Here is a 72089-nt window from a genome sequence, read left to right on the forward strand (position 1 = left end):
AAAGGTCACATTGGGAAATACCTTCCTGGTGTATTGTTCATCATGTACGCTGCACAAAATGGCTCAGTTAAGCGTTTGAATTTGTCGATCGAGTATTTCTTTTCTTTAGAGCCGTTTGTTTTGTTATCAAAGGTGCTTCTAAATTTGTGACCATTCAAATGAAAGCTACTGAGCAGTGACTTTCATGTGGTGCTGTTTATTATGCTGTACAAGGCGATTCCGGCGAGCTTTTGAGTCTGTGGATGAAATCCTTCAGAGTCAGCAAAGCTACTGAGCAGTACCTTCCTAGGGACCTGTTAATCTGCTGTAAAAGGTGCTTCGAGATTTTGAGTTTTTGATGAAATCCTAAAGTGTGAACATTCAAATGTGGTGCTGTTTATTATGCAAAGGTGGTTCTTCTTCAGTCGAATGTTGTTGCTATTCTAAGCAATGTCTTCCTTTGTACGTATTTTGATGCTCAACACTTTTGCTCATCTAAATAATTCGGACTTAAAAAGTATCAATGACACCTTTAGAGCAGTAGATTCGGTTTGTTGTCAGTTCAATATTCTTTCAGTGAAAACTGCGGTGAATTGCCATTTTTACTTGTTTACACTCAGTGATACTAAAGAGCTTCTGAACAATTTCATAACTGAACGCGTCATGTGCGTTCTCTTTGTTTGCGTTTTAGCATTGAAAAGGCGAAATTGAGAACATTAGCTTTCTACCCTTAGCCTGAGAATAAACAGACAAAAGCAATAAAAAAATTGATTAGTTTGAGAAATTATTAGAAAAACCTATTAACACAGTTTTGTTGTGTTTTAGTCGCAATGTTCCCCTTTGAGGGCTAAAACCTCCGAGATCAATATGAGTTTTATTTATGTTTCTGAGAAGGTTCATCATCTGCGAGTCAACAGCACCAGTTCCATGGCTTTCGGTTTACATTTTTTTTTCAATAATGTCCGTCTTTTTGATTTTTCAATTTTCCTCGGTTTTCTTTGAATTAAGATAACGTTCAGTGTAATAAAGGTTTCAGTTGATTTTCCTCAGAAGTGATATTCATCGCTTTTTGCGGTAAAACACGGGTCTCACATAAAGCAAATATTTCAGGGTATTTTGTGTATTTATTCCGTACTCGGCAGAGTGTGCTGCCAGTGATTAGAATATTTTTGAACATCTGCACGCAGTCCATTTTTTTGAGAAGGGCGTTCCCTCCAAAATACTACTTTAGGTTTTCTATTTAAGTAAGAATTCCGTGTGGAAGTTGATATTTTCCAAACTGACCACAATTTCTTCCATCAATTTGCCAATTTCAGTGATAGAATCTCTCTTAAATTCGTGTCTGCTAGATTGTTTTTATTACTTAATTTTAAACTGGCGGCACTTTTTAATTTATTTCCGCCTTTGAAATTGATGTTTTTAATACCCGCAATTAGCCCGGAGACTTTCCAACAGTAGAACTAAAAAAAGAGTAAATAAATAAGTACCTTCTACTTAAATATACTGCTCTATTATCAACCACAGCTTGGCGTAGCGAGGAGCTTTCAGTGTCCTGGTCGATTTTGAAGAGAAACAATTGATGTCTTTCCATCATAAAGGACGCCAAATAACAAAAAACAAAATAAAACGAGAATTTTAACTTCAGATTTGAAATTATCGAATTAACTAAGGACAACTGTTCACTTTTGAACTTAAAAGAACTTTTGGCTACTAAATATTCAATTTGTTTCGTCTACGAAGTAGCTTTTTTGTTAACAAATTTCGTCTATTTTCAGTTATTCTCGGCATAAAAATAGGCGCAATTTCACAAGCACTTTTTTTTGCTGTCGAAGATAATTACGCAGCCCGCATGAGTTAAATATAGCATATATATTATGAATTACTAAAACTGTTCCAATGGATAATGGTAATTCCAGAGTTTTGATACCATACTCAAAAAACAGCAAGATCTAGCAATATTTCTTGCTTGTTTTTAATAAAACAATTACCCCGCTCGCGCTTGTTGGATAGACAACTCGGCGCTATGCGCCTCGTTGACTATCTATCTTCTCACACCCAACGAGCGTTTGTGGAATAATTGTTAATTAATGGTGAGTTATGTTATAGTATATATATTAAATCCAAAGCAGTTCTCTTTTACACAACCATTTAAAGATTATTCAGTTTTTATCGCTCTTTAGAATCTAGGATTTTAAAAGAAAAACTGCTTCGACCAAAATTAATTGTATCGTCATGGCTGTTTGTTTGTTATTTACTTATGGTTTTTCAAACCCCAAATTTTAATTATTGGAGTCAAAAAACCTTCTGCGCTTTTTGAAACAGGTTTGTACGAGTCTTGAGTCTAATCCAGTTTTCTTCAGAGAGCTAGCCTTGAGAAGTCGACGAAACTGTTCCAAAACACTACTTATGACATTGCTTTCAAAATGGTTGTACTCTCCGTTCTTGACTAATTGCGCCGCTCTTTAAATCACAATTTAAATTAAACATCGAGTTGTACCGTTATCGCTTGAAACTATGAAAAGCGGCCTTTTAACTAATTTTACCTCACACACAAAACACTGAGATATGTAACGGACATCTTAAACTATCAATGAAATGGAAAGAGCTATACTACGACTAATTTGAGTCTCTCTTATCAAGAAAATTTTCATTTCCTCCCATTCAACACAAAGGTCCGTCGTTGCTTTATCTCGGATTTACATGAATTTTATTTCCGTGTGATAACAATTTCAATCGTCAGATCTTTCATAGTCGGCCGGCTGGAGTAGCTCACAGGATTAAGATAAAAAAAAAATATTCCGTGCATTAAATTACCAAATGTGCTAAAAGACAAAAAAATCCATTGTAAAGTATTTCACGTCATAATTGTTTCAGTTTGAATTGATTTAAAGCAGTTACTGCGGCACTTCAATACCTCAATGTTTTCAAATCGTGATCATATCTCCCCGAACTTTGAACTGAAATAAATGAAAAATGTCATGCCGACTTGTTTAACGTACAGTCTTGGGGCAATACGTAATTCGATTATCTTCGAAAAAAGGCGTTGGGTAAGCTTTGGACCTTACATTTTTTTCCCTAATTATTACACTTTTATTTCACCGGTCTTAAAAGTGGTGAAAAATGAAGGATATCTTCATTAATGTTGCAAGATGGCTTCGACGTCACGTTTTAGAAGCACGTTTCAAAAAATAGTTTCGCACTTAAAACACGACAGTAGACGCAGTCTTGGTTATTGATGGAAAGCAATTAATTTAGACCGGTTAAATCAAACATTCCATGTTATATAACGCACCGACGCTAAAAGATTACTCTCCACTTTATTTTGCCAACTTGAAGGCAGCTGATCTATCGCAAGTGGAAATCATATCCGTTTCGTACTTGGAAAAGGGAGGCGAATCATGACCCCCAACACGACATTTTACGAGGAAGGATCGTTTGCGAACATGACAGTAAATTCGAGCAGCTTTCCTCCAAACGCTACACAAACTCCGGCTGTAACACCGCCACAAGGATGGTCTCAACTGTATATCCTTCTCACAACACTCTTCTTCTCGTTAATTATCGCCGCTGGTTTGTTTGGCAACAGCTTAGTCATGGCCACTTTGACCCGCTGGCAAGAGATGCGGACACCTTGCAATCTCCTTATTGCAAGCATCTGCGCCTCAGACCTGGGGGTTTGCATCTTCGCTGCTCCTCTGAGAATCATTGAAATTTTTCGAGGCTGGATCTTCGGCGACGTGTTGTGCTATATTCTGACGCCTCTTCAAGACGTATTCGTGGTCGTCTCTGTCGTCACGCAAACCGTAATTGCGTTGGAGAGGCATCGCGCTATCGTGGCTCCGTTCAAGCCGAAGATGACGCTCAAGAGAGTGAAAGTGTCGGTGCTCGTGATTTGGTTCGCGTGTTACCTGACAGCCGGGGTACCTATGATACTCTCTCTTAAGAACATGCTTTACAACAATGGCTTATACTACTGTTTTCCAGTTTTCAGTGAAGATGGTTATCGAATCGCTTACGAGATGTACCTAGTGGTGTTGTTCATAGCTTTTCCTCTCTTGATTCAGTGCGGAGCCTATTTTGATGTCATCCGCGTGCTCAGAGCCAAGGACGAGATTCACTCGAGATGCGCGGGATCCTTCCAGCAAAACAGCTTGCAAAAAAGAAGCTTCAACGACCGCGTCCGACAAAAGAAACGTCTTGTCAGGATGTTATTAGTTTTGATGCTGGCTTTCCAAGTGTGTTATCTTCCCCGCGGAGTGATAATGTTGATGCAAGAATTCACCCCAGAAACCACATCCCAGCCAAAGTTCCTTTATGTCGAGCTAATCACACTGGCCATGTTTTACCTCAAACACGTTATTAACCCGTTAATATTGTGGGCTATGAGCCATGATTTTCGCGCCGGCTGTTTGAGTATTTGTTCCGTTGACGACAGTCACTTGTCGTTTCTCCGAGGAAGCCGCTATTCTACTGTCAGCTATCGGGGCAAAACACACGATAGGAAACTGCGAAATTACAACTCACAAAAATAACATGTTGAATTTCAGTACTACGTACCGTATGAGCGTTTATGAACAATAATTGACTATAGAATTAGAATAATAAAAGGGGGTCGAAAGGATTGGGGTAATGTTGTTGCGCCCAAACAGGTGAAAGATGTTTAAAATTTTACTGCTATAACTGCGACACGAAATGAAAGACTTATTTCATTTGTAAATAAGAAAGGATGTATCATTTGTTTTGATAACTTTGTGAATTAAGCTTTTAATGAAAAATGCTTGGCCGTGTGGAGAACAAATTTACTGTGAATCATAAACCCCGCGATTAAGAAAGAAAATGCTCTGATTATATTTTAATGCTTTCGCTTTTGTCAGAATTGATTTAAGTTAGAAGTGGAAAAGAATTGAGGAATTTATTTACTGTTTTAGTCTGAAGTATGTGGTGAAATAATAATAACAAAAATTTACATGCCGTATTGTATATTTCAGGAACAATAAAGCAAAATAACAGAAAAAGTTAAATAAGCTGAGAGCAATGGTATTATAAGCTTTCTTAAACTGTTTTATTAATCCGCTTTTCTTGTAAAAAGATATTAGAAAAATTCAAGTAGGCTTAGGTACTTCGATGAGTATAATCAATATTTTGTATAAACATATTTTAAGAATAGAAAGTAAAACTTTCGCCTTAATTAAAGATCTTTACACCCCAACAGCGTAACATTGTAAACAAGAAAAACAATATAAACTGTAATTATCTTTTTTTTTTCCTTTGAGAAATTAAATGTGGTAAAACAAAGGGACAAAGAAGAAAATATCGAACTTCTTATGTGGTTTTTTCCTTTTTTTTTTTTTTTTTTTTTTTAAGTTATTCTATCCAGAGTTGGGTAAGATGTGTTTCGGTAATATCATAAAGACACATAACATGATACAAGCTTTCTTAAAAAGCTAAAATCAGCGCTACTTTATCCTATTGTGTCTCTATCGATCGGTGATGGAAAATATTACAAAACAAATGTTTGAGCACTAAAATCAGACAGGAAGATTGCAGTTTATCTCATTTAAGTTGTCATGGTGGGTGAGGAAAATACATAAATTGGCCAAATTTTAAGCGGAAAGAAGTCGTTTTAATTACCAAGAACATTTATCAAAATATTTTCTTTGCTAACGATAATACGGAACCGAGAAAGCGAATTGATATAAAATAATATAAAAGTTAAAATGATATTGTATTCTTTTGACAAGAATATTTGCAGCCAAAATCAATTAACGCAAAAATGCAATTTATCCTTTTCAATTTTCACACACTCATCAAACCTAATAGCACTTTTTAAAGATTATTCTTTAACATGCATTGTAAACAGTCCAAATATCGTCAATGGTACGCTCAATATTCATCCTCAATACACACTGACACGTATTCTGCAATTTTCGTAATATCATGTGCCGGGGAGAATGTATGAATGTAACAAAAAAAAAAAGACCAATCAAACTGTGCTTTGTTATAAATGTTTGAATAATAAACAATTATCCTGCTCGATCTTGAGGAAAATCGCCTGATTTTAGCCAACTCAGCCCTTATCCTCGTTGGCCTAAGTATCAGGCGATATTCTGCGCCATTTCGCTGGTTAATTGTTAAAGGGGCAATGTCATCTATTTTTAGTGTCACTTTCATAGCCAAAAGATATATTTGTATCGGTAGAAACGTTGAAATAATGGTTCTGTTTTGTTAACAACAACCCTACTAGTGCACAAAAACTATCATTAATTATCTTTGGCCACGGATGGCTGGGATGAAAATGGATTGCAACTTGAAAAGATTGGCCAATTTTTTTCAAGTTCTTCCTGTATATCTTAGCGAAATCACTATTGAAAAACTGATTACAGGTTGTCCTTCCTCCGAGAAATTGCTTAATATTTTCCTCCCCGTGCTCTAAGTGCAATTTCGTGTTAGAGGAAAGGTTCAGTTGTTAAATATTTAGCAGCTTTTGACAAAATACAGCAAAAGACCGGCATCTTAAACTGATGAAAAGGATACAACTTTTGGAGTTTGCTTTCTTCCCTGCTATCACCAACTTTGTTAAATGTGTTTTCAACTGTTCTTGGATCCTGGGGGGATGGGTTTGTTTTATGTTAATTAATTGTAAGCACTTTCTTGTTCTTTTAGCTTAAAAGTTTCGCTCTGACGGAGGACATGCATCACTGCAGGTGGTTTTAAAACACAAATTCTTCATTTTACTGAAGCAAAACAATCAAGTTCTTCAGTGTGAATCTTAGCGAAATCACTAAAAAACTGACTAAAGTTTGTTCTTCCTCCGAGGAATTGCTTGATATTTTCAATTTCGTGTTAGAGGAGAGGTTTAATTGTTAAATATTTAACAGCTTTGGCCAAAATACAGCAAAATCTGAGTGACAGTGTCTCTTTAAATACCGGCATCTTAAACTGAAAATGGATACAACTTTTGGAGTTTGCTTTCCTCCCTGCTGTCAGCAACTTTGTTAAATGTGTTTTCAACTGTTTTTGGATCCTGAACGGACGGGTGTGCTTTACTTTCATTAATTGTAAGCACTTTCTTGTTTTTTTAGCATAAAAGCATCGCTCCGAGAACATCACTGCGGGTGGTTTTAAAACACAAATTCTTCATTTTACTGAAGCAAATCAATCTAGTTAACAAAAAACTTTTTGCTTTATTTGGCTTCTTAAAAGAATTTTTCCTCTGGAAAAGGAAAGCTGGAACAATTTTGGTTATTGTGGCACGCGGCCATCTTTATTTGTACTAGGGAAAATAAAAACAGATTTACAATGTTTTACAACGAGGAAAATGTTTGTGTCTACAAAAAAAAAGACGACATACCAAATAAAACATCGTGCATTAACATTTTCCAGTGTTGGACAAAATAATGCCGAATCTCATCGGTGAATATTTTGTAGCATTCTGGCCATTCGCCATTCTAAACTAGGGATGGTTAACACGCGCACGCACCAGCCTGGGCAAACATTTTTGGTAGTGCATCTAGTTATGCGTCTTGTAGTTCGTGTGGTATATAGACGGGCACAAGACGAATACGGAGTGCAAACATACTTTCTTCGTTTATGGGTCATTCAAGAAACACAATAAATTAAGAATACATTATGAAGACGCGTTCTCCTTCTTGTTCCCGTCTTTCTTCTGAAAAAAATTACGAAACATATAATCAGACGTACAAATGTTCGCTCAAGTTCGTCGCAGACGCATTATGCGTCTCGGAACTAGGCTTGAGATTCTGTGATCACTGGCTCATATCATAAATTACTCTGGGAGAAGGGTTGCAACGTGCTAGCAAGTTCTTTGCATGCAATTTCTTGTCACTTTTTCAAGGAAACTAAATTTAATTCAACGCCATCAGCTCTGGAATCGTTTGACGTCTTAACATGCGCAAACCCCGTAATGATTGGTATTTGTCTCTGTATCGCAACCAAGTGTCAGAGAACACCTGCCACCCCTCCCCTAGATTACAAACATTTGTAGCAGTGCGGATTTCCTCCCATAAACATAGGCATGCAATGCGTGCAGAACCGACGACCCGTCTGACGTATTTTGACAACGATGGATAATCTAATGTTGCTTGAATGTTATCACTGCAAACGTTGGAACATCCACTAAGAAACAGATTTTATACAGTTATTGGTTTAAAAATATGCTGTTTAAAATACGCTCGTAGACATGTGGGCGACAATGTACCCGACGGTGTAGAATACAATCATAAAGAACACGAATTCCAACATAGCGCACAAAAGCGCATGCTCAAGAAACGCACTTGACCCCTCATGCTAGGTCCCATGTTTTTTCTTTCTGGCATTTGTTACCAGTGTTGCTTGTATGTCTCAGTTTGGGGGGGGGGGGGGAGGTGGGGATACTCCGGATTTCAAGTGACGGGGATGATCGAATGGGGGCAAAAATCGAAACCCCCAAAAAATCCCTTGGGCTTCCAACAAAACCCCAAAAAATCCCTGGACCAAAAATGAACCCCAAAAAGATCCCATGCCGAATTTCCGAGCCTTAAAATTTTCCAGAAAACATTAAATGATATAACACGAACAGATGTAATGTAATGCGTTAAATATTAAAACAGGCGCAAAACAAGTTTGGTTGTACTTCATTCGCAGAACTTCGCAGCCGGGATACTCGGGCACTACCACGAATCTTCAGATTGTTTAGAATACCCCCCAAAAATCCCTACTTAAATCAAGCCACCCCAAAAAAATACTTGCCAAATTTTCCTGCCCAAAAAAAATCCCGGAATCAAAAATTTCAAATCCCCAAATATTCTTCGATCATTCCCGTCACTTAAATTCCAGAGTACCCTCCCCTCCCTGGGTGGAATGTATGACGTACCATTCGACGTCCACAAGTAACGGATTTCCTAATCGTCATCTGTTAAAAATGATCAATGATCAGGCTTCCCTGTCTAGATCGTTACACTTTTTGTCTTTTTGTCATCTCTATGCAGAAATAAGTCACTCTGTAATAACTAGTTTAAAACACCTTTACGCAGCAACAGCTTTATATCTAAAAGTTAGTGAGATCTTGTTTCGTAGAAGTGCATATGGAGCGTATTCTCTGACAGAATACAGAGCATGGACAATTACCGGTAAAGTTGTCTCCTTCTATTGAAAGGTTATTTTTAGGTGCATGACTTTTCTACCTACGGAACTATTCTTCCCGCTACGTGCCTTGAAAGGAGATTAGCACATCTTTAAACAAACAGGATAGATCTTGCATCACATTTGAACATTTTCACTTTTAGCGACATTAAGATTGCATATGAGGTAAATTAAAAAATAAATAGCGAAAAGGAAAATGCTATTTTGTGACAAAATAGCATTTTCCTTTTCGCTATTTATTTTTTAGTATACCTCATATACAATCTTAATGTCGCTAAAAGTGAAAAATTTTCAAATGTGATGCAAGCTTCGGAACAAACAATGCAATTACCTTTTGCGCATGAATCAAGTGCCAATGTTATTATATCTAAGCGTTCTTTCCGTTGGTTGCAAACAACAGATTTTGTGATTACGCCATGCATTCAATTTTCTAGTTCCTTTGATTTCTTTTTGACGTCTTTCTGAAATAATTGACTAGCAAATAAGTCAAAAATAAAATTTTCTAACGTCGGTCAATTTCTAAATAACTGTGATTGGTTTTCGGGATGGCATTTGATTGACAAGCTTGTACAAACCCTCCTCAGATCATGCCTCGGTGGTTTCTTGTCGTTTAAAAATTACCCCAAAAGTCGGCAATGTAAACACATAACGTCTGGCAGTCTTTTCTTCCTTCTCCTTTCTCCCTTCTTCTTCGCCGGAGTCGCGTCAGTTGAAGCTTCTTGGGGTAAAAAAAAAAAAAAAAAAAACTCGTGGTTTGAGCAGCGTTGCACGAAAAGTGGAAACATTTTCTTCGAGCACATTTACAAAAATTGGCTAGATAGAGGGTCTGGATATACAATTTAAGAAACATATATGAATATCAATATAACTATATACAATTAAAATTAATAAATCCGAGAAATTCAACTTATGATTCATTATTTGGAACACTGGAATTGATTTAGAACAATTTTTTCCACTCGTAATATTTGATTAGACCTTAGTGTTTATCTTTCAAATATTGGGGCATGAAAAAATGTGATAATAATCGAATTTAAGTCGGTTTCAGTGCTTTGGTTTTCAATACTGAATGTGTTTAAAATCTTTCTGCGATTTAACATGGTCCACGTCTCAACGTGAATTCACTTCAATTAAGTTTCAGGTCTTGTCAACCACCGGGATTTTCAGCTGTTTGCGTGCAGTAATCAATACAGCCGGAACCACAATTTTTTTAAAAGCACAATAACAGGGCGTTTAAAGTAGCGTCCGCCCCAAGCTCACAAAAGCAAGAGCGAGTCCCCAGTGCTTTGATATTATGAACTAATTTACTGCAGACCACCCGGTCGCTTTTAACACATTTCTAAAAAAGTGAGAAACCCAACAAGAAAACTATTCATTTTAAAAATAATAAACGCGGTGAGGAGTTAGAGGCAAAATTAATTTTGCTGCCCATGGATGCAAACAAAACCAGCTGGTAAATTTGAAGCTAAGCTGATTTTCATCTTGCCTTGAAATCATTTCAATCTATTTAAAGCACAGAGCCCAGCTTATTTTGTTCCGCTGTTTACAATACACTTAGAGGTAAGACTTTGAGAGTTCAAAAATAATCAAGTTTACTTTGCAACTATGTTATAATTGAGCTATGTCGTTTTCGTTCACGAGAAAGATCAATTTGAGCAGATGTGAAGGGAACTGCTTTAATTATTATCGGGTGGGGTATTTACTTGTGATATGTCAAGTTCTTGATAATTTTTTTTCTTCTAGAGTGCCTTTGAAGAGGTGAAGACCTCAGGATCCGATATTTATACAAACTCAGTGAAGCTTTTTCTTCATCATTCATCATAAGATAAGCTAAGGCGTTTAGTTCAGTGAATCCAAAGATTGGGCGCTCGCAATGAAAACCATTTAGTCAAGCACTGCACTGTTTCAATCTATCGACCGAGCACGGAGAAATTGCGTTCATTGGCAACCACAGAAAGAAAACAGTAAGTTGTGATATTTAATGTTTCTCAAAAGCTTAAAATTTGTCATGTTTGATAGCTAAAAAATTTGTTTCATTTGTTATTTTCTCTATCGCCTGTACATACATACTGTAAAGTTGAAAACATAGTAAAACGTTCAAACTGCAGTTTACTGACAGAGGATAGAAAAAATAGCGAAGGTTTTGGTTTCGGGAATGCGTTCGTATTATTCGGCGGAAAAAGATTTAGTGGTTGAACTTCAAATGGGAGGTTCATGTTTCTAAAATACACTGCAGTCTCCTTTGGCCGAGCAGATTTAGGTGGATCGATAGATTGCTGAAACGAGAGAAAAGAAAAAAGGAGCCATAGGAAAAAAACATCGACAAAAGATCTAAAATATATAAAAATCTATCATGTTTAAAGAGCTTCGTGATTCTTTAGAAGGTTTTCTTCCGTTTGGATTTAATAAATTCCCTCCTTTGCTCAATGATTGAATAGCGGAATCTACGCACTGTATTTTTTTTCATGGAAAAACAAGGACAACAGAAACGAATTCTCTGTTTGAGGGACAGAATAAAACGTTCGTCAACAAAAATACTAGTTTGCCCTGAATTTGGTAAGTTTTCCTATCCGTGTGGCGATGTATGGCCACTTATAGGCGAAAGTTGGTCTTACCAGAAATGCTTTTTTTTTTTCGATCGTTTGAGTTATGATCAAGTCAAAATTTTTATCTAGAATTCTCCTTTCACTGAAGGTACGTTATAATGAATCTATGGCTCACAAAGAAAAAAAAAAGAGGAAAAAATGTTTGCTATGCTTTTATCGACTTTAATTTATGACGGCCATGATATTTGTTTGAAAATAATCCGCTGTACATGTTCATCTTATCGCCCGAAAATTTAAAGTTTAATGAAATACAGCTGATCACATGAGTACACGGCGGAGGACAATTGGCGTTTTAACTGCAAATTGCAAAGGGAACAAAAATTAAGCCAACATCTAAAGCATGTTGGTGGCGAGGCTTAAATCATGCGTGAACCGCAATATCACGGAAGATTGCACAATTCGGTTACTTCGCAATGTTTAGTGCGATAAATATAATAATAATTAATGATGATGATGATAATACTAATCATCATCATCATCATCATCATCATCATCATTTTACACTTTCTGAAGAAGACGAAACTGGGATGACTACCAACCGGTCGCCGAGATTTGTTCGTACTGTTTCACTCTCCCTCCCCCACTCCCCGGTTTACCCGGGGGAGGGGGGGGGGGGGTGAGTGTAGGTGGTGCTGGTGTCTTCGAATTTCTACTCTGTATCAGAGTATTTTAGTTCTCGGCTTGCTGCTAAATTAGTTAACGACGGTACTGTTGAACGGCGGGAATTTGAAGCAATATATCGACTGTTAGCCGGACGTGAAAACTGCAAAGGACCGCGAACGATAATGCTGTCAGTTGACGTAGGATCCACAAGAGACCTAATCAGCCAAAAATAAACTGTAACACAAACTGCAAGGCTGATACTACGTGAAAGAGTTGACTTTGCGAGACAACAACCCGACAGAAACCGACAAAACAGGGCTGCAACCGTGGACAGCTTGTTCGTTCTTATTGGAACTCGTCAGCACGGTGTAGCAGTTCTATATGAAACCAGCGACAGAGCCAGCTCAAATAAAATGCAACAAAACCCATGTCCTATCAAGTTTCGTACTTTGAACCTGCCCGCTCCCCGAATCACGCGTTGCCACACCACGTGCCTCAGGGAGAAAGCAGACAAAGCATCGAATTCCTGTCTCGCAAAGTCAACTGAATGTAGATGGCCAAAACCATCTTAACATTGAAACGCATGGACAAAACCATGCTTAAAAGGCACAGCATATCGGATCTGTAAAGACCTACGGCCCCAAAAAATAAAGTAGACGTGAAAACTGCAAAGGTCCGCGAACGATAATGCTGTCAGTTGACGTAGGATCCACAAGAGACCTTATCAGCCAAAAATAAACTGTAACACAAACTGCAAGGCTGATACTACGTGAAAGAGTTGACTTTGCGAGACAACAACCCGACAGAAACCGACAAAACAGGGCTGCAACCGTGGACAGCTGTTTCGTTCTTATTGGAACTCGTCAGCACGGTGTAGCAGTTCTATATGAAACCAGCGACAGAGCCAGCTCAAATAAAATGCAAAATGTTAGCCGGAGTTCTTAAATTTGATAAGCATACTATTTTTCCAGTTGTCTCAAATGTTCAGAAATTAAATGAAGAGCCGTGATGATCTCAACAGTATTATGGACCGCTCAATTTGACAAACCATTAGCCATTGTATATATTTGCGGTATCAGTTTGATGGGCGTTGGTGGGGGAAACAGGCCAAGTGCACGTATAAATCTCTTAATACACTGCAAATATCAGAATTACAAATCGAGTCAATAAGGCGATTCTCTCAGTAGGACTAAATTGTCAGTTTGGGGTGTGGTTAAAAAGCGTTATTTGCTTCTTCGATTATCAAGTCCTGCCTTGCTTGCGTTCAAGCTATTCATCTTGTGGGTATTTATTTTTTATTCCATTAAAAATTGAACAAAGAATTATTTTGGTTTGGAAACCAAAAAAGTATAAGGCAATTTTAATTTTCAATGAGGAAATGAGAACACGCCGAACAAGAGATGATTTATGTTTACAACACAAACTCGTTTCATTTTCAATTTCAACAATGTCAAAGATCAGAAGCTTACAAGACTCTTTAATTTATTTATTTATTTATTTATTTATTTATTTATCGGCTTTGCCATACAGAGGACATTACAGAAATGTAAAAAGTGCTAATAATTATTGATGTTACAAATCGTTACAATTTGTTATTATCTTTAAAATATAATGTAAAATAAAATAAATAAAGTAAAGTTACCAACCAAGTTAGTAACAGGAATATTTACCGCTTTTCATTAACTACTACATATTTCACTGCTGACAAGTGGTGCTTAATATTTCATATTTTGATGCAGTAAGGTACTTTGTGGAGCAAATGTGCTATTGGCCATAACACTATGTCTTTCTTTTCAACCTTTTTTGTAACTTGTTGTAATCTCATGATAGAGGATCGTCAGAAAATTTTCGCGAGCCGTCAAAAATTAAAATGCAATTCACCAACATAAACAGAGGTTTGCTCTTATGTTGAACAGCATGGAGCCTTAAGTCTCCCCCAGATCAATTTTACCCGTTTAATCTCACCTAAACCTCAAACTAAACAACTGAATGTTAAAGCTTACGTCTTAAAAATCTTCTTCATTCGAACAGAATTGACATGTCGGCCCTGATTTTTTTATTTGAATTATTTTCTACTTTGATCGCTCGTTTAATGAATTTTCGTCTTTAAAGTAAATTCAGTAAATTTAGTGCCAAGCTGCTCTTTTTTAATATTATACATTTCACTTTTGAATGAATAGAATTTTTCAGTTTCCCTCAGCGGGCCTTCTCTTACATGTAAAAAGAAACCATTTTGATTAATATTTCGGTAGTTTTTTTTCGTGTACGTCTGTGAATTTCGGAGTACCATTCAACAAAGTTGTTTTGAGCCAATATACTGGTCTTAAAAAATTGTCACTGTAAATGGCCGAAAATGAAGTGAAAACATAAGAAAATTCGAGAATATGAAGAGGGTAAGTCCATGAGAAAAATCTCTGTACATTCATTATAAACTATCACGTATATAATTATTTTAGACCGGTCGCATTTTAAACGGTCGCGTTATCTGATGTGCAGTTCTGTTCGACCTTAATGCCATTCACCTTTCAAAGTAGTGCCGGGGAACTGAAAAAATATCGTTATTATAACGAGGCTTCGTCATAACGACTTTTTTTTTTTTATCGCGGTTTGGCTAATCATTAATTTAACAATTTTTGAAAAGTTGACAAAACTGATTAGAGACGAAGTGGCTGATAAGCGCCGAGAGTTTCTATAAAAACATTTGTCAGCAAATAACAAGCTCTTTCTCGATGCGCTGGCTTCGGTCTCGTAACGACAGTTATTTCGTTACTGCTCAGTGTAGATTTCAAGCCAGTTGGCCGGCTCGTGAATCGTGTTCGTCAGGGGATTTCGTTGTTCCGGGGTTCGTTATAATGCAGTTTACTTTAACTTTGGCCGGGTTGAACGACATAAGTAACTGAAATAACTGCAAGCCTGATCTGACTGCGTAGAAAACTTAACACGACAGCAATATGATAGAGGCACCGAGAGACAAAATGCAACCGTGGACAGCTGTTTCCAGCTGGTTGGCTCTTGACAGCACGGTGTGCATGCACGGTCGGCTATGTATCATCACTTGTTGTTTGTGTGTTAATTGGTACTGTTTACAGTTTTTTCTGAGGCTTGAATCACTCCATTCAAACCGAAATGTGACAAAGAAAGCTAGTGGACTTCAGTTGAAAGTAAATTATACGCAGAAAATCTCAACTCGTTTTAGAGCAGAACCTAAGAGCATGCCGGCACAGGCTTGAGTTTGCAGTTAAATTAGTTTCTCGTGTTATTCCGTTCATCTGGGTATTGTTGTATTTCGACGGCATGTTTTTAAAACGGATTAAAGCAGATTATAACAAACATTGAAAACAATACGGTATCTAATCAGCCATGCCTTAATAATCGTCGTATATTATACAGAGATAGCTTAGCCTAGCCAGGGGAGCTCTTGTACTAATTAAAAGCATAAGAGAAAAGGACACCAGTGGCGTAACCGTCTTTCGGAGTATGAACGTTTGCACGCGTTTGCAGCCATTTTACCTCAATCTTTGAATCCTCCGTTCTTAGGTAAGGACTTTCTTTCTCAGTTTACTTAGCAAATTTCAAGGAACTCAACATGGATGTTCGTTTTGAACTCCCTATTGAGCACCAAAGTGCAAGAAGAACAGTTTAATAAGTCGTCTACTCTTAGTGTTGAGAGTTTTGGGTCATCACTGAGCAGGTATCAGACCTTAGGGAGGAGGGAGTAGCTGTTAAACAAGTGACATCACATGCTTAGGGGCGGGGGGGCAAACATCCCACTTTTTACCACTTGTCGTAATCTTGTTACGAATAGAGCCACTGTTTGACCTTCTTGAAGCTTCAAGAGTTCCAAACACATGATTTACCTTGGGGATGAAGTAGTCGTTAAGGCAGGTGTTAAAGGATTTCTAGTCTCTTTCGTAGTCCGCTGTTGTATGTACCGTGTCAGCCATGGTTTCGAACATTTCTTGAACTCCTTCGGCCGCTGAATGAAAGGATAAAGCTCGTTTCTGAACCTTGTTGTAGACCTTGCCAACACTCGAAAAAGCACCATTCGGATCGAAAGGTTTTTTGCCGGACAGGTCATCTAGCTTTATCGATCATGCCATATTAAAGTCCTCGCCGCCATTATGTCCTATTTAAAGGGATTAAAGGGGATTATAGCGGGCATTAAAAACACTACCGACTCATATCAGCAATGCTTTAACACTCGGGTGAAGGGTTTGACACCGACTATTTTTGTTGATGTAACAGACGTTTCGGGTAATGCTTTATCGAACTTTCATCAGCTGAAAAATTGAAAATTATCAGGGATGATTCACGTGACAGGCGCCTGCGCGCTAGGTATTTCATGTAAACCCAAATGAAACATATACACCACAAGTATAGAATAAGAACTAGATTTTTCTCTAGTAAGCTATTTTTAGAAGAGGAAGTTATTAATCACTGAGCAAGGCAAATTTTTTATCCGATGTATGACTCGTTGGTATATGAATACCATCGATAAGGTACTTTTCATGTTTTTCATGGTTCTTTCTTAGTGATCAGTTTTAAAATAAACGTCGTTTGAACATCTATGACGTGCGTGATCGTTGTCAGACGCAGACCAGCACTTAATGTTTCAACCACGTTTAAGGGGGAATTACACCTGAACGCCATTTTTCCGCCACTTGACATGGCTTTAATGGAAATATCTCGTTCGCGTTTCAAGCAATCCAAAACCCTATCATCATATCGTGAATCTGTATTGTGGGGTATTTTGTGAATTTTTGGGTGATTTTTGGGTATATTTGGGAGGAGTAGTTTTTCTAGAAAGATTGGTAAACTTAAGAGAAATAAGAAATATTGAAGATTCAGTGAAGTTTTAAAATTGGAATTTGTAGTTAATAATTAATAGACGGATACCAAGTCTAGTCCACTAGCAACCTGGGGTGCTCTTGCGTGGATATCAACTGTCTGTTAGTGTTCCAAAAATCATTTTCTTTCCTCTATCCCTTCTTGAAACCTCTTCAAATTTCATTCAAATTTAGGTGTATTCCCCCCTTAAAAAGACAGTCCTTTCTTTTGCTACTACGCATTCGTTCTGCGCATCTCAGGATCGGCCAAGAAAGGACGATGTAGGTCACACAAATATCCGGATATTTTTTGAGATATTTAGAAGTTTCCGAGATATTTAGAAAATTTTAAGATATTTAGAAAATTTTGGGATATTTAGAAAGATTTATAGCCTTTTTTTTGGCTGTTTTCCAGCTTTTCCTCGCTATTTTCTTGGCAGAATACTAAGTCATAGTCGTTATGCACATGATAGACATACCAACTGTTTGAGCCATTAGTGAGAAAACATTAAACTTTGCATCCATGTTGTTTTGAAAGTTGCTTTATTTCCATAAAAATAGTGTAGACAATGTCTGACATACTTTTCAGCTCCCGCTGGGGAAAATTTTGGCACAAGGGATTCAAAATCGGCTTATTTTAAAAACAAAATACGAGATATTTCGAGGATTTTTCTATATATTGGAAAAATGTTTTGGGAAATTTAGACATTTTGTTTGAGAATTTCCGGAAAATATTTAGGCTATTTTACGTGATATTTGTGTAAAGGACTAGGACGATGCCTGCTAAATCAAAGGTATTTTTGCGCGGTTTACGACTATGCAGGAAAAGAAGATCTTAGAATGGGCTGTTGAAATACATAAAGAAAATTTGGGGTAACTACGCTTTTTACAGAGATAATCAAGGTTCAATTTGGAAAAAAATTCCATACATTGTTTTGTTTTTTAAAGTTTTTTTTTTTTTTAATTATTGTTGCTTAGTTATCTCTGAAAAATGCATAGTTACCCCCAATTTTCTTTTTGAACGACCACAGCTCTTGCTAAGATCTTCTTCCCCCATAGTCATAAAATGCACAAAAATCATTGTGAACTCTGAATTCGTAGGCACGGCGTTCTTAAAGGAGCGCAAACGGACATAACATGACGCAAACGCGAGAGGGATATAAACAAACAACGTTTTTTTCGCATTTCTGCCACTACATCAGCCTGTGCAAATTTTAAGATCATCTATTTTAAACAAGAAATAACCTTCAGTTGACACCTCGCAGTGAACTTGGTAATAACATCCTGAGGAAGTCAAAACGTTGTTTCGTTATATCGCTTTTTTTTATTTAAGTCTAAAGGTTGGTCTATTTATAAAGTTTGTTTTATAAAGTCTTTATTTATTATTTATTATTATTTGTGAGCCAAGCCTCAGTTGGCAGTTCACAGAAGTGTTTTTAAAGTGCATCAGGTACATCCCAAACTTTCAGGATTGTCTACAGTCAAGTTATGTGAGTACAAAGCAGTCATTTTCTAGTTCTTTAGGTGGTATTTTGCACCTGTGTGAGTGTATACCGGTGTGACTTGTGATTTCATACGTAGTTTGCACGAAGGGACACTTCACGCCAATCGATATGATCATGTAAACACATACGCTACAACACTGCTATGGCTTCCCGCGTGACCGCGGCTTGTGGCTTCGTTTCGGGCCTCTCAGCCATAAGTGTGGTAAATTCTTGGACGAATCATTGATTGTGATATGCAGGCTTGTAGCACGTAAGAAAAACTTAGCTCTGTTTAGCAGTCTCTCAGTAGACCGGGAGGCACCCAACGTTAAAATGCTGTCTCCCGTACGTGTTTCCAGAAAGTTTTGTGGCCTTTTAAAGACATATTTGTGTAAGCTAATTCAGATTGATATGTTCGAATGCTTTAGTTGAAAAATTAGGTTGCAGAAAGTTTTACGGAAGGAAATCTTATTCGATCCCTGAATTTGCTAGCTGTTGTCCGCTTCACGAAAATGCTAGCTGATATTTTTTGTCGTTTTTTTAACGACATATTTGCTCCTGCGAAAACGAAAGAATTTTATTACTTTTCCAGTATTACAAAAAATTGAACGGTCATCTTTTCGAGCAATACCTGAGATTTCATTTACAACTAAATCCGAAATTCTGAGGCGATTACGGCCTTCAGTACAGATATCCACCGATACTGGAATCATTGCTGACTTTGAGTGGACCAATATCAAATCGGAATGAATGGCGATATCGCGTTTATACGATACTGGTAGGAGTTTTCGCACCGGATCGAAAATCTCGATCCGCGATACAGCTACCGGGCTGAACTCTCCCCATTACGCCACGTAAACAAATACGGAGCCACAGGAGGGAACCGGGATAAATTCGTATCGTGATGGAAGCAAGTAAACACCCCCGGGGGGAGGGGTTGGTGTAAACACCCCCGTTGACCATATTGACAAAGCTAAAAAATTATTGTGACATCATACTAGTGTTACGAAATTGGCCTTTAGGAGTGCGCAATCCACTATTTAGAAAAAATATAATGAATTAATGACATATTCCTGTTTTCACTGAGACTGACAATATTTTGAGAACTAAAAGTGGTATAACATATTTTCATTGTAATTTTAATGCAATTTCGCCCTGAAATTCGTATTAAGGTCACTATTTTTAGCGACAATACCGTTTTGATTAACGAATTTTTAGTAATGTCATGTGAAATCGTTAATGCACCTTCCTGCTTAATGAAAAATTCTGAAAATAGTACAAAAAATTATAAAAATATTAAAAATTAATGGATATCACTTAGATTAGAACTCTTTAAATCTTGTAACCTTGAAGGAGATAATAGAACTAGTGCGAAATTGTCTACAGTTTTCGTTTCAGTTTTCAGACTTTGATTTACAGGTATTTTTAAAATTAGTTCTTAGTTAAAAATATATGTATATATCTGGAGAAAGGAGTTTTCGGTGGGCAGCGATTTGTCCAATGGCTTCGACTTTCTTTTATTTTTCCTGACATTTCTCAGCTGTTTGGTAACACCGTCTCTCTATTTGCCCTGGAGTACTGTTTGAAATATCTGAGAGTTCCTTAATTCTCCCAGTCAACGTGTTACGTTGTGACTAAGTCACAAACTTGACAAGATACGAATTTGAGATTTTGAAATTTAATTTGCACCTTAGGACGTTTTTGTAGCCGAGAAAATTTCTGACTAAAAAAAATGACTGAAAGAACACAATTTCAAGCAAAGCAATTATTCATGTATTTCAAAACGTGTGAACAGTTTTCTGTTATTAATAAACATTAATAGCTATGCAAATTGATCCCAAAAGGTTAAATATTGTAGCTCTTTTCATTCTGATTTATTTTACGTAAAATTAGTGGCAGACGGCCGGTATGATGCCTGAACAGTGAAACACAAAGGATTTATTTTACACTAGCATTTCAAGGTAAATTTAGTTCTTTATTTGTTGTAAAATAGTATACATCTGGTCCCCGGTTGTTTAAAGAGCGGATAAAATATATCAATTTTATTTTATTATATTTTATCCTTTGGATAGCGACTTATCCACTGGTGATTCATTGCAATACTGTACGAACAGCTTCTGCACAGCAATAAACTATTACAGAAAGAATTGGTAATTTTTGGCAAAATTTCGTCTTATGTTATTATTATTATTATTGATTGGTCGTCTTAACGTTCCTACTTCACCCTATACACACTTATCTTTATACTTAAATTTAGGAAGCAGAAACTTAACTTTAATTCCCTTTATTTTATTTATTTGTACCCTTGCAACCTCTAGCAGCGAGTCAAAATTGAAAAAAAAAAAAAAAAAGACGCTAGTTCAGCGTACAATCTGTTGTGTATACAGTGCTGTAGGCCTCCTGGGTCCGCTTCTATTCAATGTATATATACTTAAATGTAATGATATTACCAGTACCACCAACATCATATCATATCACATCATATATTACTGACTACTATGCAAGGGACTGATTTATCAATTTTATGGCGCTTGAATTCTGCGTTAATGGTTTGTTGTTCCTGATAAAATGGATAGAATTGAAGACAACTGCTTTACTAAGACGCAGATAATGATAATTGGTAAATCCTCCTATGATTACGAGTTGGCTTTGAAGTCAAATAATGACAATAATATCAGCCAAATTAGGGAGAAGAACTCAGACTGCGGGGTGTTAATTTCGACACCAACCCGGCTCACATTTGCCCCATGTATAACATCAGTTCTCAGTAAACTTAATGCAAAGGCTGTTGCTCTGCACAGAATCAGGTTTATTGATATAGAAACACCGCACTAAAACTTTATAAGGCGTACATATCCTTCCTCACTTCGATTATTGCAGTCTTCTTTTCATAGGAATTAATAACGAAATCTTTTTACTGTACAACTTGATTTCCATTAAACAACTGAAAGGGACAACGTTCAAGCCCTCAGATTTATCTATAAAAGATATCCAAAATATATTTATTTAGTAACACGTGCAGTGTTAAACCTCGTAACAATAATCTTCGCGGAAAAAAAAGATAGACTTAGTCAGCCAGATTCTAATTCTTAGAATTATCCATACGGTATATCCTTATTTTGTGTTGATTTCATTTCATTTTGTACTTTTCTTATTATGCACGTACATTTCTGTGACGAGCCTATTGTTTGCTCATCAATGTTACCTGCAAAAATAAACCTTATAAATTGGCGATAAAAACTACCAGCAGTGAAGGCGAATGTTTTTAGTCGGAAATATGCCAGTGATAGATTTCGTTCCCTGATCTTGCACTAGGTAAAATAGGCTTCTAATTAAATTCAATTTTGATATACAATTAATGATGCAAAATGCGGAACAAGTCGTGCGCCGTTTCTGTCATGATCACCACCAGGCATCATTCTATTTATACAAGCTTGCAAGTCTTTGTCAACCTTGTGTATACATTCGACAATTATTTCCTAAGCTTGAAAATGATGACATGATGACATCGAAACGTCGCGCAAGTTTTACGTTATTTTTCATCATTAAAATTTAACGCCTCCACAGTGAAATTCTGCCCGCAATAAATTTACTCAAGATTTCTATTTAACCCGGGTAAAGTCGGTTTCCACGTTGGTCATATTTCTTCACTTCAGTTCCACGATTTTCGCGGCAATGAATTTTTGTACCGACCATGGGCGATGGAAAAGCAACGTTTGTACTTTTTTCTCCTGTAATTGTTATTTTGCGGGGAGATTTGTCGCTCTTGTACTGTACGGTGTCAAACAGTCATTTCACTACCCCCCACCCCCCCCCCCCCCAAGCTCGCTTCATCGGCTCGCTTTCCTTACTTTTATCTTACCCAGAATTTCTCAGAATAAGGGAAAGAACAAGTTTATTATGCGGCAGATTTTAACCAAAACTCAATTGTTTTGTTATTACAACATTTTTGTCCAAGAAGTCATTTTTGAGTCATCAACCCCATCAATTCCCCTAACTGCATGAAAACTATATGTCTCAACATCCAGGAATAAAGCTATCAATTCGCTGCCAAAACTTAACGTTTTATGGTTTTTCAAGGGAAATTTCTATTGTTCCCCTTGACGTAATGGAAACATTTACCCAGGTTAAGTTTCCCTGCTACACGTATAAAACGCTTCACCAAGTCAAATTTACGCCCACATAAAACCTTGCTTGTGTAATCAAGGCTAGCAACGGCAGTTTCTCGGATAAAAGAACGAATAACAGCAAGCAGCGTAGCATTATTTGTTAGTTTTAGCATATGAGTTTTGGAGTTGAAAATAATTAGTTGCAAGAAATAAACTTAGCGAGTGAATCATTTGAACAAAAGATTTTCAGTTTGGATGCGTGTGAATAAACTTGCGAGCCAAGCTCTTTTTCTCCCCTGCCCGCTTCTCCTTTTCCCCGAGAGCTTGCAAGCTCGTAGGCTTCGTGTGAATGAAATTACATGAATGGATGAACGTGCTGACAGCTGCTAGAGGGGAGTTTATCTAGAAGGTGCTCCGTTTTTTCTGACACGCACATGTCAACTGAAAAAAAGAAAAAAAAAAAAAAGAAAATCAAACTTTTAATTTTTCGAGTATACATCCAACGAGGATTTTAATTTAATCTCACTAAGCACAAAAATATTTTTCCACATTAACTTTTGATGTTAGAGATTTGCCTTTTAGCTGCTCTTTCGTCCATTAAATTAAATTTAAAATACTGACGTCAATAGTTCTGTATTCATAACTTTTTCTTTGCACCTCCTCCCTATATGTTTGCCGTCCCCACATGTTTGCCTCCCCTGCCCACATGTTTGCCAACCCCCACATAACGCCGAGCATCGCTTTGTATACACTGTGAATTCTTTTCTTATTAACGCGCAACACAAAACGAGGGAGGTAAAAAGTGGACTGATTTAAAACTGTATGGATAAAAGAACCCTACTGATTTTTTCGAGATACAACCGGCCATTTGGGCAGAAAATTGTTCTGGTTAAGCGCAGGTCTTTGTTGCATGACCAAGGAAAATGTTCCTTTTTCCGAAACACACCGATATGCAAAATTTGTCCTAACCAAGAATCCAACATGCAGAGAACCTTTTAAGAACAAGCGTTACATCCGGTTCGTTCGTCACTTGCTTTGCCAAGCGTGCAATTTTAATTGACCTAGTCTTAAGTTCTGGCTGAGCCTGCAGGAAACAGCCGGTGTTTAACGAGTACTGATATTTCTCCAATTTTATCGGAAGCAAATCTTGCTTCTCGGAAATAAGGCAATGTTTTCGCCATCATTGAATTCGAAGTTTAAAAAAATCGCTTCTTCCAAACGCCAGTTTTACTCGCGAAACATATGTCTATCAAATTGAATTTAGCGCATTAGAGGAAATAATCTTTCTTGTTTCCGTAACCTATAATGTGTGTATATACTTTCCAAGTTTAGTCAATCTGATCTGATATTGAAGCGTATGTTGTGATGATAGGAAGGATTGATAACAGTTGCTCATGTTCAATATTCATTTTGATTGAAAACCGAACAAAATACTGCAAAAAGATGTTTAAAATTCTGTACAGCAAGTGTTTGAAAGTCTGTTTAAAATGCCATCCGGAGCCTTTCAGCACGTTATTTTCTAAACAATCATTGTTTTTAAAAACAGGCTGGGAGAATGAACAGTAATCTTTCAATTTTTCGGTTCCACAATATGATGTTACCATAATTTTTATTTGCTCAGAAGAAAACAAGTTTTCAATTTGTTTTAATCTGCTCGAATCCCGGCAATATGCCTAATACTCTTAATGTAACATTTCCGCTATTGCTCTTGGTTGGTGAAAATATTGTTCGAGATTTCATCCTTTCACCTGCGCTGATTATTTAACGAAAATAGAAATACATCGCAAATGTTGAAAATAAAAATAAAAGAAACACAATTTGCTTCAAGTTCTCACTTCTGAAAGAGGAAGAATCTTGCAAATGTATTTTTGGCTGAATCATGATTCAACGTTTCCAGCGCGTATAAATCTAAGTACCAAGTCAGGTGTTCTGGCAAAAAAAAAAAACAAAAACAAAAAAAAAAAAACAAAAACAAAAAAAAACAAACAAAAAAAAAAAAAACGAATTATCGACATTTTCTCACAGCTGTCACAGAAAGAAACTTCCTAATACAATTTCAATTTTAAATATGCCGTCAGATTTAACTGCTTTATGTATGAGTGCATGAACACTTATTTCAGTTTGCTAGCTTTTAACCTGTGTTACCTCAGAGATTTACATACCGCTAGCCTCTTGCCAACATCAAACTGAGCCCGGTTGTTCAAAGTGCGGATAACGCCGGTTATCCAGTGGATAAAGTCGTTATCCAGCGGATAAAATATTCTCCAAGTAATACACCTTATCTTCTGGATAGTGACTTATCGCAGAAAATAAACGACAGACTGATCCTAACCGGGCGGAGCTGGCGAACGAAAAAAAAGCGCGTTCAGCTTCCGAGGAAGGTTTGTATTGCAAACCGAAATATCGTGCTAATTTAAAATATATTTCAGTTATTCTAGCCTTTTTGTTTTTTTCAAGTTCGCCGCCTCCGCCATTAGGATCAGTCTGCCTTCGATATTTTGTATTTGAAATAATTTAATGATCCAAGTCTACAAGAGATCCGGCACCACTCATCGGTTTGTCGCTGTGGTCTTGCAGATTTACATAAGTGACTTATCCACTGGATAAAGTTATCCCCTCTTTGAACATCCGGGACCTAGTGGCTTTACTCGTTGTTACTTAAACTGGTCGATGATTTTAAAATTTGTTCCTTTACGTTTTACATTATATCATGTCTTTTGCTAATGCTTCCCTTCCTTCTTTCTAATTAATATTTCTATTTCAAAAGCCCTGAATCATCACGCAACTAAAGAAAACCTTCACAATTACAGACAATAATTCGATAGCGAAATTATTTATGCCATTGCGAGTTCTGCCTTCATTTGCCCGCACTGACTGTAGGTGAGAATTTCTGGAAATTTTTTTAAATTGCTTGACGAAGTATTTGTGATCACAGCGAACTGGACTGAATAGCTAGTCAGCGTTGTTATTATTTCTCCAGGGGCCAATTATTCACTGAACCTCGATCGTCACCTGCACGCAGAAAACCAACATGTACATCTTTGCCGGACTCTGTGAATAAATCCTAAAGTGCAATTGCTCAACTGAACTCTATTGAGAAGCGCATTTCCTGTGGCGCCTTTTGTTTTCTTATATTAACAAATCTAAATTGTAATTTTTCTTCCGAATTTAAATTTGAGTACTTTAGACACAAATAGCCCAAAGGCGTATTTGCAAGCGTTTCACATTCAAGTTTACACCGTTCATTTGAGGGAATTGTCAATTATTTACGTATACTTTCCGAACAAACAGAAGAAAATTAACCAGCGAAGAACCGTCTACTCAAATATTTATTACTTTGTTAATTTTGATGTTGGATATTTTGTATTAGAAAAGAAAAGCCACAACATAAAACTTATTGGTCAACAAGTTAACCACCAAAATTCATACTTGAGGAAGTACGTGATTTGAAATTATATGTTTGCACGCCCCCTAATCTTGTTAATTTTGTATGTTCAATATTCGTGATTGTACATAATTGAAAATATTTTTATATACTCATGCCAGACTTATGTATGTTTTGTTTTCTTTTCTTTTCTGAAAGGAAGTCGAAACAAAGCAAAGCTGCGAATTTAAAAGGCTATTCGAGACTGGAGCAGTTAACATTGGACGCCGAGGTTTAACGTCTAAAACTTAAAGGTAAGCTACTAACACTTTAGATTCTTTAGTTATTTCAGCGCGACTTGTTTGAGCGGCTGAAGTTGCTAAATAACCCTTAAAGAACACTTTTAAGTGTTTAAAGATAACGCGAACCGGTTTTCAATATTATACAGTTTTATACTTTTAAAACATCTTTTCTGAATTTCAATTGAAGAATCACGATGTCGGTGAATCTGATTATTTTCGATTTTCTCGCACACTTTGTCTGATTGGTCTTTTTGTTTACCTCAAAGGAGATTTTTAGTAGTTCTCTTATATTTAATATTTGCCTTGTGTTTTCAAACTTACTGACGCACTTACTGATGCAGCTAGACATGTTATTTGGATGACATGAACTCCCTGTTTTTCCTTTCACTATAATTTCAATAGAAAAGCTATACTCACTTCGGATTCAGTTGTATTCGCAAAAAAAATCTACAGTTTTCTTCGGCAAAATGTTACCTCAAAATTTCGTAACACTGAAAAAGTAATTCCTTTCGTTTTAATTTCTGACGGGCAATTGTGTCGTTAAAAATACGCCAAAAAGGTCAGCTAGAAAATTTAGCGAATAAAGTTCCGTTTCCTAAAGCTTTCCCCAACTTAAATTTTCAGGTAAACCATCCGAACAGATCAATCCGGCTGTATAAATTATATAAATCTCTCTTTAAAGGCCAGAAAACGATGTGGGAACACAGGATATTCTGTCCCTGTTGAACTTATTACGTCAATCATGAAACTACATTATCATGATAGTCCATTCCTATTAATTTGCTGACAATGGACATAATGGAAAATACTGAATATTCACTCAAAACCGCGCAGGTTTCGTTGGATTCGAAAGCTTGATCAGGAACATAGTAAGTCTCTCCTGAAAATTAAATTAAGAATTATCAGGAAGGTAGTAACTTCGTTGATTTCAAAGACATCGCACGTTAACGCAATCTTAATAGGAGTATATGATTGTAATGTTGAATGACTCCCTCGTTTTATTTTCATTTTATAAAATGTAATTTATTGCACTTCGTGGTGGCCTTGGGATTATTTATTCAATGAAAACAGATTTAAAAGCCACTGAGTGACATTAAGAAAACCCTTTGTTTATGAAATGTGGTTCTCTGCTTCTAGTTCGAGTCATGTTTATGGGATGAAATCCAAAAGTTTCACGTTCAAAGAAAGCACGGAATATTGCTTTCCTGTGGTTCTGTGCACCACACAGACTCGGCGTTGATATGACAATTATAGATTTGTATGTTCACATGATACAGATTATTATGCTGTTCCAGATGGTTCTTAACTCAGTGGACACTGGATGAAATCCTATCATGTTTCCATTCAAATGAAAGTTGGTGAGCAGTACTTTCCTGTGGTGCTGTTTACTTTGCTGTACAAGGTTACTCTAACGTTTCAGACGTTTGAGTCTGTAAATGAAATCCTAGAGTGTAACTGATTCAAATGAAAGCACTGAGCAGTACTATCCTGTGGTGTTGTTCATTTTACTGTTCTAAGTTTTGAGTCTGTGGTTGAAATCCTGAAGTGTTCCATTCAGCAAACGAAAGCTATTGAGCACTTATTCCCCGTGTTGTTGTTTATACTTTGAGCTGTGTACGTGCACGATGTTTAGGTTGAAATGAAAGCCTTTCACCAATATTTTCCATGTGGTACTGTTTACTATGCTGTAAAAGATGTTTTTTTAATTTGTTTGCCTCTCTGCGGGACGAAAAAACAGCAATGTGCCAAAACATGAACTACTGAACAGAACTGGCAGAAATATTTTTTCCCACGATTTTGCAAAATTAAGTTCGAGATTTCTTTTCAATTCCTGTTAGAAAAAAATCTAATGCACTAAGGAGGAAGAATGGAGGACCTTGAATGTTTTTGTGGAAGTGTGCGACTCGTTTCTGATGTCATAATTATGCCCCGTGTGGAGTCTGACCCTAATCCAGGTCTAACTTGCCCCTTTCAAGCGAAACTATCAGTTTCAGACCATACAGGCCAAAAGCCATACTGACTATCTTGAGAGAGGGGTATCCTCCGAAACCCCGCAGTCCTATCCCATGATTACGTTGTCACCTCTGTGCTAGCTATCAATGTATGAGAAATCTGATGCTAATCTTTGAAAGGAACTTATGTGAAAAGAAAAATTCGTTTAGTGGTTTCAAGGGTTGTCAAATTAAATAATGTATGATGGCTCGGGTGCGTTAACCTCGACTTTTATAAAACGACTGCCGGCGAGGGAGCATGTGTTGTGTACGATCACGGTATAGTACAATGTTTACTTTTGATAAGTAGATCTTTCCAGGGCAATTTTGGTTCAAAATGTGATACGGATTTTCACAATATTATGGCCTTAGCTCCCACGAGTCTCCTGTAGCTCAGTCGGTAGGGCATCTGAACTAGTATTCGGAAGGTCTTGGGTTCGACTCCTGATAGGAGCACTAGGATTTTTTTTCGGAGTATGCCTGTGTCACTCGCTGAATAATACATCATTCTCATAATCTACGTTATGGCGCAATGTGTCATATATCAGTAAAAGGAGTGCAAAGATTGCTTCTAGAATTTCCCTTGGAGCATTTAGACATTTATGACTGTACAATAATCTACCGGTATTGTGTTTGCCCTACTGGGAGTCCTACTCGATTTTAAACTAATGGTTGCCACTTACACATTTTCAGACCTAAACATGAATTGTTTCCCATTCATGCATTTTTCCAGTACCAATTTGTAGACCTGACATCTCAGACGAACCCAGTTTCAAATCTAAACCCTAGCGCTGAAATCGATACACCTACATAACTCAAATATGAAGTACCACCCCTCCCCTGATTTACCTCATAACAGCTTCTTTGACTATTTTCATTTCAAACCTTGAAACACGTTTATATCAAAGTTAAAACTGTCTCAGTTATATACTTAGTTTATGAAATACGTTGATCAAGCCCTTTCAAATATTTATAGGCTTTCTTGAAATAAGCATGGAGCAAATATTTTATTTTATATTTTTCACTATGGTACGAAGGTACATTCATGTGGTTTAACTTTTGCCAAATTTAGAACTGTCTTTACTTAGTGAAATATCGGCTCATCAGAGCCCCTTAAAATGTTACTTTCTCGAAATAAGCAAGAAGCAAATATTTTCTACTGTGGTACGAAAGCACATTTGTGTCTGCACTAAAGAAAAAATCTAAAAATTAAGAATAGTACGCCTTCAAAAACTCATTAATAATTCATAAGTCCATTGACCAATCAAATGGTCGATAATACATCACTTGCAGTGACTTTATATCGATAAACCTCCTCCTTATCAGTAAGCAGTGTTTTATCAGCTGATAAAACACTCCTCATTAGTATGCGGTGTTTTATCAGGTGATAAAACACTCCTCATAAGTATGCGGTGTTTTTCTCGCATGCTAATTTCCAACGTTCACAAAAGCATAATTATTATGAACTCAATTGACACCTGCTTTTCCAGGAATGTTTTTGAAGCCGCTCGGCTGCGCCTCGTGGTTTTAAAACACTCCTGCTCGTTTTGTAAACATTACATAGCACGAAAAGGTAGTCAATTATTAAATACAGCCTATTTTTGTGACGATATCCGGCTAAATTAAGGCAAATTGATCGCGGTTGCTCGTGGGAGAGGATAACTTTTGCGGATAAATGGATATGGATGTATAAGTTACAGGATGGGCTTGATTAGCGTCGTATCGATTTACAACTGAAAGAAGTTGTGGCTTTTTAAACAACATAGAATAGTCCATTATTGAATTAAATTGAATTAATACTGTTACAATTTTTGATGAGGCTTTACAGTATTTTTATGGTAATGTAAAATGTAATTTATCGTGTTTTATTTGGTTGGTGTTGTTATCGTATGCACATGCTAAAATCATTAAAAGACACTATTCAAAGGTCAAGCAAAAATCATTTCCGTTCATGCAAACGTTTTCTATTCAGCCTCAAGTCAAATACAGGAATTTTATGGGAAGCTGAAAGCGCGAGAGAGCTTAAATGTATTTTTAATCTTCTAAATTAGATTATCACATTACCTGATGAGATTATCAGGTTTGTGACGTCTGCACGACTCGGATAAAGACGTTGGAGCAACTCTAGTGGATGAATTTGTAAAAATATTTTCAGGACGGTTAATTTATCACGAAGGCACCCATCTGTGAACTTGTTTTTGTCATTGTCAAGCACCCGATTGTTTTTCAAAACATCTATTAGACTAACGCCCTGGCATTTGGTCAAGAGCTAGATTACGCCGGCAGATGAATCATTTGCTCAAAAGTCGGATGATTCAGAGTTGATATCATTTTTCTGCAGTAACAAGGGGAAAAGTATTAGCTTTTACTGATTTCGAGCACTTCAAGCAACACTTGCTCGTACCGATACAAGAATCGGAAGAACGTTGTAATTTTGCACGATCCAGTGAACTGAAGCGTTTCTGAGCGGCTGCGTCTTGTGAGGTAATTGTAGAAACTCAAAATGCTGATTTTGCTAAGGAACTTTTTGTCAGCCAAACGGGTTACATTCTTGAAAATTCTTTGAAAGATTAAGAAGTTTTGATGCTACGTACTGTAAGGCTGTCTTCGTGTTTACTTTCGGCTGCAGGAAGTTTTAACATCACCCAGGCAACGGAAACGGCGAGAGTTTAAGTTCTTCGCTGTATGACTCTTTAGGAAGCGTATGCACCGTTTTCAAAAAAGCTCGTCGAGTGCTTTGCTGATTAAGCTCTCAGTGCCGTGTGCCCTGTAAATTATAGTATAACATTTACTTTTTATTATAGAAAGTCTTGAGAATTTGTCGTTTGTGGCTCACTGGAAAACCGTAACCCGATTCAAGTGCGTCACCGGAAAATGATGGAATCTGCTCTCTATTCTATTCTTGAAACTTTTCTAAGTAAAACCATAGTAGACTAATTTTCTGCCATTTCTGCTATGGGCCTTAAGTTTTACACGGATTAGTGGGAAATGAATACATTTTCTTGAACTTCAATTGAATTATATCCGAGCTATGAATAAATGGACTCTTGAAATGCTTCGGTCCTTAAATTTAATGCAAATTCTTCTAGTTCTTCATCATCAATAACACATTATCCGTGATAGCCCGAGGGAGATTAACATTTTGACCGACTAGCCAGTTCACATAAATGAACCGCATAAATGGACTTTGGGAAAACACTGATTAAAAGACATTGAAATCATAGTTCAAATCATTCGTAATTAGAAAAAATCTGAATCGAAATTGATGGCTGACACCTGCCCTAAAGGGAAGAAGAAAGGTGCTTAAGAGCGGCTGCCTGAGAATATCGAGAACTCGCGGTCAAAACTGAAATTTCGGATTTCCTCATATTTTGTCAGAAGAATCCCTTTAGAGAACTATTTACGAAAATAACATTAAAACTTTCCAAAGATTTTTCTTTTCGAGAATTCCGGCATAATGTGAAATGCCGTGATCGCGGCGCAGCCGGCGTTAAATTTTGACGAGATTTGGTGCATTTTCAAATCGCTCGGAAAGGAAGACGGCTTAGCATATTAAAACGAGCTTTTGAAATTAAGTTAGGCATCCTTCTGAGAATACGGTCTTACGAAAATATTGCTGGAGGATTCTTATTTACATGCAGTTTTCAAAGTCCGAAGATTCCTATTTTCAGCACTTTTGTTGACACTTGAAATTGTGGAAACTTTGCGGACAAATATCATGTCCTGGTACATCGAAATTTGAAGCAAGTATTATACTTTAGGAAAGCTCTATACATGTAGTGCAATATATAAAAAATCCAGCTTGGGTAATTTAAAATCCAAGCGTTGACGGAAGTAAACACATAGGGAATTTTAATTTTTTTTTTCAAAAATGGCAGTGGTCACGCAAGGACAAGTTTTAAAATAAGTTTAAAATAAATTTATTGTTTATGTTTCAGTTCTGTTGGAATAAAACTAAGTTGTTATTCGGAAACAAAATCTCATGTGTTGATGGGTTTATCCCTGTAAAAAATAATTTCTTTCCTAGTAGGTGATCACCCATCGCAAACAAAAAAATGAAACGTTCAGGTGTTATGTCACGCTTTCCTCGGTACGCCAGCGTCAACAATGCGAAGGATACGAAACGAAATCAGTAAATATTTCATATCAAAATGTATCTGAAATCCCCAACAGGCGATAATGTTTCATTATATTACTAATCGACTTGCGTAAAAACGCCTTTGGTTCAGAAAAGTTGCGCAAAAGTCGCAGTTTTTATAAATCCTAGGTTTGTCAAAGCTGCATCTCATCCTCACTGTCAATAAAATGTCGTGACAGGCACTTACATTGAGCTGGACAAGCGAAGACGAGAATTCTAAAAGCTGAAGAACAAGGTATCTGTGTTTTCAATTTGCAGGCTCTAGACTATATATCATAAACAGAACTGAGATATCAGAGCCGGTAGAGAAAATCATGCTTTCACTTTAGTGCAAGGCTGGCCATAATATTATCTTTAACGGCTACACAGCGGCTATAATATATTTGAATGAGCACTTACCGTTCCAATGCCTGCAAAATAGGCATTTAATGAACCATCCCCATTAATGCGAGCAATAGTCCACCCTTCTCAGTCCGATCCGGATAGAAGAGCACCAGAAAATAACCAAGGTTGTTTGCATATTATGGCCATCACCGTGTACATAGCTATTAAACTTGCTATTTATAAACAATGACGCAAAATGGTTATAAATAGCAATGTGCGTTCTTGGTTTGGAGTGGTTTGCTCGATACTAGAAACTGTATTTCTTCTTCCGCGATGTCATATTTTTCAGTTTCTATATATTTTCGGTTGCATTTATGGCCCCGTGCTCATTTTCGTCCTTGATAGACGACGAGTCCGGTTGCAGTCAAAGTTCGTACTATTACAGCAACCTGCGTTTCTTTGGGTGAATGCCAAAAAGATATCTCCAGTCATCCAGGTCCCAACGCCAGGAAGCTGTTTGCTGACGACAAAACTGACAGTGAAATGTAATGAATCCTCGCGCGCGCATGTTAGTAAAGTTATCGATCATCTGATGTTGTTGATTGAACATATGAAGTTAAGTTTACTGACTTTACATTGATGGAATACAAACAGCGGTGATATTTCTGATCAACCTACGATGACCCAAGAACAAAAGTCTTTACATTGATGGAATTTGATATTCTGAAAGGATGAGTCGAATAACAATCAGACCATCTGCCCGCGCCGTCGAGATGTCTACGATCTTCGTTGGCGGTAGCCTCCCACGCAGTCGTTTTTAGGGGACTCGTATTAACTCCTCCCCGAGTCCCCTCAAAACGACTGCGTGGGAGGCTACCGCCAACGAGGACCGTACACATCTAGTTAAGACGTCTAGTTTAGTCGGAAGGGGCCGAGAGGGAGAAATCTGCGTGACTAGCATTCCGCAAGCGTTGCTCGTCCTCGCGCTCGCGAAACTCAATAATGACATATATGCCTGAATAAGCCCTAAAATCATCATCATCATTATCATCATCATCATCATCATCACCATCACCATTATCGTCATCATCATCATCATCATCATCATCATCATCATCATCATCATCATTGGTGAATCGAATAAAGGCCTTAGAGGTACGGCATATTCCTTTGCTTTTTTTGTGAGCATGAGAAACCTGCAGTGCGGAAATACTTCGGATTATTGTTGAATACCTTTTTCGTGCATGGGTATGTGTGTACTGGAGGAGATTCAAAATTCGTTCACATTAAAGTAGCCACAGCGATAGAATGATTGCTGAGACCATAGCGGTTTTTGAATATTATTTTCTCTCTTTTTTTTTAAAGTTTTATCAGTCACCTTTCCTTCTAAGACCAGAGTATTGTCTCCCTATACCACATGGTACCCTCCTCTTAGATAAAACAATAGTTTCCCCGCTTCCTCTTCTCCCCGCATTAACTTCATTCATTGTCCTCTTTTTTTAAATGTCATATTCACTCAAGATTGTTTGAGGGTCGGTTGGAAAAAGCAAGTGCCTGGGATCTAGGGATTATTTTCAGCAAACTTATATATCTGTTAACAAGTTGAATGCGTTGTAACCAGCTTTAAATCAATGTTATTTTCTTTACTATGGAAGAAAATACTCAAAAAGACTCAGAAAATGCTGTTTAATTAGCTACGATAAAGGTCGTTTATTGACAGGCAGACAGACAAACAGACTACACGGGTTAGTTGAACTCCTCAGTGCGAAAAAGATGAAAATACCGCAACGTTTGTTTGATGGAAGTTTCGTCTTCAGTGAGCAATACCACGTGTAGGTGATCTACCTTCTACTCGAAAATATGCCAAAGCGCCGGGCAAAATGGAATTTTATCGCATATCAGCGGTATCGAAGCGGCAGGCAAATACAACTCGGATACTACACTGTAGTTATAAAAACGTAAACATGTCATTAACCCTAGCTATCGACTGTGAGGTAGAAAATGTCGCTGTTTCGTACCGATTCATTTAAGAACTGAGCAGATTGTCACCCTTCTGTTTAGTGAAAAACGTACTAGTTGCGTGAAGTACAATAATGAAATTTGTCGATCATTTTGACCTTGCGTTATATGCCACGGCAATCGGCCTTTACGAATTTTGCTGTAGCATTAGTTATCACTCATTCTAACTGTGAATAATTTTTTGTATAGGAATATTCAGCAACGAAAAACTGTTTATAGTATTACATTTTGTAATGTTATACCCAAACTAGATTTCTTACATGTAGCAGTAAAATAACAGATCGTACCTCAAGCATACCTGTTGTTGTAAGTTTCGATGTACCAGGGCAAGATTTTGCCTCGAAATATTTCCTCATTTTCAAGTGTTCACATGCGAGGAGTTCAACAGTCAGCGTGTTGTTGATAGGCTGTGATCTAGAAAACATGCCTGCTTTGCACAGCTCCACAAACCCAAAAGTGATTTTAACGCCTGCTATTAGCTTTATTATTGAAACAAGTTCTTATTTAGTAAGATATATCATAAATACTTGGTTCTAGAAGTACTTCTAGATGCACCATGTGACAATGAAAAAAAATTGGTTGAGATCTGGACGAGCATGACACCTTGACCTTTTCAAATTTGGGGTTACATCTCACTCCCTAATTAGACTTATTTTATTTAAGGTATATAAAACAATTCAAAACTTATTAGATCATTAGATTTAGTTTTGGAACAAGAATTATATAATTCTCCGGTAAAAATGACATACAAGCAATAATTTATTGAAACATGTCATCTTGTCCTTGCGTGACCGCAGGAATTTTTTGAAAAAAAATGTCAAAAATTCCCTATGTGTTTTATTCCGTCAAAGACTGGCTTTTAAATTACCCAAGCTGAATTTTTGATATGTTGCAGCACAAGAATAGAGCTTTGCTCTACTGTAACTTTCATTATAAATTTCGATGTACCAGAAAAAGAATTTTGTCCGCAAAGTTTCCACAATTTCAAGTGTCAACAAGAATGCTGAAAATAGGAATCTTCGGACTTTGAAAACTGCATGTAAATAAGAATCCTCCAGCAATATTTTCGTAAGACCGTATTCTCAGAAGGATGCCTAACTTAACTTCAAAAGCTCGTTTTAATACGCTGAGTCGTCTTCCTTCCCGAGCGATTTGAAAATGCACCAAATCTCGTCAAAATTTAACGCCGGCTGCGCCGTGATCACGGCATTTCACATTATGCCGGAATTCTCGAAAACGAAAAATCTTTGGAAAGTTTTAATGTCATTTTCGTAAATAGTCCTCTAAAGGGATTCTTCTGACAAAATATGAGGAAATCCGAAATTTCAGTTTTGACCGCGAGTTCTCGATATTCTCAGTCAGCTGCTCTTAAAGCTCTTCCGTACCGATCGATCAGAAATTTATAGGACACTCTCTCGGTCAATAATCAAACAATTAAACCTGCTTCTCCAAATGCATATTATAATTATTCTTACAGTAGATGATACCCCGAGGGAGAAAATATTTTGACCAAATTTTGTGGGCATTCAACGAGAATCAGATACTTCAAATTTCGTTGTCTGTTTTCAAGATCGTTTTCCTGCCTTCAAAGGGCGGCATTTTTGTTTACCCTTACACACAGTTTTCAACTCCTATTCTGTAGCTGAATTTTCAAGTCGCCGAAAATATTAGGGAGCAGCGTCCTCTGAATTTACAACTGGTTGTTGCCTTTAACCTATAGGTGGCCTTAATTCGAAACTCTCTTAATGAAAAGTTTTTCGCCCCTTCGAAAACAATTTTTTTTCCAAACACCATTAAAATGTTAGTTTGTCTTCACAATTCAATCCGAATTTTTGTGGCGATTTAAAGCCGTCCGAATTATATTCCCCGAAATGGGTGCTCCTGGCTGAACATTTCATAAACAGTCTCAACTCGGAATTAACACTGGCCAGGAACAATTCAGTTGGATCAATCATTTTATTAGCGCCAGATTCACCCAGCCCTGCTAAATTAAGATGCATCCTGAAGTATTGTTTTTTAACAACAGCCTCGGTTGTTGAGAAACAATATTTAGGATGTGAAAGAAATGTGACGTATTGAGGCTTTAGTGCACGTTGAATACACGGAAGCTAGCTTTCGCAACAGTCATGATTTTTTGGATTTTTTTTTTGCCGGTTATATTTGATCCTGGGCTCCCTGAACTGGCATCAAACAAACCAAAAGGAAGAAACAAATCCACTTTTCCACTCTCCAAACAAGGCGACACTTGCGACATATTTAGGTCGAAAATATATTACATTAATCAAGCCAAACTTTCGGAACCGCCGAGAACGAGTGCCGGATACACCTGATTGAAATCGAGAAAATGTGCTCGACACAAAAAACATAATATGTCCACATCTTATTCTGAAAGCTTTCAAGAAAAACAAATTGATAATATCAGAACGTTCCCACTGACATTCATCTTCCCAGAATTTCATCAACGTTTCAATCGGTCATGTCATTCGCAGGTAATGTTGACACTACTTATTGAAATAAGAGTCGTGTATTTATATAAACTACCGCCAGATGAAAATTTAAGTCTAAGTTATATGTTTTCAGGTTTGCCGCTCATTGTTGCTTGTGACATTGAAACATGATGCATTTGAATGATTTCAGAACATGATATACAAAATCTTGTGTCATTCTTTTCCGGCTATGCCGCTTACATAAAGACGGTTCTTTTGTGCTTGCAGGTCATCTGCTACAAGACTTCACTCCGTTTAGAGCCCCTTAATGACCTTCCCATCGAAGGATCAATAGGAACAGCCAAAAAGTTGACGCCAACAGCTAAAGATCATCGACGGGTTCACGCCAAATAGCTAGAGCCAGCGGACTGACTTGGAAACTCCACTTTAGACTGAATAACACTATTGGCGATTCCGTGTTCCTGAAAATGGCAAACGTCACAAGTTTCCCGCCAATGACAAGCAACACGGAATTCCCAAATGCAACAAAAGCACCGGGCGTCGGCAATAATAACGTCTCTCAAATAATTAACGTCAGTTTATTGTCTTTTGTTATAATAGCAGGTTTGGTTGGTAATAGCACGGTTATTGCGACAATATGTGGAAGGCGAAAAATGTGGACGCCATGCAATTTATTTATCATGAACATCGCCATTGCCGACCTTATTGTGGCCATTGCTCTAAGTCCGCTTCGAATGGCTGAGATGTTTAAAGGCTGGCCTCTTGGGGAATTTCTGTGTCAGTTTTTTGGCCCATTACAAGACGTGATTGTATGTGTGTCGGTTGTAAGTCACACTGTAATAGCTCTGGAAAGATATCGCGGAATCGTCACACCTTTCAAACCCAAACTTTCCATTCGCAAAGCCAAGATAGTCATCGCAGTTATTTACTGCGCATGCTATTTGTCAATAGGCGTACCGCTGGCCATAGTTCTAAAGCAGGTAGATGTGAAGGGCTTAAAATATTGCCTTGCTGCCAATTGGCCTTCTATCACCTACCGTAGGGTCTTTGAAGTCTACCTCGTTGTCATCTATATGTGTCTGCCTTTGGTCTTGGAAACAGTTTTGTACGTTAAGATAGTATTAACTATTAAGAGGGAGGACGCCTCGGCCCAATTAACACGAAGCGGTACGGTTGAACAGCGACGAAACCAAATCCGAAAAAAAGCGCGTCTGGTCAAAATGTTGATCGTTCTTGTTGCCGTGTTTCAAGTGTGTTTTATTCCGCGCTTAATCTACATGCTTGTGAGGGAGTTTGCGACTGAAAGCTTCAAAAACGAAAACAGACAAGTCTTTTCCATCGCTAGCATCACCACGATCACCCTTTACTACATAAAACACGTCTTAAATCCGTTCATTCTTTTCGCAATGAGTACGGATTTCCGCAAAAATTGCATTCTTTGCCGGAAAGTTTGCTACACCAAGTTGGACGTTGTCTCAAGCGTGGCGCGTTACGTATCCCGGAATACAAATATCGAAGAAAAGGAACTGAGAACGTTGACTGAAACGTCGCCAAAAATGGGTGGAAAACGAGACGATAGCGACGTCTAACCAAGAGAAAAAGCCCAAAAACTCTGGCTGAATTCACCGTGCAAATAGATAACTTATTGATTCAGAAAGATGACCGTTGACAGTGTCATACGCTGATCTTGTTACTCGTATATACTGGTGAGATTTAGACTACGAGCACTCCCTGGGAAAATTATCGGACTAGCTCGCTCGCTTTACTGTCCCGAAGAAAAATAAGGGACTTGTCGTTGTGGCTAGGTAAAATCTTACTAGCAAGAGCAAGATAAAGCCAATAGTGTCGCCTAGGGCGAAATGACTTAGGCGAAATATGGCTCTCATTCTTTACGTGCTGTTAGCGCCACTTGCGGCACGCGCCCTATGTCATTGCTGTTTGCGGCTTTGTTTTTGCGGATAAAAGTTGCGTATTGATTCGCAAAAAGAATTGATTTTCACAGGGAATCTAGCTTAAATGACTAACCGTAAAAATGGCCCTCAGCAGCCTGTGGATTATGAGGACTTACTTAGGAATTAGGCTAAAGGTAATTAATTATCGGCAAAAAAAAAAAAAAAAAAAAAAAAAAAACAACCCGATACTGCATCCAATTTTTAGGTTAAATGAACTTAGAAAACTGTGTTCTAGAGTCAAATGAGACATCCTTGCAGTGTAACAAGGCCATTTATCAAGAATGGAAGTCGTTGATGTGGCTAGTTACCGCTCACCTTTGCAGGGGAATTCACACAGCCTGTCATGTATACTGACCCAAGGCGTCCTAGAATTTAGATTCCTAAGTCACTGGCTCTATCAGGATCAGTGGATTTCATTTGTTTCTTGATCATTTTCAATCAGATTCAATTCAAAAATCGTCGCTTTGCAACTTGTTTTCACAGCTTCGCTGGCTCTATTTGATTTAAAACAATAAATCCCCCGACACGCGTACGACAACCCGCCGACCATAGGGACAGAACACTGATAAGAATGCATCTCAGTGGCTTTACCACTGACTGTGAAAAACCTTAACTGAATTTCCGTACAAGAGAGAGGAATGAAGGCCACTTCTCAAACTCATTAATTTTTCAAAAGCCAAAGACAAAGGAAATCATGCACCGTGACGTGTTTGGACTGTTTGGATATCTGATGAAAAACTCCTCGTTTCTGTATCCTTAATTTCCCTTTCAAAATCAGTTTGTTTGAGAAGTTATATCAAACACTCGTTACAGTGTTTCATCACAATATCAAAAACCGCGAAGTTTGTTAAAAATACTCCGCTGCGCGTCGTTTTTTCAACTCTCTTCTCGTTGCCAGTAGGTATGTGATGAAACACTGTGTCTCGTGTTTGATATATTACAAGAAAACCCCTGGGATCAGGGCGGTAACATGCATGATATTCTAAGAGCGTCGTCTCACACAATTACCGGGATTGTATGTGCATCTCTTTCTCAATGCCTGCCTGTAAATATAAGACGGTTAAATGTGTATTTTATAAACCGTGCTGACATAGATGTGCGGTATGAATTTTTGTCAGAATTTATAAACGGACCATATATAGCCATTACCCTGAGGCGAATGGATTTTTCGTTTATGATTGGCTTAGACTAAACTCTCTGAGGACAATTGTTTTCTGCTCATGGCTATATTCTTGTATTCGTATATTTTATGAGGACAGTTCCTGTAAATAACTTAAGGGTAAGCTGGTATCCGTAATAAAGATTGTCCTTAGTCCCAGTCATTTGTCCCTAGTTCTAGATTGTCTAAGCTTGGGTTAGTATTGGCCAAAGGTCAATTGTTAGGGGCTTGATTTTCGTCCATGGGTTTACGCTTCCCCTTCCTCAGAAGCAACAAAAGATAATGATTAATAGACGTTATTAATATTTCCAGGCCAAAGTCCTGCTCATCTTGTTCTTTGCATCTTAGGATCGGTTTGGGAAACTCCCGTTTCTCAATGTCGGTTCAAGGCAACTCAGAAATGGCCTGTTTGTTTGTAGAAGTAATTTGTTCACCCACGGAGGACCAAAGGACTCTCTATAGCTAAGAACTCATTCAAAGGTGACTGTACTTTCCAGGTCGAATTGGAATTTGGAAATGTTGGTTTTTGTGGAGAGAGGAAAACCGGAGTACCCAGAGAAAAACCTTGGGAGCAGGGGCGAGAAACTTAACCCCAATTTAGCGTCGACACCGGGAATTGAACCCGGGCCACATTGGTGGGAGGCGTGTGCTCTCACCACTGCACCGTCCCTGCTTCCCTGCTCATAATGATGATGATGATAATGATGATGACGACTTCCACTCCCCATGAATTTTCTTTTTGGACTTCATTAGTCTTTGTTGTGATCTGCTTTTTCCCACATAAATTGCGCAGAAATACTCAGTTATGTTTTCGGGAGGCATATATTTGATATCGTTAGAAATCAAATAATTATTTCCAGTGATCAGTGGAAGAGAAATGTATTTAATGCTATATATCTGAACTGCGTATGAAAGAATACGGTATGAGAAACCAGTGAGTGTGTTACGAATTCGCAGTGAACTCACATTGTTGCAATTTAAATCCTTTAATTTAATCTTCACGTTAAAAATATATTTCTACTGTGACGTAATACCAAGCTAAGTTTTGGTAAATTTTCCGGTCAAACTATGAATCTAATTATGGTAGTCGAAAATCTGCACACTATTTCAAATAACGTTGTCAGAATGCCCACGTGACAAGACCGCAAAGAGAATAGGTTAATAAAGCTGTTAATAAATTTACCAAACTGGCCTCAGTTGTTCAAAGGGCAGATAACTTTATCCACTGGCTAAGTCGCTATCGAGCAGAGCAAATGTACTCCAACTAACGCTTTTGGCAAGTTTTCCACGCAATCCCATACTTAAATTTGACATATGCTTCTACTCTATTCACAAATTATAGGGCTATCGGGAAAATCTTGCCCACATTTTGTCTTCCGGATGGCGACCTATCCAGTGGATAAAATTATCCATTCTTTGAACAACTGGGGCCTGATCTACAGCTCATTCCTGCAAACAAGAGGTAAGTGTTTATTGTATTTTCTCTTATCCTTTGGCACTGACAACAGTGAAATTACAGCCGAATTACGTAACATTTACAGATACCCATACTACCTTTCGGTCTTGTCCCCTAAGCTTGAGGCTTTAAATTCAGGCAACGTTAATTGAACTGCACTGATATGTCCCACGTGACTCTAAGTTTCGTATATAACTGCGATGATCTCTCGTGTATTAATCATTAATTAAAACAACAGAAACATTAACAAAACTACAGACATCAACAACTAAGCTAAAGGGCACGTATTTGTGCCTTTCTTCTGTTGGAAGGAAGGGAGAGGGGGGTGGGGACTCCGTATAATGGACTATATGGGTAGGCTCCACCCGGAAGGGGTACGTTTCTCCAGCTGCAGGAATATAAACGCAAAGGGATTTGACGAGCTGAAGTACAGAAAATGGTAGGGAAAATGTAATTTAGGTATTTCAAAGGGCCTTTCAAAATATCTTGAACCGGAACAACGAATTCTACTACGTGCGTATGGATGTACATTGGACTGGCTTTACGTGCGTAAACAAAATAAGAAGTGACGTATGAACAGCTTGCGTAAACGTAAAAAGTTGAGTGCTGTTCAACTTTTTATGTTTGCACACGCGGCTCATACATCGCTTCTTATTTTATTTACGTACGTAAAGCCAGCTAAATCTACGTCTGTACGCACGTAAAATTTACGTGACAGTGGAAATCCACCTTAAAGGGGCAGTGTCACTTAAGTTTCATTAAGAATAGTAAAAGAAAAACGTTTTTTTTTAATGGAATCGTTAAAATAATTGTTCAATTTTGTTAACATTAACTCTACTGGTGCACGGAAACTACTTTTAATTATGTTTGGCAGCGGATGGCTAGGATGGACGTGGATTGCAACTTGAAAAACTTAGTCAAGTTTTTCAAGTTTTTCCTGCGTATTTTAGAGACTCGCTAAAACTGAATTAATTTTGCTTTGTTATTCCTTGAGGAAAACCTTTATACCGTGTTCCTCGTGTCATTAGAACAATTTCATGTTACAAAACAGGTTCTTTGTCAAACACCTGAGCAGTTTTGACCAAAGTACAGAAAATCACCGTGACAGTGCCTCTAAGGGCTTGTCATCCAGTCACCCGGCCCGGCAACCATTGTTCGAAGTTATTTATAATCTCGGTAGCACATAAAACAACAACTTGCGCGAAATTCTGGACTTGTGGCAAATATAATGAAGGGGTTTATAACGTGCTTTAGGTAGTAGATGATTACAGTTATTGTTAAGGCGTATTGAAACCTCGGATCACTTTTCAAAGCGATCCCGCCGAATTCCCACAAGAGTGAGGTAGTGACCCGCGGGATGGAACACAAATGAAATGCGCCAACAAGAACAACAAGCATCTTCACAACTCGTGCTCTGCTTCGTGCAGCTTTGTTTAAGCGGATATCAGAATCTGTTAAGCCAGTTGAAGACATGATTTCATCATTCACTTTCTTCACGACGCGAGAATAGGCATATGTTTGAATCACCAAAGGTATTGCTACAATCACAAGGACTAGATACACTCCAAATAGCTGGCGGACCAAGGACGAAGGCCATTCCAATTTGCATATATATCTACCAGCTTGAAGCCGTTCTCTTAACAGCAGAGCAAGTGGGAGACCTATGGCAATGTAACAGGCTAACCAAATGATTCCTATAGCCTGCTTGGTGCGTTGAATAGACAACCTCTCTTTGAATGGCTGAACTACCGCGCGATATCTTTCCAAGGCGATAACAGTGTGCGTGACCACTGAAACGCAAACAATAACATCTTGGATTGCTGCAAGTGCTTGGCAAAGGAACTGGCCTAACGGCCAGCCGTGGAACATTTCCACAAAGCGCAGCGGCGCGACGATTACAGCTACGAGAAGATCGGCAATGGCTATATTCATGAGCAGGAGGTAACTGGATGTGGTGTTGCTTTTCTGGCGTTGAGAAATAACACCAAAAACCGCTAAATTACCACAGAAACCCAGAGCTATTACAATAGCCAAAAGAACGATGATAATTGTTTTGTATTCGTCAGTGCCGTAGAGCTCTGGTGCGGGTTCAACTTGTGCTTGAGTCGTGGGCGAGGCTGCCGGCGAGTCAGTGACTGTATCGAGTATCAGTAACGTTGAGCGGTTCTCCATCGTCTGGTGGGTAACACAGCTGAATTAAATGTGGTTGTAAACGTTTATTGACTGAATGATGCGATACTTACTTCTGCCCACGAGAGATGTTTTTCAAGACCTGTGTAAAACAAACCAAGTGTCTTTGTTATTTTTACACAGCAACTGAAATGTACCCTTTATATACGCCACAAATCAAGGGCTGATTTGATCTCACAGCAACACTCTTTCTACTGTTAAAATCATGTGCTTTGATCAATGTTGTTTTTAGTCCCAATTTAAAACGATTGCATGCAATCAAATTTCCTTGACAGTTGGAACCGCCGTGTTAAAACCTCTTTCTATCTCTAGCCAGTCTAGCGATCGATCGTAACACCATGTTGTTCATACGAGTATTGCAGCCTACCGTATTGTCTTAATTACTTGTCAATTGAAACTCTTAAGCTAGCCTTTCGTGCGGAAAACTGGCCGTTGTTGTTTTATTTTAAACGCTTTGCAAATAACACTTATTTTTAATCATTTTGCTGTACGAGAGCATTCCATTAACAGTAGATCAAAATGCCTTGACGACAATAGAAAGTGGGCACAAAAAATTCAAAACAATTGCAAAGCAACACCGAAAACCACAACTAAACTATTGCGGTGTGTTAGTAATAACAAACCGCTGTGGACGTAAAGAGCTGGACTTGTTCCTGTTCCTATCTGCTTTCTCAGCAAAGCTGTAGCATACAACCGTCTGTTCATATGCTTGGTCGCTGATCGCCTTTTAGCTGATTCCTTTTGCGAAAATTGAAGAATTAAAAGGTTCCACTCAGTGCCGGTCACAATAGCTTATACACTGAGGAATCACTTTTCAACAAATCCAGTTGCGATCGAAGGAATTAAACAGAATAATAATGAAGTAAGGCAGATTATAATGGCAGGTGACAAAAAGTCTTTATTCGTGAAGGAGCACGAACACATTTTTATTTACGTCAGAACCAAATTGAAATATTCAGAAACTGATGTCATGTTTTAGGATTGGGAGTTGTTTTCCCGCGTATACGTAATTTAGCTCGTTTGCATATTCTCTCGAATCATCCAGCTTGTTTTATGTTGATTATATCTTCCTTGTCATGTGCATTACTATGTAACAGGTAGTTCAATAAAATGGAAGAAAAAGATGTTAGCAGCCTTACTTAAAAATGATTTGCAGACCGTTCTGCGCAGACTCAAGGATTTGTTTACGTTTTTGTTATGATTTAAATGCATTTCATGTAAGTGTAACACTTCATGACTACTTAAATGAACTGAATTGGTAAATACCTATTCCGCCATGAAGGACGCGAAGAGTCGAGGAGTTTGAATAAAGCAATATCGAGGCGGCCCTAAATGAGGCAGGAAGAGATGACATCTCTACCTGTACAAGCAGTGGGTTTTGTTTCATCATTTTTTTGACACTGCAATTTTTCATAATTTTTGCTTAAACCGGTCATTCCTGTTTAGTTCCATGTCAAGCTTTCACCCCACTCAAGGAGAATACGCGGAGTAAAGAACTGTGTCATGTATCTGACTTCCTATCATACTCCGCTCAAATCATGGCCAATTTGCTTTTTTCGCGGCAAAGTTCTCACTAAAAATAATCAAGTCATGTTCAGCTACACTCGGCTTACTGGATCAGTTTTCCAACTTCGATCATTTTGTTGTCTTCCAAAACAATCAGGCTTTTTGTATTAGGTTTTTGTGAACAGACGTTTTGTGAATTTTTACCGCGGTAGTAGGACAAAAGAATAGTCATGGGTACCAGAGGAGGTTTTTTTTCTCGCGCATCGATCGCGAGGATTTCGGCGGGGTCGGCCGATCATCATAAAGAGAGACTTTGGAACTGCAAGCTGTGCACGTGAAAAAAATCTCTGGCACACAGGGTAGACAAAGAAGAAGAAGAAGAAGAAGAAGAAGAAGAAGAAGAAGAAGAAAAATGACAAAATGACAGTATTTTGTTTTATCAAGAGTTTACCCAAAAGTTAGAAATGTTTACTTAGGCAATCGAGGTCAACACTGGCTACAGACCTTGTAAATGGTCACATTCGTTTTGCCTCGTTGAACACCGTAAAATTACCCGGAATGTAACCCCGGCATCGGTTTCTCTAACTCCCAAAGACTTCTCGGAGCCAAGATGTATTTTTTTAAGATTCCATTTTTTATTTATTGGTGCCCTCGGGTGGAATGTTTTCAACGTTTTAGATTAAAAATTTAGTGAAGATCTGGTTATGGAGATTGTGCACGTAAAATAGTAGCTTTTTGGGGCGAAATGTTTTGAGAACTTTGAGAAAAGCATGCCAGACCTGAATATAATGATGAGCCCATGACTGAGGATAAGATAATTGCACTGCACACAATTTAAACACAAAACATGCCGAAACGAACCGGCCAAACACGCCTTCTGGTGCTACATACAAAAACAAGAAATGTAAGTGGTAAAATTACAAAAAAGGCTGAAATATGTAACTGGTAACTGGCAAGAAGGACTTGATGCAAAAGTGAGTTCAATCTTTTGACTGCCCAGAGTGGCTGGAGACGGACAATTCTGGAAGCAAACGAGTTCACGTTCGCCGGTTGAGCAGATAAAGATCTCAGAACCCAGTAGAGCTTCCAGAACACAAAAAAAATATATAAAAAAAAAAAATAAAAAAAAAATAAAAAAAAAAAATCGCGCAATTTCCTTACCAAAAATCTCTTGCTCACAATCTAATTGTTAAATAGAACGGCTGCTGCCTAGGCCTCGTGGTTTCTTATATGATTAAATGCTCAGATAGCGAAAATCGGTTACTGACAACAGTTTGGCTTTCGCTTACCGTCATGAGCTTTACGATAAAAATAAAAGTAAATATCAATAGAAAGGGAAGGTAGCAGTGATGTGATTCAGTTTTTATGCACATACCGGCTGCGAGAGATGCATAAAGTGACGGCTCCATCTCTGTTTTGGCAGCCAGAACTGGCTGTCAGTTCATGGAGAATATTGTCCAATGAAGGTTTACAAATCGTTTGTTGAGGCACCTCTGTCCGTTGTATACAGACTGTACGTGACAACTAATGTTACGGTGCTTCCTGCGTGCATTCTGAAATGCGGAATTCATCACGACATGTGTACCAAAAGCTTTAAACGTTTACTTCATTAACTCACCATGCAGTTAGAGAAATCCTTTCATTAATTAGTAATCGGTTCTTCTCGGTCACGTCCGTGCCTTATCGATACAATTGCACTATGACTTGGCCAACTTAATTACTTAAAATTGGTACATTTGTTTGTAGAACGACTGAAACGAAGGCAGTTTTCGGACGGAAGAGGAAAAAGAGGTTTGCTCGGCAAACAGGATTTAAGAAATAACACAGATAATTGCAAAACAGCCTTTCGATACCTCTCTAACAATTCAATCAGCACGATTCACACACGAAGTCTAATTTGTGCCTTATACAGGAAGTGCATTCATAATGTTTGGCTAAATTTGAAATCTCCCAGCGTTGTTTAGGTTGCTGTACAAACAAAATGACCGAAATTTTGACGAACATTGGTGCTTACAAAAGCAGAGTCGCCAATGGGTGAGGGAAACAGGCTTCAAATCGGTCAGTTTGGCTAAGGATGACATACTTAGTCTCAACAAAGTTACATTTTTCATAAACATATTATGACACCCATGATTGCGAGACAAGTTAGCTTTGTAAATAACAAAAATAACGATAATACATGCAGCCGCTCGATTCATCGCGTTTTAATCGGCCGAGGAGGTTGAATTGCCAAAGCTTGCTACAGTGTCTTCAAATAGAAAGAAAAAAAATCACACGTAGAGATGGAAACAAAGGAATATAAACCACACTCAAATTGACGGCTGGAAAACTGAGGCTATTAAAATTGAAATTTGGATATCTCGACCGCCCTTTCAACATGGTGAATGGTCGTCTACAGCTGTAAACCTGCACTTTAACCACAAACTACCTGGTTTGCTCTGTAGAATATATTTGGTTTCTTTCGGGTATAAAAATGGAAATTAGGCCGACTGTTCAAGCGAAATTTTGATATTTTTGGTCGCGGTCTCGTAACTTTTTCAGCTTCAATATAAACTTGCAAATTCTCTTCTCCTGTTCTCCATTTCACTTGTGGTACTCGTAGTGAGAATTTGTTTAAAATCGATACATTTATCTTTGGTGGTCATTTTCTTATTCTCATATCGCGACAGTGATACTGGAAAGAGAAATTGTATGCTGATCACCAATTGGAGCTGAAAAGCTTCAAGAGCAATAAGACTGTTCGCGGCTCCCGCGGAAACCAAAAGGAAAAAATAAAAGAAAGAATGTCGACTGTTGGGTTAATAACTTAAAAAAGAAAGTAAAACCGATAAAAGAAAGTTGGAAATAAGATTTAAACGGCTCCCATATTAAACTTAAAAAAATAATAAATATATGAACACTTCAGTATCATTCAGATCGGTTTACCTCTTTAGAAAGGATTTCTGAATCCCAGCGCAGTATTTAATATCACTGTAGTGAAAAACTAGTTCACTTCGTGCCCTTCGTCTTGCTTGTATGACAATACACGAGCTAACAAGGTGGACACCACATGTATTCGCTTTGCTAGCTGTGGTTATGATAATTATGTTGACTCAGCTGCTGCGAGAAGGCCCTTTAAACTTGTATAAACAAAGTTTCCTTGACAAGCTTGTGTGTATATACAAATATTCCCTGGTCAATAAACTATATACATGTATAAGTTTGATCAAGCCGGATCTCGCGTTTGGTTTTCTTCGTAATAGCGAGAAATAGCAAAATGCAACCTCATCTTCTTTGAAGTGTTATAAACTGAAGTTATGATGATTACGATAGTTCCTTTTTGTGTTGTGTTAAGGATGTGGGCGTAGGTAAATAGATCGGGGCTGAGAAATTGGCAAATACTGACAAAATGACAATGCTGCCGTCATGTACCTTATTCGATTTCATCTATTCACTACATAAAAAGCCAGCTATAATATCAGTTACGTCTCGTTTCCTTAAGCAATATTAAACAAACCAATTTTTCAGACCTTTTAGGTACATAAAACACTTTGCTCGATAGAATAGCAAGATAAACCGTGTCGCCATTTATGAGTTACACTTATTTAACGCTGTTTAACGACATTGGTCGCTGCTGTTTGCGGAAGGCAGGCCCTAATACTGACAAATAGACTGCTCACAAATTGACTGAAATATGAAAAAATGACACAAAGCCGACAAATGTCACACCATTCATCACCTGCAATATCCTACATATAAAACCACCACTGAGTACCAGCCGTTTAACTCGTGTATGTGCTCTCTTGAGTTTCTTCTACCGATAACAAAACCAACATTTTGGCTCCCGTATCTGAGATAGCAATAAATGGCAAGATGGAACAACATTTCTCCTTTTGTAAACTAAACTGAGATATAATTATCACTGTGTACACTCTATTATTTCGTGCCACTGTTGGCGTAAGGCAGGTCCCAAACTTGGGTAAATAAATAGCAGAAATACACCCCAGACAAATTGGCATTTGCTCAAGAAATGACGCACTGAGAAAAAACGCTGACAAATGTCTCCTTCGTCAATACATTATACGTATAAAAAGGCTGGATGGAATATCAGTTATGTCTATTTATTTCTTCCTTCTTTACCCGAAATAATTATCCAACCTCAATACTTCAGTACGAACACAAGTTAAAAACGAGTCAATTTCGTTCAAAAGTGGCGTGACTGAATTTCTAAGTCTCGAAGACATGCATTCCACGATTCAGGTTTTCAAATCAATAGCAATACCGTAACTGAATCTTTGTTGATACTACATTTTTTACTAAAACATTCAGGACAAAACATTCATAATTTTTCCGTGGCCGAAAAGTCTTTGGAAATTAATAGTAACCCCCACCGGTTAATTTCTCATATAGAAAACGGACGAAAAACATATTGGTCCCAATCTGATCGCAATTTATAACTAAATCGTTCTCAGTTGTTAGAACAATTTTTTTATTTCTGTGACGAAGGAATAAAACTTTGGATGTATGAAAAATTTGCATATATAGAATCTACTTCTATAAGGCTTAAAAATGTGTTATTCAGGAAGGTTAAAATCAGCGGAATTTTTAGTCGATTTTAGCGGGTAGAACTGATGGTAGAATTGAAGGGGACAATTGGAGCTGTAAATTGTGTGATCCCTGCTGGGTTTTAACAGAAAGATCCAACAAAACGCATGCTAGAGAGACGGAAATAACTTTCATCCGTCAAAACGTTAATCAAAAGAATCTGTCTGGTGCTTTAAAAATGTTACGGTTTTTAATTTCAAGAATGTTTGCTCAAAAAGAGTTTTGTTTTACACTGTCAGGATGGCGGGCTTTCCACACCAGCTATTCAAAATACTTTGTAAACACGGGTTGATGGTTTTCTAATGTTAAATATTTGCTCCAACTAGCTATAGAACCATAGTTTTTGTTACTTGCCTTTCGTCGTTAGAATTTTATCTTATCAGTTCAATACAACATCTACAAATTACGCCTACAGCTGTAGATTCACATTTGATTATACAGTTTCATTTTACTAAAGTTCCAAGTTCGCCGCAAAGCGGGTGTATGTTAAAAGAAACAATCATGGATTTATTAATGTAAAAAACTTTTTTTTTTATCCCAGACATACGGTCATCCTTGGCTTCATTTATTGTTTATTATTAAAAACCGAATCATTGCATAATGCAATTCGAGGGATTTGATTGGCTTAGCGGCCATGGTATATGAGCCATTATACCATGGCCAAGAAATGGCGACCATTAAATTGTCTTCTGGTTATTCTTGCACAGCGAAATCAGTAAGATCTAGCAATTTTTCTTGATTGTTTTTAATAAAACAATTATTCCACTTGCGCTACGCGCTGTCATCGCTATCTATCATCTCATATCCAACGTGCGCTCGTGGAATAATTGTTAAATATTAATTGAAAAAAAAAAAAAAAAAACAACATTTGCTGATTACTTACACACCGAGGTCCGGCGCCCTTGCATTGTCTATTGGCCCTTGCAGAAATCGATCGACAAAGTAGAAATAATAGAAGACAATTTGAAGTCTTGGAGACCTAGACGTGGTCGCTTCTAAAGCGAAAGTTAAAGGCATTGAAGCAATATGAGATACACACAGTTCGCACTGTTTCCTCAAAAGGGGAGAAAAATTATAAGATGATACACCTATTGTGATTTACTGAAATCTATTCCCCACACATATATTTTATTTTCAACTTAAGGGAAAACACATGCCTACAAATGCCTGATTTTGAAAGGGCATATCGGAGACAAAATGAAATGTGATTGTGTGAATACTAAGCTTAATCAAGAGACTATGGCTTAATTGTTTCAAACGATATTGCAGCCTATTAGTTTCTAAAGATAGTAACAAAATGGCGGGACTGAATTCAAGTTTCACGGTTCAAAAACTATTCAACAACTCGGAATGTGAAGTCAGTCATCCTTCAAGTTTGAGGATAATAGGAAAAATACACCAAGTCATATGCAGAGTGCAGTTTCTGCTGGCCTGGTACTGGTACTTTTTACAATAACAGAATGTGAGAAGAATCAAAACAACCGTGGAAACCTGCTTTTGGCTTGTGTTTTTGTTAGGACGAAAAAGACTAGTCGTAATAACGAGCAGAGTCGTATATATTGCAGGTCGCTCGGAAGAGGCGACAATCCACTGTCAGGGGTACCCAAGGTTCATCTGTTCGGAAGGCCTTAATGACCTCAGAAATTCGGATTGCACTTAGTCCTACTGAGAAAGTAGGAACATCTAAGTATTTTCCTTTAATTTTCTCATTGGATCTCCCGGCTTTTTTTTTCTTGCCAAGATAGAATTAGAGAAAATAATGGCGGAATCTACCGTATGAAAAAGATGAGGACTGGTACCTTTACCCATTATTCCTAGCGAACGGAAACTCCACAAACGCCCATTAAAACGCACAGAAAAATTCTCAAATCTTGTTAAATTTGTATCCAGGGCCCCTCTGGATAACAGCCATGTAGCTGAATGGGCCAGTTTGGCTAAATAAAGTTTACTTACTTACTTACTTGTGTCGCTTTGAATTTTTTGTTTATGTTTAAGCGCCATCCTCGGAGACCAAGAGGCAGATAGAGGAGACGAGAAAAAAGTCGAAACGAGCGAGAAAAAATCGACAAATGAAAAGTAAGGAATTTTCATCCCTACCTTTGGACTGTTAGGAATTTAGCGCTACATAAATGTTTATCATTATCATTGTTATTGTTATTACACTCTTTTTTTTTTTATAAGAACCTGTAATTTTTTATAAGAACGTTGAGGCTGACATTAACTAAAATTTAAGAACATACTAAGAATATTATCCAGGCTGAGAGTGAGTTATGAACATTTTTATTTTGACCAAATGTTGTTATAATGAACAGAATGAAATGCGGATAAAATAATTCATATGTTAAACTTTAGTCTGTACAGTCCAGTTAACCCAAATAATAGGTGTCTTGGTCACGTCCGCATAGAATTAGCTTAAGAACATCTTAAGAACTTTTTCAGGCCCAAATCGCCAAAAAAAAAAAAGAAATTTCAGCTTCAGCCACCAAATTAGACGTTCTTATAAAAAGAGTGTATTATTACTGAAAGCACCGGTAAAATCGTGTAAGGTGGGAGTAGAATGAGCATTCAGTGGTGCGAATACACGGGAATTGAGCCAGGAACAGAGTCAAAGGTTAACTGAAATGAAAAGTGTCAGTCGACAAAGCAAATATTTGCAGGAAAATAACATCAAAGAGTAATTATAAAACAATAATAATTGAACTTGATTTACTGAACAGAAAACTGTGAGTGGTGTCACGTGTTTGGAAGTAAATTGCTTCCCAACGGTGACGTCATAAGCTTCATGCCGCATATGTAATGTGTCGCGATTCAGGACGGCTTTTACGCTGCGAATTTGTTTCCGTTAGTATAACAAAGAAACGCTGCAACATATAAGGTATGAGATCGAATTAAATGTTTTTTCCTTGTCTGGAATTAATGTGCCAATATCAACCACTAACTTAGAACATGTCAGAACTGCTACGCTTTTTGCATGGGCTTGTTATAATTTCCGGTAGATTAGCATTAGAATTAGCTATAGCCTCAGGAAAACTCAATTTAACCTAGGCTGTGACTTAATATAATGTTAAATATTGCATTTGCGGCCATAGAAAAACATTTTTGATTGATCATGTTGTGTCGATCGACCGAACTTAGTAATGAATGTTACTATGAAAATAATGAAACAGACATAATCCCTTCATAATATTCATAGCATAACATATAACAGCTCAAGGCCATTCATCAGTATCACGTACGTTCTAATCTTTGCGGTTTTTCAATATAATAAGCCACCGGGTAATCCATGCTTAGTGGCGTAATTTGGACATTGTCAGAATATAACGTAAAATCAAATGCAAGGCTGATCGGACAGCTAAAATAATTTATTGCCCAATATTTCGGTTAGACAAAACTAACCTTCAGGGGCTGCAAAAAGCTAAGTAAAAATTGGAAATAAACGGTTACCATATTTAAAGATGATACTAATGAAAAGTTGAGATATGATTGGTTGATAAACATGGAAGCAGAAACGTGCACAGAAGCCATTATTAAAATAGAGATATAGACAGATTAAGTTTCATTGCGTCTGTTCATCCCATAGGGTTCAAGAGTCTTATCCTTGGAAATTAGAAATGCTTCTCTAGCTTTTTCTAAAACCATCTCTGTTGGAGTTCATGAGTTCTAGGGGAATGAGTTCTATGTTGTCGATTGAATTGCTGATCCTAATCTACACAAAGATCCGGCTACACTTTGCTACTGTTTATAAAAGTGGTGCTTGCATTATTTAAGAGTTACCTTCAGGGTTACCTTATTGTCAGAATATGTTGACTCCTCGCGGCACTTTCTTCTACACAGGGCCGAAACAAAGCCGGAAAAGCGCAACTCAGAGTTTTGTTTGTAAATGGTCTTGATGGATTACAAACTTATCGAGACTTGCAAAATTCTCGGAGTTTTTAATTCGGAGCCTTGTTCTAGCAATTCTACATATTGGCTTGTCTATGACATCAAAGATGATTGATGACCGTCGACCCGTAATAGTAATCATATAGTGGAACTTGATAACCACTCTAACGTGAACACAGCTTTGTGGATTTTTGCCGCGGATTATATGGTTTACAAATACACGTACATGATACAATACATAATACACACATAGTATTAAGTAAAGGCCAGTTATATGCGTCGTACGTTTTACAACGCATCACTGAGAGTAGATGGCAGCCAGGCGAGAGCGAGCAAATATTTAACTCGCCGGCAACGTCAGTTACAGTCATCTAAAAAGAAACGAAATTAGAGCATGTTCCAGCATGTTCTTACTGAACAACTCCTGAAAGTGGCCAGAAGGAAGGGCCCAAGTGTAGTATCCAAATCTAGTAGCAATTCATTTTAGTTTTAAACTCGTATCGTGATTCTTATGAAGTGAATTTAGCAAATGATAATCGATGACGCCGTCTTGAGAGCTTCGAGAGGTACTGAATGGCAATCTCTCACGATCGTTTCCGCGGTTCACTCTAGCTATCACTCTATCTGCATTATAAAAATCTTTTCATTTTGAACTATCAACGTTGTTTTAAGCTCGAACGTTTTAATTTGTTACCGGCAAGTGCGCAAGACAGCAAAATTAGTGAAGCGTTTCATGAATCTGCTTTATCATCTCACTGAAAAAAGCTCAAAAATCTCGTTTGCGTGTCAACAAGTTGAACGAAACTCCAGCTTGGGTTGGAGAACTTTCAATTAAACAAATAATAACCAGCTTCAAGTGCTATGCAATCGATTCATGTTCAGATAATGGCAAATGTATGGTTATACACGCAAACAAGGATCAAAGGATTTATCGGTCTTTATCTGGTTTGATTACCAAGTGACTGTATCTTGTATATTATCACCTCTTTTAAATGGCCATGAATACAAAACATGCCAAGCTTACCTTACAAGAGAAGCCTTTGATAAACGATCAGAATAAACTTAAACCAGGAGACCTAAACTAGATCAGGCCACAAAAACCACAGACACAACCTCAACATCCGAGTCAGTTCGTTGTTTGCCACACTTGGCCGCGCGCACTGTGTATTTAATCGCAATAGTATACGTCGTGCTCGGTATGTGAATAATGGACAATTTTTCTCATCAATAGCAAGTGATATAATTTGCTCTGCATGATTGGCTTTAAAATGTTTTCTCATTAGGTTACGTTTTCTAGACATTTCTATAATGTCATAAGTCAGTATGGTGGAAATAACAACCAAATTTAAATTTAGCTAAAAACCCCTCTCATTTCGATGCGTTTTGACCTTGCATCCACACTAAAATCGAAAATGCTGATCATTTTTTATGGGAACCATAAGTATTGTATATTCGCAAGCGCTCACCAGAGTGAAGCCTTTTAAAAACGGAGCCCCATCTTATCATTGTGGACAGCGAAAACGGAGACTTTCGAAAACTCTGACGCGCGGGAAATGCCACAGCGTCTGTAAGTCGCATGCGCAGATGATGACGATTCCTCAGCTTATTCGAACCGTGTTCAGTTGTGTGGACGTAGGAAACGTTACGAAAACGATAGTGTGAACGCGAAGCGTTTGACGCGTTTTTGGTAAAACGAAAACGCGGCGTTTCGAAAATGCATTTGTGTTGACAGAGCCTTAAACCACCTGAGAAATAACGCTAGAAATGCTGATCAGTACGGAATGTGAACTGGACTCAAGTTTTTCGTTAAAGCAAATTTCGATTCCCGCCGAGGTGAAAGATTTTTTTCTATGCCTCATGCGATCTCTCATTTCCTTACTAGGGCTAACGCCCGGTAGGATTTTCATGGGTTCAATTAGCACTTTAACATACACTGCAGAGCTAATTCTCTGATCCATCATCGTTGATAAATTTAGCTACATATCCAAGGTCGACTACAAAGGATAAATCATCATATATTGGTCATGCTCTAACATTACAATTTCCTCACAAGAACTGAGCTCAGAAACTTCAATTCATTGTATCAAGTCAAAGTTGCAGCATTCTTAGCTTAGCTTACGATTCTTGTATCGACGCTAGTGCCCTGAACTGTGAAATATTTTCAGTGTGTATTTTCTCTTGAAACACGAAAAAATTGATGTTAACCCGAATCATCCAACTCGCAGATGATTCAGCGTGGGGTGTGAGAGCTTGCCGTGAAAGCGGATCTGAATTGCACAGTTTAACCGAGTTTTGAAAACCAAAAGCGACTCAGGACAATCAACTAAAAAGGTCAACAGTTGGGTGCCTCACTGATGAAGTAACTATCTTGAAAATATTTTTACAAACTCGTCCATTAGTGTTGGTACAACGTTTTTCCTCCGTTGTGCAGACGTCATAAACTGCTTAAATACGTTTAGGCTAAAAAAAAAATCCTTGCATCTGACTTGCGGCTAAATAACAAAAGTTTTTGTCACGAAAAACTTAGTAGGTTAATAATTTTGGCATTTCATTTATCATGCCGTGATACTGACAACATTGACCAATCAGCCTAGGCTGTCTCAGAACGCCCTCTTACTCCGCCCTGCGTAAGGTGTGACCAATTCTGGATTTGTTACCACCAGAATTTAGCATGAACTTAGGAATAAAGTAAAAGAAAAACTGAAAAAAAAAAAAAAAAACCAACAAAAAACAAAACAAAACGAAAAACAACAGCAACAACAAAAAAACAAAAACACAAACAAACAAAAAAACCTGAAATTAAAAAAAATTTACATTTCATTTCAAAACTAAAACTTAACTTTAGAATATCGGATGGCGCATCAGTTTACATTCTACTGTACTTAAGTTTTCACGCTAACCGTGAGATTCTTGATGGTCGTGCGGTGTAAAACACAGTGGCCTTAATAAAATTAAACACAATTTTTGCTTTATTTGTTTGTCGGTAAGACACCAGTGCGCCGATTAATTCGAAACTTCAATCCCACAGGTCTCCACAGGCACTTTTTCATGATTGCGGACCGGTGATATGGCAAATCTCGTGATACCGTCAGGACTCTTTTAATGTGAGCCATCCACTCACGACAGGTGAATTCCTGTCTTTCAGAAACTCCTCCTCAATTCCCCCAAAATGACAAACGGTTCAAATTCCCCACCCCTCCCCAGCATGATCACAGTACATATTCAAATACCCTGGCCGTTCGTCAGAGGAAAATCGCTCTGACAAATAAATGACTAGCTATCGCTCGAAACACCAGCTCTCGAAAAAGTCTCAAAACGGTGGCAAATTACCTTATCGGCTCACCACAGTTTCTATAGAAACTAAAAGACTTATCTATTTGTTTTGGCAAAGCTGCACGTTCAAAAACTTCATCGTAGGTTTCCTTTCTTTTTTAAGTTCAGAAAACTTGTAAATTAAGGACAAAATAAGTCAACCGGTCATACCTTCTTACAAAGCCGCTTCAGCCGTTGTAGATTACCCGAGTTTACCATCGCCTATCCGCCTCACCAACGATTGAACACAAAAGACTGAAAAGAATTGGATAATGTCAGGTAAATTCACGATGTGTGTGTGAGTCCATTCTCGTCTGCTCGATAAGGAAGGGATACGTACACAACTCTGTTTTTTATACCGAAAAAGTTCCGACGGATTATCTAATCAACTGCGTCTCAAACTATACCTGTATTAGTCAAGCAGGAAATGAACACTTTCTGGCTTTTTCGATGCGTATCTGTTTTCACTTGAGAACCCAAAAGTTTTGTTTTCCGTTTTGCATCCAGCCGAGAGACTGTCTCCTTCCTTAAGGAAAGTCATTCAATGGATTGTACCGAATGAAAAGGCTTGTAAAGCCAAACATAATTTGTACTGCCAAATTTTATAACCCGTTTATCATGATCGGCGACAGACAGTGTGTCGAAGGAGTATCCCAAAAGGAGAGAGAAAATTAAATCAGTTAAACATGCCAAATTGAAAATTTATTTTTAATATCCAACAAGAAAAAATATTCAAAACAAATATTTTCTCGGATAACGCCTCGAAATTGCAAAGTACTTAATTGTTCTCGGCGGTATCACGGGCTGTTATTAACAACAATTACATTGTTTCTGAATTGAACGTGGCTAATGGCCTTCTAGATAAGTAAATCATTAGCCGAATCCATCAGGGACAAAGTTTGTTTTTCCGCCGCTTTCTGTCACACACGTAACACTTTATTGTACTTACGTACGTGTGCAGACATTAGACTGATGGACGAGTCTGCTAATTACTTCTTCCTTCAGGAAAAAACTTTGTCGGTCACGCACCAGTATTCAAAAATTAATCCAGTTAAGTTGAGGTTTAAATCGTGTCTTTTCTGCTTCCGTAAAGACGCAGACAGTACTAATTTTACTCTGCTGTAAATAGAATTCTAAATCTAAATTCTAAATGTTGAGTTTGTATCGACTGCTTTTGTCACATTATCCGATAGAAATGCAGTCGAATCACTTGAATACATTAGTTTTATAAAACAGTAATTCGTTGTAGGAATTTTTAATCCGTTGCATGGAGAAAATAAGGGTTACAAATCAATTCAACGACAGCAACCAGGATATTCTATGATACCGATCAAAGCTCAATCCAGTTTTGAATCGAATTCAGCGCAGCAAAAATCGTAAATTAAGCCTTTATAGACGGCTGTATTTTTAGATTCAGCTGGATAGCAAAATACATGTATATGCGGCTAAAATGTTACCGTTAAAAAATCTATGATAAAAAGTTTAAAGGGTCGCCAAGGAATTGTAATAAAAAAGCTTAAAATAGGCGATAAGAAAAGGAATCTTGTAATTTGGTTGCTTGTTTTGGAAAGTGGGAGGAAAGCTAATATTATCAGCTGATAAAGATAAAACACAAAATTGCGTCTTATTCTGCCAATATCAAATTTCCCTTGCAGTCTTCATCAGTGTCTGTCAAATATTTTTTTTTAATTAAAATCGTTCCGATAAGGAACCCTTTTGCCACATCCCGCTATAAAAGAAACTATCATAAGATCTTTAAGAATTAAGGCCGCCATTGTATCTTGCTCATATAGTTGTATGCATTTTAAGCTCAACTATATAAATAAATATACAATTCTGCTGGCCCAGTTTAAACGGTATACATAAAATTAATGCGCAGAATTTCAAGTTCTTTTAAATCGAAGATACCTTCATATCGCTATATGTTCCTTTGTTTGCTTGAACAATGCGTTGGGAATATGAGCATTGGTAGAAAAATAACGGACTAGAAAAAGTTAAGACTGGGAAATCAGATAAAATTCGAACATGATTGAAGCAACATGTATTCGATTCTTTCTTCAAAAAATCCTTTTATGCGGACTTCATTGATCAGAAACGCATTTTCTCACCTGACTAAAAAAGCCAAAACAGCTTGATTTTAAAAGCTATATTCTTTTCTCCTGAATTGACGGACATGGTTAAGAACGAGTGTCTGTCTTTAGACTGAATCGACAACTAGAAATTTTCTTCAGCTGTTCTTAGAGTGTCACATAACATTAACTCGGCCAGTTTTCACAACAAACAGCTTGTCCTTCTGCCAGCTTCAGATTCATCCAAAGACAAATGTCAATGAAGTACGAAGGACCCTAAAAATTAGGGACAGTTGTACAAACACTCATCTGCAAAATTATCGTCACGAAGTAAAACTGAACGTTCTCTGAATTGTTTTGTAAGATATTTTCTGTCAGGCTCAGAAACAAATGTTTCTTTTCATTTCAGTAAGCGCAAACAGCTAAACATTTTGGGAACGATGTTTCCCTAATGAATTTTCCTTTAATTAAATTAGTCCGTGTAGTCTAAGGGCAACCCAACTTCCAGTTCAATTTCACGTACCGTTAATTGATCTGTACTGTACCTTTTCTGTGATTAAGTTAGCTCGTCAACTCCATCCTCTTTAACAAGCAAGTATGTCTCTTTGAATGTCGTCAGAGACCCAGACATCGCTTAGAATGAATACTCAGTGGTTCCCATTGATACTTTTCGCTCCCGTCCGTTCGTTTAATGGACGCTACAGTATAATCACCCAGACAGGTGTAGCGGACTATGCAAATTTTAAACCAACACGGTAAATTGAGTTTTAGCTCAAGGCAGGCCCGAGGGCTAGGTGAATTGACAGCCAGTCAACTTTCAAGGGTTCTAACAAAGTAGTTTTCTAGACTTAGAGTAAACTAGCCGCGGTAAAAGTTATAAGTCGTCTTGTTCGCTGCCGTTCTTTAGAGTAACTCTATCTTTTAATCAATCCTCATTAAGTTTTTAAATTAATTTGCACTCGAGATTGGTGAGAGCAAATAAGACTTCGTCTGGAGATCCATTTAATAAATTAATTATTGAAACGTTTTTGCCGGGGGGCAGAATTGCAAAGCTTACATGAAAGCCGAAAAGTTAGAAACAAGAGGGCGGTAGAGTAGCCTTTTCCCTAGCACTAGGAAAAAAACGCCCTACCTTCCCATATAAAATTAACTTTTCTGTTGAACAAATTGAAATAGTTTTTTTTCATTCACTTGTATGACATGTAATCAAATTAAGCCTATCATGTTTATCAACCTTCAAATCGGTAAGATCCGTTCAAAGCGCATAGGAGCAAGATTGTTGATGATAACAGTGTACATGTAGTGTGGTTGTTGACTTTTGGCGTTTTCCGGCGGTACCACTTTTTGATCCAGCATGTTAGTTTTATGTTAACGTTCTCGTCTACGACAGGAAAACACTTTTCGATCTTGCAGTTTTCAAGTGATGTTTTTCATAACGAAGCAAGCGTCTTTAGCCCGAGGGTACGTACTCAATAAATTGTAATGCGCGAAGGCTCCACCCGGAGATGCTATCCTTTACTTTACCCTTTCCGTATCCTCTCTTATACCTCAAAGGTAATCTAAAGACACGGAAGACTTTCCTCCCCCACGTTATTGGATCAGTATAAGTATTCAGAAGGCGGCAGGTGTAAACTTGACATTGCAATTTCTGTCAGGAATTTCTGCTCAGTCCGGGGAGGGGGGTGGGTGGGTAATCCCTATAATGGATTATACGGAGACTGAGGCTCCACCCGAAAGGGGTACGTTTTTCAGCATGAAGTTTTATGAAGGGGGGAGGGGGTAGGGGTAGGGATTTTACGAGGAACAGTATAGAGAAAGGGAGGAAAAACTGTTATGTAGGTATTAAAAGGGCCTGTTCTGTCGCACTTTGTAATAATCATCGCACTTTGTAATACCTGTCGCACTTTGTAATAAAACTGTCACACTTTGTAATACCTGTCGCACTTTGTAATAACACTTGTCACACTTTGTAATAAAATAGCTGTCGCACTTTGTAATAACAAGTTGTCGCACTTTGTAATAAATGAAGCTGTCACACTTTGTAATAACAAGTTGTCGCACTTTGTAATAAGCTTTCAAATTTCCTTTGAATAGGATATTTGGTAGAAAATATATGACTTAACTAATCCCCCCGGGACACAAATATGTTCTTCATTGATATTTTACTCTGCATACTTAACTGAGGGGACGAACCCGTTCTACTCCACGCTTCTCCCAATTGTTATTTTGGAGATCACATAGCTTGTTAAGCAACGATGGAGTGTAATAACTGAACAGAGGGGAAATAGCTCCAGGTAAAAATAAAAAGATGAGCGAGAGGGTTGAGTCCAAGGGTAAGCAAGGGAGACGGAGGCTTCAAGTGACTCGCTACTTGTTCCATATGAGGTTTTTTTTTGGGAGGGTAGTCACAAGATTTTAAATAGGGATACCTTGGACGCCATTACAAGACAAATACCACAGTTCTTCGAAATTTACACGCAACGCAGTATAAATAGCCGATAGCTCTGTGCAGTAGATGCAAGCACGGTAAATAATCGAATTTATAGTTGTATCGTTCTTCGCTTGGTGTGTGCTGAGGTATTAGTAGATGGGAGTTGCAATGAGGGGTGGGCCAAGAAAGAAAAGACTGGATAGGCTCTATCTATATACTGAATATCTGATGCATTATATCCTCAAGCTTGGAGGAATGGTCCTCGTGCCTTTTTGATGAAGAAACTCATTTTCTCACTGCTGCCTCTGGATCAAAATCCAGAACTGATGAACCCTTCAGTGAAATTCCCATGAGATCTGCAAGAGTTTCTCCACCAAGGGAGGAATGTGAATCATTCTTGAATCTGTTTTGGGCTGATTATGCCCTTTCCAAGCTGAACAGCGGAGATATGAAGAACCAATACGATTTCTACCAAGTGGAGTCCATCTTCGAGGTCATCTTTGTCGCGTTTCTTTGTTAGAAGGGTGGTCCACAGGTCTGGGTATGCTTACCCCTTGAACTGAGTATTAACCAGAACCTTCAAAAGGATCCACTGGGGTGGAATGGATGCAATGTGACAGCCTTTCTCTTCGAGCATTAGTCGAAACCATTGTGTGAGATGTACAAATGCTTCCTGCCCTAGATCGATGAAGTCACTTTGAGGTGTGGGCATAGTAGTTAGACTAGCATGTCTTTAACCACTTGGTTGGGAGCAGAGAAAAACGTTTTGCCCGGGATTTGCACGAGAACACCAAATCTCTCCTTCTGTCCTGAGCCAGCTGAGCATCATCACAGGTTGCTTTCCAGTATCTTCCTCTCTAAAACCCCAAGGAGACAAGCCTTTTTTATTTTCATCCGCAGGAGATGCCATTATATTTCAAATTCCGATTTATTTTTAAGATCTTAAGACCGGTTGATAAATACTTTTTTTAACACCTGAATTAAGCTATCATTTACAAATTAAACATGCAATAGGGTCATTTGCACGGTGAATTAGACTAGTACCGAGTCAATGGAACGGCTTAACAAAACCGATTTTTAAAAGTCCTTACTCATGATGAGAAAGTCACGATACATCGTAGTCAAGATCTAGACAATTAACAGTTGCGAGAATCGTGGAGGAGAAGGAGTTTTTCCTTTTTCATCCCCTCAGTTTAGTGTGCAAAGTAAAATATAAAAGAAGAACACATTTGTACCCTAGGTGATTAGTTAATTCACTTATTTTCCACCAAACATCGTATTCAAAAGTAATTTAAAAGCTTATTACAAAGGGCGACAACTTGTTATTACAAAGTGTGACAGCTTCATTTATTACAAAGTGCGACAACTTGTTATTACAAAGTGCGACAGCTATTTTATTACAAAGTGTGACAAGTGTTATTACAAAGTGCGACAGGTATTACAAAGTGTGACAGTTTTATTACAAAGTGCGACAGGTATTACAAAGTGCGATGATTATTACAAAGTGCGACAGAACAGGGCCTTTCGAAATATCTCGAATAGCCCCAATGGAAAACGATAGAGTGTTTCTACTGGAGTATGTGAAAGCGGTACAATTTCCTGGCGGAAATTGGTTTTACCTTTCCTTTCAAAAATGGTATATAAAAGGGGAAGGTTCATCAAGAGCCTTACCGTATAAAACCTTCTTGAGTACCCTCCCCTCCCTCGGGCTGCTCAGCTTTTGCTTCCCTTTTTAATTATTTTATTTTGATTCCTAACCTTTAGCTACATCACCTATATATATGTGAACCCTTAACATACCAAAATTTTAAATTTCGCTACTTCTTCGCATACTTCAGATCAAGGTGACAAAGGCACCCCTTTCTGGCCGTCTCCACGCGTAGCCAGGTTGTGTAGTGCACTATAAGGATTCCCTCCCCCCGACCTCTAGCTTGAAAACTGGGGGGTATCACTTGACGAATATTTATTAAATAAACGGCCTTTCAGGCGGCTGATTTATCGAAAGATAATGCCCAAGGTTAATGCCGTAAGATTGTCGAAACATGAACTGTTGAATGACACAATAAAATGTTGAAAACTTGGCAGTGAGACCACTAGGCCACGCGGCAAGTTAAGTAATTTTCATAACAATTTTATCCTATTTTTTTTACTGTAGTTATAGAATGCTACAGCTATATAGTGTCCACAATTAGTTATTTAAGCTAAATACCCTGACACTCAAATAAAGTTCATTCATTTGTTACCATGAAACAGCCAATCATTTGGCAATGACCTTCGATCTTTGAACAAAAGGTGTATTTTTGACTTGTATGGGGGCGTATGCCGCTGGCAGCCTTGGCCCATCTATACAAATGAAAAGGAGGTCGGGTATCATAAATCACCAATGTTTAATCTCTATGCTGATTGTTTCCGGAGTAAGTATTCGCACGTACTGGAGACATAGCCCAAATGCCTCAACGTCTCAGTATATGAAATTATTAAGTTGCGTTAGTTTGTAGGTGAACTGTTTGCTGTGTTTGTAACTGATGTGTTCCCAATTTTAAATTTTGGCAGCATAAGTAATGATTATCATCAACAACAATAACAACAACAGCAACAACAACAACAACTTTATTCACTAATACAAATTACATTAATTGAACAAAAATTTGAGGACCCGCAAGCAGCTGCTCGAGCTTTGCTAAAGGAAGAAGTGAGTAATAAAATAAAAAATGAAGCAATCTATAAATCTACAAATTATAAATAGAAGCAATCTTGGGTTAATCTAAGGTCAATGTTGCGGTATGTTTCCCACTGCGTGTGCTCTTTTTATAACCTTTGTAATCTAACTGCGATGGACTTCTGCGTTTCACTCGAAACTGAAAATTGTGTGGGGTGTAAAAACAACAACGATACGTATTCGTTGGACACCCTCGGGGCCAAAAAGAGACTTTAGTTTGTCGTGGAGTTCTTTGGAGGTCTCCCTTGTCTCGTTGCAGTTCATTGCCTTATCAACCATGTTGGTAGTATCGTCTTCATACAAAAGAATATATCTTTTACATCAAAACAAGTCTAGTGTTACCAAAGCTCTATGATTTGTGTTGACCAGGAGAGTCAAGTAATTTGAGCATCAAGATAACCATTCCTTTATAGCAAATTATAAAGTTTTTAATAAAGGTTTTTATGGCAAAAACGTATCCTATTTAGGGAAAAACTAGAATGATTTCTCAATAAAAATGTCTCTCCTAAACTCCTTTGAAGTTCTTTTTGTGTCCTGTGTTCCAACAGCTTTCTCTAAATATAATTTGGACACACTAAATGTGTTACATGTGAAAAATGTCAAAAATCCAAAGATCATATGTTGTACTGCTCGAAGTTCATCAAGAAAATTGATATGGAGGGCGGACAGTTCCCTCAACCTTCTGCCTGCAACATTTGGACGGGTTACATTTGGGATTTCAAGTTGTACTTCAGCAAAGAAAGCTACTGACTGAAGACCACTTCAAACACCAAGTGGTATGTAAGTATTTGAATTCCTTTATTCTTCACATCTCAAACGGGTTACACAAATGCATGGGCTACGTAGCCGGTTTGAACCAGAGGGCAGTGTTTCCTATTGACTGGACGTCAGAATGTTGACTGTTCTTATTAGGATACCTCAGAGAGCAGTAAATCTTCGAATGGGTTAGTTGCAGTACGTTTTCAAGGTCCGAACATAAACTGTCTGTAGAAAGACATCATGTACAAGGCCTGTTTTGGATTCTCTTGTGTAGTAACTGCTCATTTTCCCACTGGTTTTTATGGAAACGAAGAGTTAAATTCTGCCGGACGTGTCGGGCATTTTAAGAGAAGAAGAAAAGCTCCGCTTTGTCGGCGCAATTAGATCCGAATAGTTGGGGGAAATGATCAGGGTTGGAAAGAACTCATGATAGCTATCTGTAACAAGTGGAATACCGTGGACTGAGCGAATTTCTCTACTAACCAAACGGCAAATATTGAAGATGAAAATCAAGCATTTCAGCCTCAAGAGTAAAGAATAACCTGATGGTTTTGCTGCGAACGTTTGCGAATACAAGGCAGTGATGTTGAAACCGAACTGTACCTAGCAGCTACAATACTGGCAGTGAAAAACTGAAGTTACAACATGGCGATTTTTAATCGCTATTTACTACACCAACGTACTGCGTTTTCCGTATTGAGTTAACTCGGTAACATTGCCTCGATTCGACCTTAAGCGGTCTCTATTGAAACAAAACAGATCCCTCGATTTGTGCAGCCAAATTTGGGGCGCCTTAAGTAGCGATTTAGACTGAAATTGTTGTTTTCAGCGAGCAACTTACTTGATTTAGCATTGTCTAAAGTGTTAGTGAACGAAGAACAATAGAATTCAGCGCTCAAAATGAAAGGTTGGAAATTCAAGCAAAAGAGCCGGAGACGGACAAGGGAAACAAGTCGACTTGATTTTGTTGAACGTGGATGGACGCAGACGAAACTGAGGAAAAATTGGCGTATATATTTAACACTTGAAGAATTACAATTTAGAAAATAACCTCACGGCCTGAAAGCCAGAATAAACAATCTATTGCGGCAGTAGTCTGCATGATTGGGCTTTAATCCGGATTTGCTTCTCTTCACATCCTATACTCACTCGGCTTTCTATATACTACTGCTATATACCTAATTTTGATCGCGTTTTGTTTGGCTTTAGGCGTAGTCAGTCTGTGAACAGGCTCCTTAGTGGCTTATAGAACAAAGAGAAAAATTCGCTCGCTCCGCTCGCTGATCAGTTTTCTCTTCAGACTGTGGGTCTCAATGTCAGATTTTGTTGAATAAAGGATGCCTGCAAATTCATGCATCATATACTGTCATAATCATTTTGAGCAGGTGAAATAACAAAACGATTAAGCAGCTAAACTTTTTACGCCCAGCAACGACTCTGAAACAGGCCAAATTGTGGTTAGGTAAAGGTTCGGTGAATAAGATTATGAAATAGTCACACTTCTTGCAATGTCGGGGTCGTGCATCAGTTCAAGGGTATAGACCGGGTTTGGAACAGTTTTGCTCCATATAAACTGGTCAATCCTTATTTAAATTAACGTTTTTTTATATTTTATTCTGAAAAAACTCTTTTCATCTCAGCCACCATCTCTGGCTTTGATCAGCGGTTTCAAACTGATAGTATTGCCTTCACTTCTGTGATAGGATCATGAAATCAATGGCATACAGCGAACGAAGAGTCACAACAAAAAACACATCTTACACCAGCCGCTTAATGCCGGCCAATAACCGTAATTATTTTGGCTAAACTGAAACTATTACGACCGATTACACTCCTTGAAATGACACTAAGCCTTGCGCGTGATGGCTGCTGGCATAGCGTGCGGACAACAGTCTTGTACCCAGAAATATCACTGAACAACGAAGCACGCAATGGTCCCGAGTTTTGCGCAATACTCAAGCGATAACGGACTGAGCCTCGTTGAGAACAGAAGGCGAGCTAGGGTGAATAAAAAGATGCAAAGACGAAAAAGTTCAGCTCCATCGTACACCATCCACTAGAATTTCGACCGTTGTCGTTGTGGCAAAGCATGGCTCTATTGCGGATAGGTTTAGCTAGGCAATTCACTATCGTATTTAACTCATTCTTGTGAATTATTCGTGGCTAGTCTGACGCGGCGTTTCGTCTCGGCCAAGAGATTCTTCAGAGACCTTCAGAATTTATAGGCAAACTCGTTGAGCATCCCGCCCAAAGTCCCGTTCGCAAATTCAAGATGTTAGCAGTCTGGCCCTCTATTGCAGAAGGATTCCCAACCGCACGTACACGAGTTGAAATTTACACAATAAATAATTGAAAAATTGTCATATACTTGTAAAATGTTCGCCTCAGAAATTCGGATTTACACTCTTTTTTTATAAGAAAGTCTAATTTTGAAGCAGAGGCTGAACGTTCTTATTATTTTTTGGCAATTTGAGCCTGAAAAGTTCTAAGATGTTCTTAGTTATCTGTTATAGTATTTCAATAAATCTATGCGGACGTGACCAAGACACCAGTATTATTTGGTTTAATTGGACAATATAGAGTGAATTTAGAGTGTTCATTTTAAAAATATTTGGTTGGAAAAATAATGTTCTTAACTGACTCTCAGCCTTGGTTATGTTCTTAGTATGTTCTTAAATTTTAGTTAAATCTCAGCCTCAACGATCTTATAAAAAAGCCGGGTTCTTATAAAAAAAAAAGAAAAAAAAAAGACAGACTTCCTCAGTCTGTGGTTTTCTGGTTTCGATGAGTTTATGAAAAAAAAAAAATGAATGAACGCCTTCAGGGTTTATTTCTGATGAGCAGTTTGAACGATTTATACTTCTTTTGTATGATATTATTGTAAATGGTTTTCAGCGAACTGAATTTTTGCATCAGTATTTGTTCAAGGTCAGACAATCCTGGGTGGTATGTTGTGACAAATAGTACGAATTTGTCACGAGTCTTTCTCTTTTGTTGTGGTGCCTAAGTACTGCCTTCCGGCGGCAAAGCTGACGCCACCGGATAGTCTTCGCTAGGATAACCTCGAGTTCCTAGGCGTGTTTTGAAATTAGACAGTGATTCCTTGACGACCTTGACAGTAGTTTCTGAGGGGTTGGTTGGCAGAGGTCTGATAGTCTCACCTTTTAGTTTAAGTTTTTGATGTGTAGATTGGCTTATTGTTGTGCATTGTGCCAGTTTAAAATGGAGGCTGCATTTCGAAAGAGTTGTTTTTGAAAATTCTACATCTCTTTGGTCTTCATCATCGTTAACGTACCACCAATTGTGCCGAAATATTTATCATAAATGTTAACGTTTTGAAACGTTCTGTGTTAATCTGTGAGAAAATAGGCGTTGACATTGGACAAACTGGCTTTTGCCTACCGTGTAGCATGAAAATTTTGCGGGAGTTTTATTTTGCGGATAACCGATTTTTTGTGGTTCAAGCAGCAGAATATTTAAGTGGAAGAAACCTGAATATTTTCAACTTTTATTGTACGCGGTCAATTGAGTCACAGTTCAGTCTAGTTACACATTTAATAGAGACATATCACTGTAATACCTTACTGCCCAAAGGGACTGAACAACAACAAAACAAAAAGCCTACCCCTACCATGCACAGCCAAACACTGTTTCGTTAATATGGCTTGCCACGACGCTATTACCGTATATTATTTTATAAGAAAGCAGTATGATTGTTTGAATTACCGTAGCTGAAACCTTTCTATGCATACAGAGGGGCTTTTGAGTGAAAGATGTACTTTGAGACCTAACTGGGAGCGGTCTGCTAAAATGCAAAACTATGCCCTATTGTAACGCAACGAGACAGACTCGGTCGATAATAATAACACTCCTGTTCAGTTGAACTTCTGCACTTCTGTGCAGGCCACCGCAGAAGCGCCAATAGAACATGGTTGGTCTGCTGCACGATTCAAGTCTGTGCGTTCCTTCAGATGACCCATTCGTGCCAATCTAATGTACTGAATTGCTTTACTCTTGACAGCTCTAGTTGCTTTATCCAATGGAAAATCATGTTAATGTTCTTGTTTAAGTCCAAAGTATATCGCTCCATGCAGTGGCATAAGTCTACTAAAGAGGAGTTTTAAATTTGACTGAAGGGAGTTAATTTTTGCGGCGTTTTATTTTGCGGGTGTTTTTTTCTGCGGGAACTAATTTTTGCGGATCGAGGTCAATCCGCAAAATCCGCAAAAATTAGAACCCGCAAAATTTTCATGCTACACGGTATACGTACTACTGTGCATGTAAAAGGAAATTACTCCAGTGGGCGCGAAATCTTCTTTAACCAAAATAGATCAGTTAAGGCGCTTTCGCATCTGACATCATCCGAATTATGGAACTCTGAACCGCTTATTAGTACAGTTTACAGAGGTGGTCTTTTCGGAAGCATGTTTCACTAATATCAAGTGAACATTTAGACAGTTTGTATATATTTTCATGTTTTCAAACGATCGGTTTGCCTTGGAGTTACGACGTTAAAAACTAGACAACAACTGGGATCGAGAGGACTTTATTGAAACAGAGGTAAAAAAACAGTGCCTTTCTGCAGCAATACGGGAACGGGTGCAATGAGTTTAGTCGTTTTGTTTTTTCCATAATGTTATTGTACATAGCAGTTTTTCATAACCATAAAATAAATGCTAAACAAGTAGGCACTATTAGAAACTGTATTTCATTGTTTTCTCCAGCTTACGTTTTTGAAACTATGTAACAATGTTGTTACATGTAATTTGTGTTGGATACAAGATACGTTCTGTTGATGCTCTCGTTCGAGTCGGAGCTGAGAGGAGTGATCGATTGGCGGCGGCGTTTAATCTGTTTGACGGGTTACGTAAAACCACTCCGCGCTTGTTTGCACCGGCCACTAATGTTTGTTTGGATTTCAAAACACCGTGACGAATTTGGACGTGATTACATAGTTTGGAATCTGCTCATCTGCTCAATAGGTTATCGTGGTTTTCATTTACGTCAACTTCTAGAAGTTTTTTTTCGTTCAGCCAGTAGTATCACAAGCTGCATATCGGAGAAGTGGTTAAATTAATCAATGTTTTTTGTTCCCTCATGTGGATATATAAGTTAGGATCCTGGTACCAAACACTCATAACAAAGTTTTTAGTAAATCTACACTTTCGATAACAATCCGACCAAAGGAACATTTGATCCGGAGCCACGAAGATGATATGACAACCCAACGAACTGGGCGACAACAGCAACTGTTGTTTATTTGCTTTACAAATTCCAATTAACATTAAAGTTTGCTGAGTGACAAGAGGAAACGAGGTTTAAATGGTAACATACCATTTAAAATAGATTTTAGAGTATAAACAACGGGTAAAAACAAGGTAGTGTTTATATATAGGCACGCAAGGCATGCGAAATGTTCCTACGCGTCCTCTTATGCCGGGAAGATGTATTTATCAGTAACACAAGCAATGTTCCAGTTCATCCAACCTGTGACCTCTCGCTTACTTGTCTGGATGCGCTGTCACTGTGCCTCGGTTGAGCTAGACCATCTGTTGGATTTTATGCATATACAAATAAAAACTGATTCCATCCTGTGTTTGTCGCTGTTAACTTTCCCGTACCAAGTCCATATGGCATTTGTCATCAAATATCACTTGTTTATAGAACATCTTCCCAGGGTGTTTGCTTAAAAAAGATTTGGCGGCAATCAAATGTAACGAAATGTAGTAGAGTTAAAGAGGGAGAGGAAAGAATTCTTTATCATCAACCTTCACCAATTCGACTTTTCTACTTACAGCTGTGGTGAACGGTACCTCTTCAAGGTAAGCTTTAAAGCAGTCATTTAGGACGCCTGAAGCTATCCAACTGATGATCATTGGCGCTCACACCCAATGTCTGATACCCGTGGAGGGGAGGGGGCAAGGATACTTCTCGGAATTTTTCATGGGAGCTGAAGTTCTTTTCCTAGAAATTACTAACTGCTGAATACGATTACGAGAAAAAAAAAAAGGATTAGTAAAGAGGATCCCTCATGATACCTGAAACTGGACTTATCTGTGGGGGCATTCGCAGGGAACAATTCTGCCCCCAGTGTTCTAAATTCCGTTTCACAGGACTAACAGAATCTCCACTGAACATCATTTCTCAAAAGAACACAATTCCGCCTGTTTCGATTAAATAGAAAATCTTCGCAAAGGAACACAATTCCTCATATTCAGAACAAACCAAATTTCGTTCAATCCGCTCTCGGGGGCAGAATGAGCTGAATTCTATTTTGTTCCTTCCGAAAAAGGGTAGAGATCCTAAAAGAACATGAGTATCGTCTATTCTGTGTATTCCTCTTCCGGAACAGTTCCAAAAGAACACGCTTTGTTTGAATTTGTAAAAGATAAAATGACATTGAAATGCACTTGGCTTCGCTGTTTACCAAGACGTCGATGATTTTGTTTTCGTGCCATCGATTCCTTTTTTGGAGAGGAACGTGACTATGTTGGATCATTGTTAAAATCTCCCTAAGCAATCGATCAAAACAACGAGGATATAAAAACCAGGGTAACATCAATTTTCTTCAGTTGGAGCCAGAGTTGATACTGTCTGCTTGTGAACTAAACCAGCCGATGATATACCAACACAAGATGGGAAGCAGGATAATTCAGTTTATCATTATGCTCTCGATCGTTTGTTGTGAAACTACGCCGCTACCGTTACCCGCCTCTCTGCACCAAGCACAACAAGGT

At 38.0% G+C, this 72089-nt stretch overlaps 4 protein-coding genes across 13 annotated transcripts in view; 3 read left to right on the top strand and 1 right to left on the bottom strand.

Annotated features, from left to right (window-relative positions):
- Window positions 1–2074: 2074 nt before the first annotated feature.
- LOC146451699 (QRFP-like peptide receptor) lies at window positions 2075–5284 on the top strand. The gene is made up of 2 exons (XM_085098724.1): window positions 2075–3026; window positions 3316–5284. Exon 2 carries the CDS (start codon window positions 3378–3380, stop codon window positions 4509–4511), a length of 1134 nt encoding a protein of 377 aa, XP_084954850.1. The 5' UTR covers window positions 2075–3026; window positions 3316–3377; the 3' UTR covers window positions 4512–5284.
- A 5622-nt stretch (window positions 5285–10906) lies between these two features.
- Window positions 10907–40607, top strand: LOC146451700 (pyroglutamylated RF-amide peptide receptor-like). Of its 5 annotated transcripts, none has more exons than XM_085098725.1 (3): window positions 10907–11084; window positions 26332–26426; window positions 37601–40607. In XM_085098725.1, exon 3 carries the CDS (start codon window positions 37801–37803, stop codon window positions 38920–38922), a length of 1122 nt encoding a protein of 373 aa, XP_084954851.1. In that variant the 5' UTR covers window positions 10907–11084; window positions 26332–26426; window positions 37601–37800; the 3' UTR covers window positions 38923–40607. The 5 variants fall into 5 exon arrangements, with proteins under 5 accessions (XP_084954851.1, XP_084954853.1, XP_084954852.1 ...); XM_085098727.1 differs by lacking the exon at window positions 10907–11084 and adding an exon at window positions 11654–11676; XM_085098726.1 differs by lacking the exon at window positions 10907–11084 and adding an exon at window positions 20456–20600.
- Window positions 40608–41898: 1291 nt separating this feature from the next.
- LOC146451701 (QRFP-like peptide receptor) lies at window positions 41899–60108 on the bottom strand. Of its 6 annotated transcripts, none has more exons than XM_085098735.1 (3): window positions 59989–60108; window positions 44144–44172; window positions 41899–44075 (listed from the first exon to the last, which is right to left on the bottom strand). In XM_085098735.1, exon 3 carries the CDS (start codon window positions 44070–44072, stop codon window positions 43062–43064), a length of 1011 nt encoding a protein of 336 aa, XP_084954861.1. In that variant the 5' UTR covers window positions 44073–44075; window positions 44144–44172; window positions 59989–60108; the 3' UTR covers window positions 41899–43061. The 6 variants fall into 6 exon arrangements, with proteins under 6 accessions (XP_084954861.1, XP_084954860.1, XP_084954859.1 ...); XM_085098734.1 differs by lacking the exon at window positions 59989–60108 and adding an exon at window positions 57546–57701; XM_085098733.1 differs by lacking the exon at window positions 59989–60108 and adding an exon at window positions 55087–55204.
- An 11698-nt stretch (window positions 60109–71806) lies between these two features.
- LOC146451702 (uncharacterized) overlaps window positions 71807–72089 on the top strand; it is a 2841-nt gene continuing 2558 nt past the window's right edge. The window contains exon 1 of the mRNA XM_085098869.1: window positions 71807–72087. Within this exon, the coding sequence (XP_084954995.1) occupies window positions 71970–72087 (118 nt within the window). The 5' untranslated portion in view covers window positions 71807–71969. The remainder of the gene's footprint in view (window positions 72088–72089) is intronic.

The sequence above is a fragment of the Pavona decussata genome, unplaced genomic scaffold, assembly GCF_977016875.1.
Source record: "Pavona decussata unplaced genomic scaffold, jaPavDecu1.1 SCAFFOLD_386, whole genome shotgun sequence".
NCBI classification, from domain to species: Eukaryota; Metazoa; Cnidaria; class Anthozoa; order Scleractinia; family Agariciidae; genus Pavona; species Pavona decussata.

What these genes read in the sequence shown, in the direction of transcription:
- LOC146451699 (XM_085098724.1), top strand. Translation starts at nt 3,378, where the DNA reads ATGACCCCCAACACGACATTTTACGAGGAAGGATCGTTTGCGAACATG.
- LOC146451700 (XM_085098725.1), top strand. Translation starts at nt 37,801, where the DNA reads ATGGCAAACGTCACAAGTTTCCCGCCAATGACAAGCAACACGGAATTC.
- LOC146451701 (XM_085098731.1), bottom strand. Translation starts at nt 47,005, where the DNA reads ATGGAGCCGTCACTTTATGCATCTCTCGCAGCCG. An exon ending in TTATGCATCTCTCGCAGCCG is followed by an intron (nt 44,173 to 46,971) that starts GTATGTGCATAA and finishes TGTTTTACACAG; the next exon opens with GTCTTGAAAAACATCTCTCG. An exon ending in AACATCTCTCGTGGGCAGAA is followed by an intron (nt 44,076 to 44,143) that starts GTAAGTATCGCA and finishes GTTACCCACCAG; the next exon opens with ACGATGGAGAACCGCTCAAC.